The sequence below is a fragment of the Eptesicus fuscus genome, chromosome 7 (assembly GCF_027574615.1).
Source record: "Eptesicus fuscus isolate TK198812 chromosome 7, DD_ASM_mEF_20220401, whole genome shotgun sequence".
NCBI classification, from domain to species: domain Eukaryota; kingdom Metazoa; phylum Chordata; class Mammalia; order Chiroptera; family Vespertilionidae; genus Eptesicus; species Eptesicus fuscus.
In genome coordinates, this window is record NC_072479.1 from 86,554,151 (window position 1) to 86,617,012 (window position 62,862).

General features: G+C 39.5%; 5 protein-coding genes across 6 annotated transcripts in view; 2 read left to right on the forward strand and 3 right to left on the reverse strand.

Moving 5' to 3' along the window:
• Positions 1-4,643, forward strand: part of CLEC4D (C-type lectin domain family 4 member D) — a 6,491-nt gene extending 1,848 nt beyond the window's left edge. The window contains exons 3-7 of the mRNA XM_054718531.1: positions 202-291; positions 1,530-1,634; positions 2,129-2,280; positions 3,610-3,725; positions 4,032-4,643. Of these exons, the coding sequence (XP_054574506.1) occupies positions 202-291; positions 1,530-1,634; positions 2,129-2,280; positions 3,610-3,725; positions 4,032-4,179 (611 nt within the window). The 3' untranslated portion in view covers positions 4,180-4,643. The remainder of the gene's footprint in view (positions 1-201; positions 292-1,529; positions 1,635-2,128; positions 2,281-3,609; positions 3,726-4,031) is intronic.
• A 7,137-nt stretch (positions 4,644-11,780) lies between these two features.
• Positions 11,781-17,088, reverse strand: CLEC4E (C-type lectin domain family 4 member E). 2 transcript variants are annotated; one of them, XM_008144956.3, is made up of 6 exons: positions 16,857-17,088; positions 15,923-16,015; positions 15,088-15,177; positions 14,208-14,359; positions 13,317-13,432; positions 11,781-12,109 (listed from the first exon to the last, which is right to left on the reverse strand). In XM_008144956.3, the coding sequence occupies exons 1-6, from the start codon at positions 16,891-16,893 to the stop codon at positions 11,920-11,922; spliced, it is 678 nt and encodes a 225-aa protein (XP_008143178.2). In that variant the 5' UTR covers positions 16,894-17,088; the 3' UTR covers positions 11,781-11,919. The 2 variants fall into 2 exon arrangements, with proteins under 2 accessions (XP_008143178.2, XP_054574507.1); XM_054718532.1 differs by lacking the exon at positions 16,857-17,088 and adding an exon at positions 16,610-16,712.
• Positions 17,089-35,932: 18,844 nt separating this feature from the next.
• On the reverse strand, positions 35,933-36,342 carry LOC103304375 (60S ribosomal protein L31-like). The gene has a single exon (XM_054719322.1). The coding sequence runs from the start codon at positions 36,340-36,342 to the stop codon at positions 35,965-35,967; it is 378 nt and encodes a 125-aa protein (XP_054575297.1). The 3' UTR covers positions 35,933-35,964.
• A 14,632-nt stretch (positions 36,343-50,974) lies between these two features.
• Positions 50,975-52,671, reverse strand: LOC129149828 (uncharacterized). Its single transcript, XM_054719320.1, has 2 exons — positions 52,655-52,671; positions 50,975-51,864 (listed from the first exon to the last, which is right to left on the reverse strand). The coding sequence occupies exon 2, from the start codon at positions 51,854-51,856 to the stop codon at positions 51,107-51,109; it is 750 nt and encodes a 249-aa protein (XP_054575295.1). The 5' UTR covers positions 51,857-51,864; positions 52,655-52,671; the 3' UTR covers positions 50,975-51,106.
• A 1,507-nt stretch (positions 52,672-54,178) lies between these two features.
• On the forward strand, positions 54,179-55,331 carry LOC103289046 (golgin subfamily A member 7-like). The gene has a single exon (XM_054719321.1). The coding sequence runs from the start codon at positions 54,276-54,278 to the stop codon at positions 54,687-54,689; it is 414 nt and encodes a 137-aa protein (XP_054575296.1). The 5' UTR covers positions 54,179-54,275; the 3' UTR covers positions 54,690-55,331.
• The last annotated feature ends 7,531 nt before the right edge of the window (positions 55,332-62,862 follow it).

A 62,862-nucleotide genomic window follows, 5' to 3' on the forward strand; every position in this document is an offset into this window, starting at 1 on the left:
AAAAGTTTACATGTTATTTATTTACTTATTTATTTATAAACTCTGAAATGGATTTATTCAGGAAAAGTCTTTAAGCTCTCCTCCACATCTGAAACAGTTTTGGATAATCTCATATTTAGCTTGTTCCTTGATAGAATTAGTTCCCTAGCTCTTGGAGCTGAAAAGGGAGTAACCGATTTATCTTTCTTTTTGTCCTGGTAGAAGGAGGCCAGCATTTCCAGCTAATCTCTTGGGTCATTGCTATTGTTTTCATCTCACTTCTTGGTGCCTGCTGTATTGCAAACTGTTTGGGTAAGTTAGCAAAAGTAGAGATCTCCTTGAAATATTTCCCTAAACAAATTTTATAAAGTTGTGCCAAACATTTTGTTATCTTGATTTTCCTCAACATATTAAGCTACGATGTCTTCAGGGTCTCTGATTTAAGATTCAAATCTACATACTAGATCTGCTGTTCTTTGATGCTGCTGCCTTGTGTCAGGAAACGAGAATTTAGGCCCTTATCTATACATGTGAAAGTTGGTGATCAGTAAATCAGTCCTCATTTTGGAGTAGGATTGCAAAGGGCTGCCTTGTATGAGTAAAGAGTACCCAGCAAAAAAACAACTTTCAGATGGACTTTAAAAAGTCTGGCTTTAAAAAGAATAGTTGGAAGACCTGTTCTTTCTGATATCAAGACCTTATATAAGGTTATTATAATTAAAGTATTATAAGTGCAAATAAAGGCAAATAGACCAGAAGAAAATAATAGAGAGCTTAGTAACAGATTCTGCATATATAAATTCTTTATATAAAACAGAAGGGGCAATTGCAGGGTTATAGGAAAAGGGTAGTTTTATTATTTAATTAATGGTGTAGACACAATTGATTATCCATATTTTAAAAATGAAATTAGTCTCCTGTCTCATATCATGTACCAAAAGGCTCATAAAACTGTAGAAATATCCCAGTGTTCACCAAAAATCGTCACTCTAACACCAAGTCTAAAAGAAAAATATGCTTAAAAGCACATGCACATAAAGGTTTGAAAAACTACCCCCATAAAGCACAAAATGGATAATCTATATATATAAAAGCCTAATATGCAAATTGTCCCCTCGGGAGTTCTACCGGGAGACTGGGAGTTCTATCACTCGCTATGACGTGCACTGACCACCAGGGGGTGGTGCGGAATGAAGGAAGGCCCAAGCTGGCAACCAGCAACTGGGGAAGGAAGGGTCTAAATTGGCAGTTGGACATTCCCCGAGGGGTCCCAGATTACGAGAGGGCACAGGCTGGGCTGAGGGAGCCCCCCCCCCCCGCCCCAATGCAAGAATTTATGCACCAGGTCTCTAGTATTATAATAAAAATATTAATTTCAACAATATCAACCAATTCACCTGGAGCTGCAACAGAGAAACTGCATAGGGAGAAAAGAGAATGTGAGGGCCCTAACTATTAGGATAAGAGAAAGATTAGAGCAGTCAGCTCCCATTTTCCAAATTAAGTGACTATATAGGAAAAGGAAATGAACTTTTTTTTCTCCTTGACAGTGACTCATACCAACTTTCTGCGCTGTAAGAGAAGCACTGGAGTGTCCAAGTTAGGAGGGCACCGCATGAAGCTGACATGCATCGAGGAAAAATCAGACCTGAAAGGTACAGATGGCAGAGACACATAAGAGAATTTCTTTCTCATTTCCACTTCCATTAGAATTCACAATCGGATTTAAAGTAGATCTGTAGTCAACCAGGAGAGATTAAAATAACATAATTGAGAATCTGGCACAAGAGTACACATCAGTAATTGAGATAGAACTATTTCTCATGATTGTCATCAGTCAAATAACTGGAGAATGTATACTTTAATTCCATATCTTTTGATTCAGACATATCATAAGGACTGTTCCCTCGGACTCTCGTCTTTATTGCTTTTATTATTCTGGAATTTATAAAGTCTCATTTTGAAGAATGGGTAAATGCTTGAGAGTTTTAGTAGGTTCTTCACACCCTTTAGATAAAATGTCCTGTAAAACGCTTTGTTATGAAAACACTTTAAAAGTAAATGCAAATAGATGCAGGGATACTGAAAAATGATCATCCCTTCTGAAAGAATATGTTGTAACTAATTTTTATTTCAATATCCTCATGAGGGGACACCTGGAATTGCTGTCCTATTGGCTGGAGAGCCTTCCAGTCCAGCTGCTATTTTCCTTTTCATGACAACAAGACATGGGCGGAGAGTGGAAGGAACTGTACCGGGCTAGGGGCCCACCTGGTCACCATCAGCACAGAAGCTGAGCAGGTATGTGGGGAGGCTCCCGTCAGTTTCTCTGCTGCTTTGAATCTCTTTGCGGAGAGAGAGGACTTTTTCTGCTCTGCCATATTTCTGTGCCTTTGCTTCATCTGTTGCATCTGCCTGGAAAGCCTTTTCTTCCACTCTTATATTCTCTGTGTGTGTTTTTGTTGTTGTTGTTTGTTTTTTAAATTGATTTTTAGAGAAAGAGGAAAGGGGGGAGAGAGAGAGAGAGAGAGAGAGAGAAGAAAGAGAGAGAGAGACATTGATTGACTGCCTCCTGCACAGCTCCCACCAGGTATGAAGCCAGCAACCTGGGCATGTGCCCTGACTGAGAATTGAACCGGTGACTTCTTGGTGCATGGGTTGATGCTCAACCACTGAACCACACTGGCTGGGTCCTCTATTATTTTCTTAATGTGACCAACTTCTTTGGATCTTTCCAGATGTCATTCATGTATTATTTCCTAGAGGAAACTACCCTGACCATCTTCCCTACTCCACCCTCCCTACTCTAAGTTGGAGGTATTTTATGGTACTTTGTGCATTGTGTGATCATGGCACTTATGTTAGTGTCCTGCAATTGTCTGCTTAATACTCCATTTCTTCCAATGATTTCCACTTTGTAGAAGGCTGAGGCCATGCCTTACTCATCTTTGTATCGCTAATGTCCTGCACAGTGCTAGGCACTCTGGCTAGGTCTTAATAACTGTTTGGTGATTAAGTGAATAAATGAATGGTTAATTGATACTAAAAGAGCTACAGGATAAAGCATAGAAAAAATAATTCAGATGTATGGTTGTAATTTTAAATAAGAAAATCTTAATGTAAAAATGGAAATTTATTTTCTCATGTAATATATTTCCATATATGTACCACAACTCACATTCTACCCTTTTGTTGATCACAAGGATTTCCTGGAGAATTCTGTTTTCATGGCCTTGCAATCTATAGGCGGACTCTTTGAATAAAATGGGATTTAATAAACTATACAAACAATTAAAGAGGGAAAACTTAAAAACAAAAGTTCCTGATAATCAGATCCTATTAAACATTTGCTAAGTAATTTGCAAGTAGATCTCAGTTAATCTTCAAAATAACTCAGTGAAGTAGTGGAATTGTCTCTTTTGAAGATAAGGAAACTAGGGTTTGGTGAGATTAAAGCACTTTCTAACATTGCACAGTAATCAGCAGAGGCAGGATATGAAAACAGATCCATCTGGTGCCAACCCTTTTTGCTTAAGTAGTAATCTATTCAACCTCTTTCCTCTTTTCCTATCATGTCTCATATGATAAATGCAAATAAATTTATAAGAATTTATAATTTTTTTAATACAGAACTTTATTACTCAATTTTTGGATAGACGATTTTCATATTTCCTGGGACTTTCACATGAGAATCCTGAAGGTCTTTGGCAATGGGTGGACAGTATGCCATTTAACCCGCGTATGGAGTGAGTATATTGACTGGGATGAAAAAGCTTTACAGGCAAAGGTGGGAAGAAGGTAGCAAGCAGAATTCATGTTTGGGTGGAGCATATCAATGTAAAAGTGCTTACTCAGCACCATGTGTAGTGTAACCTCTATACTAGTAAACTACTACTACACTTGTGTTGGGCAGTGCAGCTCTAAATTTCTCACTTAAGGGCATTTAAGGGTCATTTTCTCTGCATAGTCCCCTGACAAACACAGTGTGTGTGTGTGTGTGTGTGTGTGTGTGTGTGTGTGTGTATTACATATACTTTTTTTTTCCATTTCAGATTCTGGCATAAGAGTGAACCCAATAACCATCAGAAAGAAAATTGTGTTGTCCTTGTTAATGACCAAAACAAATGGGCCTGGAATAATTTTTCTTGTAACTTTGAGGCAAGTAGAATTTGTAAGAAACCTGGAAGAGTACTCACCTGAAAGCTATGAAGAGGTTCTTGTGATGAGGACAGAAAAGAAGAACCCATTAGACTAGGGAAGAATGTACATGCACCACTGGAATAGAGAAAACACACTAGATCATAGAACATTTTCAGTCATGATGGGACTTATTTATTCAATTCATTCAAGATAATGTGTTTTTGTGTAGTGTTTTAGTGGAAGGAATCATCTCTTCTATGAAAATCAGTTTTCATTAGATTTGCTTTCTGGATAGTATTTCAAAGAATTTAAAATTCTTTGAAATGCAATTGGTGTGCATTTAATACACATTTGACAGAATGGCTTAAATGATGCCATGTTTTAGTTATTTTTCCCTCTACCCCAAATCTTAACTCTTAAAATTTAGTGGGATACTCACATTGTAAGATATAAAAATGTCAAATCACTATATTGTACACCTGAAATGAATATCTTATATAATAAAAGCATAATATACAAATCAACTGAACAGTGGAATGACCAGTCAGCAGAGGGGGTGGGGAGGCGGGGGGGGGGGCAGCGAGCAGGCAGCACCAGGCCAGCCAAAGTGCTTGCCAGTGGGCAGAGGGAAGGAATGGCGATGGGGGCCGGGCGGGGGGGGGGGGGGCCTGGAAAGCGGTGACCAGCGGCAGCTGAGGGGCTATAAGGCGGGCTGGCACCATCCCCTGATCAATCTGTCTGGTCACCTCCTGCAGATGGGGGCGATGCCGTCCCCTGATTGGATGGCCTGGTCGCCTCCCACAGAAGCGACAGTACCACATCCCCTGAGGACTCCCAGACTATGAGAGGGCGCAGGCCAGGCTGAGGGACACCTCCAGTGCACAAATTTTTGTGCACCAGGCCTCTAGTAATCAATATAAAATTTTATGCCAACTGTACTTGCATTTTAAAAAATGTAAAGGCTGGTATTCCAACTGGTAGTGGTACACCACTTTTTAACCCAGATGTCACAAACCCTTTAACATTTTTAAACAATATTTTTATTGTTAGATGCTTGATTTTCAGACTTTTTAATAGTGTCAGTCATTATATTGACTTTTCATGAGGAAAAAATTTCCTGAACAACAGTATAGAGGAGTTCTGAATGATGCCATTGCACAGGTAGAAAAAAAAAGTCTACCTACTTTTAAAAAACGTACTTCTTACTCTATCTAAAATTTCTTCCCAAAGCATGTAGTCCTAAGCTGACTTATTTATGTAGTATGTTTTTAGTGGAAAAGGCTCTTACAAGCCACCTTAACCAAACTCCTTCAATTCTATAGCTGAGGAAATGAAAACCTTGGAAAGCCAAAGAAATCACCTTGGCATTGTTAGTTCACGAGAGAGCCAGGCCTATGACTCAGATTTAAGAGGTGAAATGCATTCTCTTTGTTATTACAGGAAAGTTACTGTGGGTGACTTGGCCTCTTGGCTAACAGAGAGATAAAGTTCCTAATTGTTTGAAGTAACATTATATTGGTATTTGAATCATATGTTCTACCCACTTATGCAAATTGTTAGCATCTTTCTTTAGAGTTATAAAACTATAGTTAAAACTAGCAAGAAAGTCATTGTTTAAACAACAGAAAATTATGCTTTTGTGATTTATGTAGTATTAATTGTGGAGCAGTCACATCCAACAAAATATGGTGGTCATTCTTAAAATTCTCAATTTGCTGATATTTTCTGGATCTAAGCTAAAAAATTTCAAGTTTCAGCTTTTTAACCTAACTTTCTTATCACTATTTTTAAAAACAGTATTTTGCAAATTAGTGATTTTTCAAGTTTGGAATATTAGTGCTTGATTGATTGATTCCATGCATGTATGCATGTGTCTGCATTTAAAGCTGATACTTTTAACTAATGCTCAGTGACTTTAATTGTTTTCCATATTTACTAAATTACAAAATACCTGTTGAAATAGTTTTATGTAAATGCTAATAGACTTTGTATAGTTAATATTATACATTTTTATTTGTATAAAATAGTATATTGGTAGAGATTCAGTTGTCAGTAAAATGTGACCCCTCTGTGATTTTATACCTCTACTAGAGGCCCAGTGCACAAAATTCATGCAGGAGGGGGATGTCCCTCAGCTCCGCCTGCACCCTCTCCAATCTGGGACCCCTCGGGGGATGTCTGACTGCCAGTTTAGGCCTGATCCCTGCCTAAACCAGTAGTCAGACATCCCTTTCACAATCCAGGACCACTGGCTCCTACCCACTCACCTGCCTGCCTGCTAATGCCCCCAACTGCCCTCCCCTGCCGGCTTAATCACCCACAGCTGCCCTCCCCTGATGGGCCCCGTTTCTGTTGTGCGCACAGCCATCTTGTGATGGCCATCTTGTGACGACATTAGGGCATGAGGGTGTGACAACCACCTAGGCTATTATTAGTATAGATGTATACATCATTTTTCCTTACCTCCATGGCTGCCACCAAAGACTAGGTCACCATCTCCTTACCTGGATAATTGCAACAGTCTTCTAATTGGCATCCCTGATTCCAACCTTAGTCCCTTTCATTCTGTTCTCAACACTCATGACATCTTTTCTATTCATCAAAATTTCTTTAACACAACTGATAGTAATTTCATAAAAATAAATGCTAATTAGTTTAGTACACTGTGGTAATCCTAGAAGTTTGAAACATAAAGAAATTTAAATACTGTTTTTATCTTCAAAAAAGTACTATATTTTAAAAGGCAAACAGTAAAAACATTAATAAAAGTATAAAATAAATCTCTCTTCCACCCTGAACTCCAGTCTCCTAAATACTTCTTCAGAGTAACTACATGGCCAGTTTTCTATATTTTAATGTATGTTTATATGTTTTATATAACATATGTAGATATATAACCCACAATTTTTTACACTAATGGAAACATTATCTACATAGTCATAAACACCTTGCATTTTTTACTTAACAATATAGCTTGGAAACTGTTTTATGCCTTGTTGCTTATAAGTAAATAATGTTTTATTGTATTGATGTATCATAATTTGAAATAGCCTTAAAATGACAAAAAAATTCTTATGTAATAAAAATCAACAAAATAATGGTTGTGGTATAACTTGATATCTGGTATTGTGATCCCTCCAACTTTGTTCTTCTTTCTCAAGGTTGCTTCAGCTATTCAGGGTCTTTTTTGATTCCATATAAACTTTCAGAATATTTGCTCTAGATCTGTGAAATAGCCCTTGGCATTTTGATAGGGATTGCATTGAATCTATAGATTGCTTTCGGTAGTATGGCCATTTTCATGATGTTGAGGTCTACCAGTCCATGAACACGGTATATTCTTCTACATGTGTATATCTTCCACTCTCTCTTTTTTTCAATGTCCTGCTGAATTCATTTATTAAATCTCGTAGTTTTCTGATGGAGTCTTTAGGGTTTTCTATGTACAGTATTTTGTCATCTATGAATAGTGAGTTTTACTTCCTCCTTTCCAATTTGTTGCCTTTATACCACAAAGCCACTGTACTCAAAACAGCTTGGTACTGGCATAAGAACAGGCATATAGACCAATGGAACAGAACAGAGAAATCAAAAATTGACCCAAGCCATTATGCTAAATTAATATTTGATAAAGGATGCAAGAGAACACAATGGAGTCAAGACAGTCTCTTCAATAAATGGTGTTGGGAAAATTGGACAGATACATGAGAAAAAGTGAAATTAGATCACCAACTTAAATCATACACAGAAATTAACTCAAAATGGATAAAAGACTTACATGTAAGACATGAAACCATAAAAATTCTAGAAGAAACCATTGGCAGCAAAACCTCAGACATCTCTCATAGCAATATGTTTATGGATACATCTCCTAGGACAATGGAAATTAAGAAGAAAATAAACCAATGGGACTACATCAAAATAAAGAGGTTCTGGACAGCAAAAGAAACCATAAAAAAGTAATAAGGGAGCCCACTGCATGGGAGAATATATTTGCCAATGATACATCTGATCAGGGATTAACCTCCAAAATCTACAGGAAACTCATACAACTTAACAAGAGGAAGATAAACAATCCAATTAAAAAATGGGCAAAGGACCTAAATAGATACTTATCCAAAATGGACATACAGAAGGCCAAAAGGCATATAAAAAATGCTCAAAGTCACTAATCATCTGAGAGATGCATATTAAAATGACAATGAGGTACCACCTCACACTTGTTAGAATAGCTATCATTAACAAATCAAAAAACGACAAGTGTTGGCAAGGATGCAGAGAAAAAGGAACCCTCATGCACTGCTGGTGGGACTGTAGACTAGTGCAGCCTATGTGGAAAATAGTTTGGAGTTTCTCAAAAAATTAAAAATGGAACTCCCATTTGACCCAGTAATCCACTTCTAGGAATATATTCCAAGAATTCAGGGACATCCATAAAAAAAATATATATATGCACTCCTATGTTCATAGCAGCGCAATTTACAACAGCTAAGATTTGAAAACAGCCTAAGTGCTCATCAGCTGATGAGTGGATTAAAGACTGTGTTACAGCTGTACAATGGAATACTACACAGCTATAAAAAAAGAACTCATCATTTGCAACAGCATGGATGAACCTAGAGAGCATTAATTATGCTAAGTGAAATAAGCCAGTCAGAGAAAGGTAAGTATCACATAATTTGACTGATATGTGGAGTCCAGTGAGCAACATAAACTAATGAACAAAAATAGACCCAGAGACATAGAAACATGGAACAAACTGTCAAGCCTCAGAGGGAAGGCAGGTAAGGGTGGAGAGAGGGAGAGATCAACCAATAAACTCATATGCGTATATGCATAACCCATAGACACAGACAATAGGGTGGTGAAGGCTTGATGGGGAGTGTGGTGGGAGAGGGAAATGGAGGGGAAAGAGATATATATAATACTTTCAACAATAAAGATTTCTTTAAAAATAAAAAATAATAATGGTTGTGGAACATATCTGAGAGTAATCCTAGACCAGGGTTCCAAGAGGATTATTTTCCCCATGAAAATATGTGACTGACAGAAAGTTACTTGCAGACCAGGCTGTCTAAAGGAAATATAAAGCAAGCCAAAAATGTGAGTTACATATGCTTAAATTTTTCAATAACCATGTCAAAAAAGTATTCAAATAATTTAGTTATTTAAACCATTATATCCAAAATATTATCATTTTAGCATGTAATGAATATTAAATTATTAGTGATACATTTTACATTTCTTTCCAATTTAGTCATCCAAAATCTGGTGTATATTTTACACTTCCCAGCATATCTCAACTAGGACTGGTGCTCAGTCCAGTGACTACAGTCCTGGATAGCTAAGTATATAGATGATATAATTAGCTACATAGAAGATACAAGGGGATCTATAGCTAAAGTGTTAAAAAAATAATAGCGGAGTTTAACAAAGTTTCAGAATAAATGCTCAATATATAAAGATCAACAATATTACTATATAGTACCTGCAAAATATAGAAAATGTATTTTTATGTAAAACATTACACTTAAAATAGCAATATAACTATAAGATACCCAGGAATAAATGATCAAATGTGCAAGTTTTATGGACAAAACATAATTGCAAGACCTGAAAAACCAACCTGCTAGGGCTTGACTGTGTGACGTTCTTCACCCCTCAGTTGTGCCCTGTGACTCCTCCAGTTGGTCCTCCTACTTGGGCTCAGACACCCGTGATCCTCAAATTAGCTCAAGCTTCCACATTTTGGGCCAACCTATCACTTTACCAGATGGCTTCTGGAATCCAATAAGTCCCCCCACACCCTTACTACCCTTCCTGCCCCCACCCTTCCCCTTACACAGACGCACCCGGTCAGGTTCTAAATCCCTGTGGGAGTAATTATGCACCCCTCCCCCCAAACTCACCCCTATACATACATGTATGCATATGTAAAAGCTACCTTGCTCTGCACCACCTGATGAGTGACTTTAATATTGCATCGTTAAGAAGGAAAAATGGGATTGGGAAACAGAGAAAATAGAAGAGCAAGAAGAATATTTTATATGATTCTTCATAATTTTTATTTACTTCAGAGGTATCTTCAGGAAATAATTTTTTGTGCTAGCTTATAAAGCCAAACATATTCTTGAAGTTTCAGAATTCTTTAATTTCACTTCAATTTGTTATTTGTTAATTTAAGTAAAGTTGAATTTAATATTTTGAAAGTATCATCTGCTGTATGATTCTTTTCTGAGTGTGTGTGTGTGTATTATGTTTTTTTCCTATACACTCTTCCTTTTAACTTAAAGGAAACACTTTACAGCTTCTATTGGCATATTTGAACTGCCAGCATCACTACTCTTGCCCTTTGAGGCCATTATTAAGTAAAATAAAGGTTACTTGAATACAAGTACTTCAATACCACAACAGTTGATTTGATAATGAGACAGTGACTAATGGGCAGGAAGTATATGCAGTGTGGAGACAGGACTCTGGACGAAGGGGTGATTCAGGTCCTGAGCAGAGTGGGATGGCGTAAGATTTTTATTATGCTACTCAGAACAGTTAGCAATTTAAAACTTATGAACTGTTTCCCTACATCCTCACCAACACTGGCTATTTTCTTTTTCTTTTCTTCCCACTCCCCCATCACCATTTATACCTTATACCTCTTCCACCTCCTTGGAATTTAGCTCCTGGATATATTCTTTTAAAAGTATGACGGTATAAACATAGGTAAGAAAGTAGGGACTTTAATTGCCTCCATGAAGGGAACTGGGTGGCTGGAGACTGTGAAGGAAGAATGGGGAGTATAGGAAAGAGGGGAGACTTTTTACTTTATATCTTCTTTTACATTTGAATTTTGAATCATGTGAATGGGTTACTCACTTTTTAAAAATAAGACTTAAAATCAGGACTTCAAATTAATTAGTTAATTAATTAATTAAATGTTTGAATTGTTTATTTTTAGAATTTTCCATTTAATATTTTTGGACCAGAGTTGACTGTAGGTAATTGAAAACATGCAAAGCAAAACCATGAGTAAGGGGAGACATAGATATAGATGTAGAGATATAGATATAGATATAGACATAGACATAGACATAGACATAGGTATAGGTATAGATATAGATATAGATATAGATATAGATATAGATATAGATATAGATAGATAGATAGATAGATATAGATATAGACATAGACATAGACATAGACATAGACATAGACATAGGTATAGATAGATATATAGTGTTCCAAATAAATCTTTTTAATCCTCACCCAAGGATATGTGATTTTCTTGCTTTTATTTATTTTTTTCGAAATATGTTTTTATTGATTTGAGAGAGAGAGGGAGAGAGAGAAACATTGATGATAGATATATCAATCGGCTGCCTCCTGCACCCTCCACTGGGGACTGAGCCCACAATCCAGGCATGTGCCCTGACCAGGAATCGAACTGGGACCCTTCCGTGCATGGAACAACACTGCAACCAACTGAGTCACAGCGGCCAGGGCTTTGTCCCTGTATCCGCCTATAATTTCTCACAAATGAAGCAAATGTACCAAAAGGAACATGCCTTTCTTTTTACAGTATTTGCTAGAGAATTGCTTGGTAAATTCTGAAAAGGCCTGAGAGACTAACATAGAGAAAAATGCACTTCAGTCAGTATCATGAATAATAACATTCAAAAATATTTATTCTTATTTACATCAAAGCAACAAACACGTATGAAGCCCTTCTGAAGTACAAGGCACACGTTGCTCATGTTGGAGTTGCGGCTGTGTTCATGTTCCAGGTCCTCCTCACCTATACATTTAAGTTGCGCCTTCTGTTCTTGAAGACTTTTCTTTGTTCAAAATATTTTTTGCTGGCATTTCACAAATCCGAAACATATTTAAGAAACAGGCCATATCATTCCAGTTTTGCCTAGGGTTTCTAGAGTCTCTTATGGTGGCGCAGTCCTCCACTGTAACTAAGTTGTTGGGCTCCCCTTCAGCCCAGAAGCTGAAAAACACACACACACACACACACACACACACAACACACACACACACACAAAACACAAGAAATGCCACGGGAGATTTTAAATCCCAGTCACAAGCGATAAAGGGACCTACTATACCAGACAAGTTACATTTGTGTTATTTAACTTCACAACAATTTTGTGAGTTAGGTATTTATAATCTCTATCTTATTGACAAAGAAAAGGATCTCAGAAAAGCTAACCCATTTGTCTAAGTCATAGAGTTCGTCAGTAGTGAAGTTGAACTGGATCTTTCTGCCTCCTTTCCATTTTGTCATGCTCCCTCATAGACTAGACCTCGAATGAGAGGTCCTGGGAATAACTGATGTCCTGGTGGATTTGTTTTCTTTGCACTCATGTCGCCTCCCGTTTGGTTCCCTTTAGTCTACACAAAATTTGTATTAATTTAGGTGCATACTTCAATGGTGTTACAGTGTAGTAGTGAAGCAACTTTAAAAAGTATCAGAACATGTGGGCTATATTCTCAGAACTGATTGAAGCCCCTCCAATATTAGTTCCCTCAAATGCTAAGTGAAAGGCATAATATTGATGTATCTCAGAAAGATATAACTTAGGTTAAATGAGATAAAGATGAAAACTTTGAAAACTCCAAATGCTGTGCTCTAATTCTATAAAGCCATTATTAAGGAGAAAAGAGATGTTCATCCCATAAGAATCTTCTGTCTTTCTCAAATCACTGTTTTTGTCTCATTTATTACAATTTAGGAGCACAAGACTATGGATTCCACACTTTGTCCATGATGCATTTCCAAAGTGTTAGTATCTAATTCTACTTCTCTTCTTTTTTCTTTCTTTCTTATTTTTTATTGATTTTAGAGAGAGAGAGGGAAAGGGAGGGAGAGGGCCATCAGATCAGCTTCCTCCTGCACGCCCCTACTGAGGATTGAGCCCACAACTGGGCATGTGCCCTAACTGGGAATTGAACTGGTGACCCTTTGGTGCACCAGGTGACACTCAATCAACTGAGCCACACAGGCCAGGGCTACTCACTTTTTCATGTTTATCTATTCACCTTTATATTTGAGATCGTCTTAGGAAACTAGAGCAATAGGATGGCCCTGAATATACTTCATGGAACAGAAGGAGGTTCTGAGAACTCCTCTCAAACATGGGCTAACTAGGATTTAGGGTCGTGTTAAATTTTCCTACAGGAAATATGTTAATTACCTCAGAGACTCCGTGAAAGGTGTGCCATCTACCCATTTCCATTGACCATCAATCACCTGGTCCGTTAGTCCAATATAAAACTCTCTATTTTTAGGTTTCGTGTGGAAAAGGAATTCCTATGGAAGATACACAGAAAAAAAAAAAAGGAGAGCAATTGTTTCAATTATAAACAAATATTGAAGGTAATTGTTATTTAAAGAGATAAAGTAGGACCTAGACTAAAGATGATAGACACATGGTCCTGAAACACAGGTGTCGCCCCAAAATGTACACGCACTCTAACAGCTAATTTCTATTACATTTTGAACATGAAATTTATTTTAATAAGCACTGCCTTTATAATTATTCAAAGTGTGTATACATCTTTTTGGGACAACCTATGTTAAGATCATAGAGGATTATCTTCTGATTTTTAAAAATTGTGGTAAAAATATACACAACATAAAATTAAACCAACAAAAAAGAATCTTCAACAAAGGAGTTTCTCAATAATTCAAAGTTTATCTACTGTGATTTGTAGCCAAATCTACCGTAGAGATTAACACAAAGCATTATTAATCACAGCTTAATGGTAATGGATACTATTTGCTTTGTCTCATTCAAATAGATTTATAAACATAATGATCATCCTAAAATGGACCCCACTCCTTTTTTTTCTGCCTTGCGAAGGAACTAAACATGGAAATTTCTTTTTTACCTTTAGGCTTTTCTAGAAGTGAAAATAAATTAAAGTAGGCATTGACTTACAGAAATAGTAAGAAAAACATGTATTTTAGTATGTTCATTTAAAAATGTTAATTGTGGTCCACACACCATACACCTGTATGGAAAAAGGGATAGATCATGTGGGGAATGCTACACTGACACTCGGGGAGTCTGTACTTGAACTACCTGTTCCTCTTCTGAGTTGATAACCACCAGATGAGCTCCCATGCTTGAGCAGTTTTTCACACTTTCTGACCAGGTTAGGGTGTTAGTAGAAAAAAAGTAGCAGCTAGATTGAAAATGTATCCAGCTCAATGGACAGCAATTCTTGACTGAACCTAGAAGGAGAGAAGTTTCCATGAATGTCCTATATGAACTAATTTATAAAACAGAAAGTTTTCATCTGGCCCTATGAAGTCTATCATTTATAGTTAAAAGCCTTGGAACCTCTTGATCACAACCCTTCCCCTCCCCCCCTTCTTACTATCTAAGACTTTAATAATTCCTTTGTCAATAAATACAAACAACAATAAATATCCGTGTCTTTTTGAGACATAATCCTTATTTTCTAGATATACCATATATACTATCTATCTTAGTTATGCTATTGATATAGGACCCTGTTAGCTGTTCTCTGACTTGTCAAGGTCAGAGAAAGTTGTGATGCATTTTATCAGACTGACCTTGAAGCAACCATCTCTCATGTTGCCCAAATAATGTACACTCAACAAAATCTCCAAACTGGTTCTTACAATTATAGAATTGAAGCCTTCAGAGTTTATTAAAAAATAAATAGTCCAGTATCTCTTAATTTAATAGTGAGGAAATTATAACCCAAAGAAAGAAGTAATTTTCTAGTGTCCCCAAGAAAATGCTATAATGTCCCCAAGATTTCCTGTCTTCTTAACCAATTCCTCATCCTTATATTACAGTACAGGCAAGATTTTACATTTTGTTTTTAAAAAACAGGACCTACTCAAACTACGTTATTTATCCCAAAATCAATCTAGAAGCCAAAAAATATTGATATGTAAATTTTTATGTTCAAATTTGAGGAATATTATACCTGATACATTATTGTAGCAGTTGAATTCCACGAACTCCTCATATGGCTGGACCTTTTTCTCAGCACAGAGTTGAAAGATGTGATATGTCACTGTAAGGACAGGGGCATAGTTAATATTTATTACTCTTTTGATAAAATAAATTTTATTATTTTTGTATTTATAACAGAATTGCCAACAATTACCATGTTTTCTTACTACCTACTTTTCCTTCTGCATGGAGAGGCACTGAGATTTACTTAAAAAAGAGGGAATTTACATTTTATGGTTTTCCTAATTTATAAAAAGCAATGTACTTTAAAATATATATTTTTATTGATTTTTTACATAGAGGAAGAGAGAGGGATAGAGAGTTAGAAACATCGATGAGAGAGAAACATCAATCAGCTGCCTCCTGCACACCCCCCACTGGGGATGTGCCCAAAGCAATGTACTTTAGTTCCGGCCCACAGGCCAAGAGAAGACAAATGTGTTAACATTCTCTCTCACACAAAGTCTAACCCTCTCTACCCTTCCTTCCAAAAAGTGATTTGCCATGTCTCAGGCTAGTCTCATCGAAGGGATTCTACTAATGAATGACAGAGCTACAAAGGGAAGCACTCAAGGCTACCAAGGAGATGAAAAATGTCTATCATTAAAAATGCATCAGAGGTCACTGAAATTTTGTAACAATTCTATACTAGTTGGTGTTTCTGGTTTGAGGAATGGCCTGGAAATAAATAGAGGGAAAAGTTAGTATATAAATACTCTTAATGGGAAAAGAGAATCCGTAGGCAGCAAGGAAGAATTTATTCCTAATATTCCCCAGGAAGATTGAATTTGACCTTCAGAACTCACCAACACATCTAGTGATAAAACAGGCACTGAGTAGTATGATAGAGATTCCAGCAACAGTCCATGAGAAGATTTGGGAAGAGAAGCATCCTCTCTCTGTAGAAAGACACAAATCCGGTCAATCTTCCGTAAGCAAGAGGCATAATAAATTCTTATTCAACCGTACATATTTCCTTCCACTTGCATTGCCTATATTGAGCAATTCTCAAACTTCAGTATATGTAAAAATCATTTGGAGGGTTTGTTAAAACACAGATTACAGGGTTACAACACAGATTAACCCCCAGAGTTAAGAATTCAGTTAGAGCTGGTATGGAGCCAACAAGTTCCCAGGAGCTGCTGCTGCTGGTGGTTTGGGGGCCACACTTTTAGAACCACCAGAGTAATCCATTACTAATTTTAAGACGGATTCATGAAGTTGGACAGATGTGCAATTTTTCCTTTCCTACGTCACTCACAGTTTTCCCCCTTCGTTCCCTATCTTTCTTCCTTTCTCCCTCTCATCCTCTCACCCTCTCTGTTTTTCTTGTCTTTCGCCTGCTCTCCTCTTTCTACTGCCTCATTTTCCAAGCCCTTTGTAAAGCAATCATACAAAACATTGAATTCATCTAGTAGTTCCTCTCCCTTTCCTTCCCAAAACAACATATTACAGACAAGGAAAGTGAGTTCCAGAGAAGTGATGTACCTTACCCAGTGGGACACAGTGAATACAAAAAGGCAGAAACAGCAGGCTGGTAGCTCTCCCTGAACTCAAGTCATGACCTTCCCAGTATAACATGTACTCTTCTAACCATTTTTTTTATGTTTCCTCTGTTTCATTCTCTGTCTCTTCTTTTACTTTACTGTAGGCTTTTCTACAGTCCTGTCCTTCTACGTATTTATCACCTCTTCCAAAAAGAAATATCTATGAAAGAAAAAGGAGAATTGCAAATTTTACCTGTGCCCTGTGATGCAGATGATTTGGATGAATTCATTTTTTTCTCTTTCACTTTCTCTCTCTCTCTCTCTCTCTCTCTCTCTCTCTCTCTCTCTCTCTCTCTCTCTCCTCAGTTTCTTAGTCCAAGAGTATTTTGTTGGTAAGTTTCAAGGGAAAGGAATCTTGAAGAATGAACACTTTATCCGTATTTTAGGAAGTTCAACCTCAAGACATAAGAATATTAATTTGTTTGGTGGCTGTGTGTTCAAGTCAGAATTTCCTTTCTTGCATAAGAAGGACAAGGCAGTTTATTGGGCAAGTCAGTGTCCTTACTCCAGGCAACAACAAAATGCGGAAATGATGAAATGGCAAGTATCAACAGAAGTAGTCTGACCATGGGGAAATCCGAGTGGCTTCAAAAATATTGTTTGAAATATTTTTGTTGGATAAAATTTCTCTGCCTTCTTCCAGGCCTTACTCATCCCTCAGTGTTTCCTTGATACTTGTGGAGCCCACCTTTGCATTCCCAGTCTCACTTTTGGTCTTTACTACCACACAATTGCTAACTGAAAAGGAGAGAGATTTCAAATCTTTATAGCATTTAGCAAAAAGCTGGGCGCACAGTGTAAGTATTTATAATGTAGCAATGTGAGTTTCTTTCTATCTCTTATGTTTTTTCTTTATTCTTCATTTGAAGCTCTTGAAGAGCTCCCTCAAGGGATTAATTGCCAAAATATAAAAAGAATTCATACAACTCAACCCCGAACAAACAATCCAATTAAAAATTGGGCAGAGGACCTAAGCAGACACTTCTCCCAATAAGACACACATATGGTCAACAGGTATGTGAAAAGATGCTCAACTTCACTAGCTATTAGGGAAATGCAAATGAAAACTACAATGAGATACCACCTCACACCTATTTGAATGGCTATTATCAACAAGACAAGTAATAACAAGTGTTGGAGAGATTGTGGAGAAAAAGAAACCCTCATTCACTGCTGGTGGGATTATACATTGGTACAGCCACTATGCAAAACAGTATGGAGGTTCCTCAAAAGTTAAGAATAGAGTTATCATATGACCCAGCAACCCCTTTTCTGGGTACCTACTAAAATTTTTTGAAAACATTTATTCACATTTATCTACCCCTATGCTTATTGCAGCATTATTCACAATGGCCAAGACATGGAAACAACCAAAGTATCACTCAATAGATGATTGGAAAAAGAAGATGTGGTACACATCTCAGCCATAATAAAAGATTTAAAAAAGCCTGGCTGGTGTAGCTCAGAGGTTGAGCATTGTCCCAGGAACCAAAAGGCTACCGGATCGATTCCCGGTCAGAGTTCGGTCCCCTGTGGGGGGATGCAGGAGGCAGCCGATCAATGATGTTTCTCTCTCACCAATGTTTCTATCTCTCTATCCCTCTCCCTTACTCTCTCTAAAAAATGAATAAAAACATATTTTTAAAAAAATATTCCATTTACTACAACAATATGGATTGATCTTGAGAATATCATGTGAAGTAAAATAAGTTAGACAGAAAAAGTAAAAAACCATATGATTTCACTCATATGTAGAAAATAAAACTGAAAGCAACAAATGAACAAACAAGGAAAGCAAATAAAGGAAAACTCATAGACACAGACAACAGCAAACAAAGGGTAAATGGTAAAGGGAATCAAATATATGGTGATGAAAGATGATTTGACTTTGTGTGTAAATACACAATTTAATATGCAGATAATGTGTCAAAGAATTGTATGCTCAAAACCTATATAATTTTATTAACCAATGTCACCCTAATAAATTTAATTAAAAATAAATACAACAAACAACCTAGATTTATAGATTTATATTCCTTTTATTAAAATGTTGAGCACTAGGTTATTTTACAGCTCCACCTCAGTTGAACAGCCTCATGTATTTTTTTTGGATTTTTTTTATTTATTACGGTATTACATACGTGTCCATATCCCCCCATTGCCCCCCACCCCACTCCCATACATGCCCACACCCCCCAGTCAGTGTCTTGCGTCCATTGATTATGCTTATATGCATGCATACAAGTCCTTCAGTTGATCTCTTACCTCCCCCTCCCCAGTCTTCCTGCTGTAATTTGACAGTCTGTTCGATGCTTCTCTGCCTCTGTATCTATCTTTTTGTTCATCAGGTTATAATGTTCTTTATTATCCATAAATGAGTGAGATCATGTGGTATTTTTCTTTCACTGACTGGCTTATTTCACTTAGCATAATGCTCTCCAATTCCATCCATGCTGCTGCAAATGGTAAAAATTCCTTCTTTTTTAAAGCAGCATAGTATTCCATTGTGTAGATGTACCACATTTTTCTAATCCACTCATCTGCTGATGGGCACTTAGGCTTGTTTCCAAATCTTAGCTATTGTAAATTGTGCTGCTATGAACATAGGAGTGCATATATCCTTTCTTGTTGGTGTTTCTATTTTCTTGGGATATATTCCTAGAAGTGGAATCACTGGGTCAAATGGGAGTTCCATTTTTAGTTTTTTTGAGGAAACATCATACTGTTCTCCACAGTGGCTGCACAAGTCTGCATTCCCACCAGCAGTGCATGAGGGTTCCTTTTTCTCCACATCCTCTCCAGCACTTGTCATTTGTTGATTTGTTGATGATAGCCATTCTAACAGGTGTGAGATGGTACCTAATTGTCATTTTGATTTGCATCTCTTGGATGATTAGTGACTTTGAGCATGTTTTCATATGTCTCATGGCCTTCCTTATGTCCCCTTTTGAAAAATATCTATTTAAGCCCTAACCGGTTTGGCTCAGTGGATAGAGCATCAGCCTGCGGACTCAAGGGTTCCAGGTTTGATTCCAGTCAAGGGCATGTACCTTGGTTGTGGGCACATACCCAGTAGGGGATGTACAGGAGGCAGGTGATTGATGTTTCTCTCTCATCGATGTTTCTGACTCTCCCTCTCCCTTCCTCTCTGTAAAAAAATCAATGAAATATATTTTTTTAAAAGAGAAAAGTATCTATTTAGGTCCATTTCCCATTTTTTTGATTGGGTTGTTTATCTTCCTTTTGTTAAGTTGTATTAGTTCCCTGTAAATGTTGGAGATTAAACCCTTATCAGAGATAACATTGGCAAATATGTTCTCCCATGCAGTGGGCTTTCTTGTTGTTTTGTTGATGGTTTCTCTTGCTGTGCAGAAGCTTTTTATTTTGATGTAGTCCCATTTGTTTATTTTCTCTTTAGTTTCTATTGCCCTAGGAGCTGTATCGGTGAAGATATTGCTTTGGCATATGTCTGAGATTTTGCTGCCTGTGGATACCTCTAATATTTTTATGGTTTCCCATCTTACATTTAAGTCCTTTATCCATTTTGAGTTTATTTTTGTGTATGGTGTAAGTTGGTGGTCTAGTTTCATTTTTTTTTGCATGTATCTGTCCAATTTTCCCAACACCATTTATTAAAGAGACTGTCTTGACTCCATTGTATGCTCTTACCTTCTTTGTCAAATATTAATTGAGCATAGTGGTTTGGGTCGATTTCTGGGTTCTCTATTCTATTCCATTGGTCTATATGTCTGTTCTTATGCCAGTACCAGGCAGTTTTGAGAACAGTGGCTTTGTAATACAGCTTGATAGCTGGTATTGAGATCCCTCCTACGTTGCTCTTCTTTCTCAGGATTGCTGCAGCTATTCGAGGTCTTTTTTTATTTCAGATAAATTTTTGGAGAATTTGTTCTAGGTCTGTGAAATATGCCATTGGTATTTTAATGGGGAGTGCATTGAATCTATAGATTGCTTTGGGTAGTATGGACATTTTAATGATTTTGATTCTACCAATCCATGAACAAGGTATGCTCTTCCATCTATTTATGTCTTCCTCTATCTCTTTTTTCAATGTCCTGTAGTTTTCTGAGTGGAGGTCTTTTACCTCCTTAGTTAGGTTTATTCCTAGGTATCTTAATTTTTTTTGGTGTGATGGTAAATGGGATTATTTTCTTAGTCTCTCTTTCTGTAAGTTCACTCTTGGTGTATAGAAATACCATAGATTTCTTTTTCTTTTTTTTTTTACAGAGAGGAAGGGAAAGGGATAGAAAGCTAGAAACATCGATGAGAGAGAAACATCGATCAGCTGCCTCCTGCACACCCCCTACTGGGGATGTGCCCACAACCAAGGTACATGCCCTTGACTGGAATCGAACCTGGGACCTTTCAGTCCGCAGGCCGACGCTCTATCCACTGAGCCAAACCGGTTTTGGCAGATTTCTTTTTTTTTTAATATATTTTTTTATTGATTTTTTACAGAGAGGAAGGGAGAAGGATAGAGTGTTAGAAACATCGACCAGCTGCCTCCTACACACCTCCCACTGGGGATGCGCCTGCAACCAAGGTACATGCCCCTGACCAGAATCGAACCTGGAACCCTTCAGTCCCCAGGCCAACACTCTATCCACCGAGCCAAACCAGTTAGGGCAAAATACCATAGATTTCTTGGCTTTAATTTTGTATCTTGCTACATTGCCAAATCCATTCATTAAGTCTAATAATTTTTTGATGGAGTCTTTAAGGTTTTCTATGTACAGTATCATGTCATCTACGAATAATGACAACTTTACTTTTCTTTTCCAATTTGGATGCCCTTTATTTCTTCTTCTTGTCTGATTGCTGTGGCTAGCACTTCCAGTACTATGTTGAACAGGAGTGGTGAGAGTGGGCATCCCTGTCTTGTTCCTGTTCTTAGTGGAAATTGTTTTAGTTTTTGCCCATTGAATATGATGTTGGCTGTAGGTTTGTCATATATGACTTTTATTATGTTGAGGTATGATCCCTCTATTTCCACTTTGCTGAGCGTTTTTATCAGAAAAGAGTGTTGGATTTTGTCAAATGCCTTTTCTGCATCAATTGATATGATTATGTGATTTTTTTGTCTCTCACTTTGTTTATGTGATGTATCACATTTATTGATTTGCGGATATTGTACCAGCCTTGCATTCCTAGAATAAATCCCACTTGGTCATGGTATATGATCTTTCTAATGTAATGCTGGTTTGCTAGAATTTTGTTGAGGATTTTAGCATCTATGTTCATCAGGGATATTGGCCTGTAATTCTCTTTCTTTGTGGTGTCTTTATCTGGTTTTGGGATTAGGGTAATGCTGGCTTCATAGAAAGAGTTTGAAGTGTGTCTTCCTCTTGAATTTTTTGGAATAGTCTGAGGAGGATACATTTTAGTTCTTTTAATGTTCAGTAAAACTCTCCTGTGAAGCAATATGGTCCAGGGCTTTTGTTTGCTGGAAGCTTTTTACAGCAGATCCTTTAGCATTTCTTGCATTGCTGGTTTGGTGGTGATAAACTCCCTTAGTCCTTTTTTGTCTGTGAAGCTCCTGATTTCACCTTCAATTTTGATTGATAGCCTTGCTGGGTACAGTATTCTTGGATTCAGACCCTTCCTTTGCATGACTTTGTGTATTTCATTCCATTCCCTTCTGGCCAGATGAGTTTCTGTTGAGAAATAAGTTGCTAGTCTGATGGGGGTTCCTTTGTATGTAACTTTCTGTCTCTCTCTGGCCACTTTTAAGATTCTTATTTTGTCGTTGGTGTTTGCCAATTTAATTATAATGTGCCTTGACGTCGGTCTTTTGGGGTTCATTTTGCTTGGGACTCTGTGAGCTTCTTGGATTTGTGTGGGTTTTTTCTTCCCTATATCAAGGAAGTTTTCTGTTATTATTTCTTCAAACAGGTTTTCTATTCCTTGCTCAGTTTCCATTCCTTCTGGTACCCCTATTATTCGGATGTTGTTTTGTTTCGTGTTGTCCCGAAGTTCCCTTAGGCTCTCCTCATGCTTTCTAATTTTTTTTTTCTAGAAGCTGTTCTATTTGGGTATTTTTTCCCATCTTGTCTTCTAGCTCACTTATGCAGTCCTCTGCTTCTTCTAGTCTACTCTTGATGCTTTCTATTGAGTTCTTTACAGCAGCGATGTCATTTCTCATTTCTTCTTGGTTCTTCTTCAGTTCCTCTTGGTTCTTACTCATATTGTCGAATTTGTCTTCCATTATTTTCAGCCACCTTATGACCATTTCTCTGAATTCTTTCTCTGATGGGTTGCTTGCCTCGTATTTGTTTACTTCCTTTTCTGGTGATGTCTGCTTTTCTTTCCTATGGGGGCTGTTTATTTGTCTCCCCATGGTCTCTCTTCTGCGGATGTCTGGTTATATAGTTCTCTCTCTGCTGGAAGCTTTTTGATTAAATTCAATTTCATCAGTAGCTATTGGCCTATTCAGGTTTTTTTAATTTTTCTGATTGAGTTTTGAAAGCTTGTATTTTTCTAGGAATGTGTCCATTTCGTCGAGGTTGTCCAGTTTGTTGGAGTAGAGTTGTTCATAGTATTTTTTTACAATCCTTTGTATATCTGTGGGGTCAGTTGTTAATCACCACTTTCATTTCTGATTTTGTTTATTTGGGCCCTCTCTCTTTGTTTCTTGGTGAACCTGGCTAGAGGTCCATCAATCTTGTTTATCCTTTCAAAAACCAGCTCTTGGTTTCATTGATTATATATATATATATTTGGTCTCTATGTCATTTATTTCTGCTCTGATATTTATTATTTCCTTCATTCTGCTCACCCTGGGCTTTTCTTGTTGCTCTCTTTTTAGTTATTTAAGTTGCAAGGTTAGATAATTTATTACCATTTTTTCTTGTTTTTTTGAAGTAGGCCTGTAGAGCTATGAACTTCCCTCTTAGACTGCTTTCGCTGTGTCCCATCGATTTTGGATTGTTGTGTTTTCATTGTCATTTGTTTCCAGGATGATTTTAATTTCTTCTTTGATCTCTTTGGTAACCCAATCATTGTTTAATAGCATGCTATTTAGCCTCCAAGTGTTTGATTTTTTTTCATTGTTTTTATTGTAGTTGATTTCTAGTTTTATGCCATTATGGTCTGAGAAGATGCTTGTTATGATTTCTATCTTCTCGAATTTAAAGAGACTTTGCCTGTGTCCTAATATGTGATCTATCTTTGAAAATGTTCCATGTGCACTGGAGAAGAATGTATATTCTGTAGCTTTGGGGTGAATGTTCTGAAGATGTCAATTAAGTCCATCTGATCTAGTGAGTCATTTAGGATTGCTGTTTCTTTGCTGATTTTTTGTTTAGAGGATTTGTCCAGTGGTGTTAGTGGGGTATTAAAGTCCCCAACTATGATTGATTGCTATTGATCTCTCCCTTGATATCTTCCAGAAGTTGTTTTATGTATTTGGGTGCTCCTGTATTGGGTGCATATACTGTATGTTTACCAGAGTGATATCTTCTTGCTGAATTGCTTCCTTTAGTATTATGAAGTGGCCTTTCTTATCTCTTGTTATGGCCTTTACTTTTAGGTCTATTTTGTCAGATATAAGTATTGCAATCCCAGCTTTTTTCTCATTTCCATTTGCCTGAAAAACTTTTTTCCATTCCTTCACTATCAGTCTGTGTGAATCCTTTGTTTTGAGGTGCATCTCTTGCAGACAGCATATATATGGATCATGTTTTCTTATCCATTCAGCTACCCTATGTCTTTTGATTGGAGCATTTAGTCCATTTACATTTAATGTTATTATTGATAAGTACTTATTTGTCATCATTTTTATTCTTAATGTTTGTGTTTCTTCTTGCCTTTCTGTTTCTTTTTTTTACAGTAGTCCCTTTAGCATTTTTTTTTGCATTGCTGGCTTGGACTTGCATGGGTTTTTTCTTGCCAATATCAGGAAAGTTTTCTGTCATTAGTTCTCCAAACAGGCTTTCTATTCCTTGCTCAGTTTCCTCTCCTTCTGGCATCCCTATTATGCGAATGTTGTTTTGTTTTGCATTGTCCCAAAGCTCCCTTAAGCTCTCCTCTTGCTTTTTAAGCTTTTTCCCCCCCAGTTTTTGCTGAGTTTGTGTGTTTTTTCCTACCTTGTCTTCTAATTTGCTGATGCAGTCCTCAGCCTCTTCTAGTCTACTGTTTAAGCCTTTCATTGTGTTCTTTATTGCAGCTATGTCATTCTTCATTTCCTCTTGGTTCCTTTTCATGTTGGTGACATTCTCATTCAGCTCCTTATAATTCTCATTGAGTTGTGTGTATTTGTCATCCAGCCATTTGAGCATCCTTATAACCATTACTCTGAATTATTTCTCTGACATGTTGCTTGCCTCCATTTCATTTAATTCCCTTTCTGGTGATTCCTCCTTTTCTTTCCTTTGGGGATTGTTTATTTGTATCCCCATTTTTTTTTTTTTTTTTGCTATAACGTTTTAATTATTTCTGTTTCTTAGATCCAACTGCTTCACTACCCAGGTTCTTTTGGGGGTTGTACTAGAGGTGCGATTTCTCAGGTCTCCTGGGCTTGGTGATCTAGCAGAGCTCCCTACTTGAGCTATTTGGGTTATCTTGATGTAGTTGGATCTTGAATGTTAGTTTCTTATTCGTCAATGAATTCTCATCTTGGGTTGGCAATGTGACTTACCCCCAGCTTCATTGTGCATACTGTTTTGGATGTGATTGTGGTTCCAGCTCTTTTGGCAAAGGTTGTCTGAGGTCTCGCTGGTATGTTATCACTGTGGGTTGCCAGAGTCCACAGCCTGGGAGGAACGAATCTCGGGGCCTGAGGCTCAGGTACTGTGACTTTGGCCAGTGTGGTGTGACTCCTGCTGGATTAGTGTCACTCTGCAATTCACAGCGAGGGGCACTGAGCCCGTGACAGTGGGGGACAGTTGTCTCATAGTCTCTGGTTGAGGCAGTGGGACTTTGGCCACAGTGATTTCCCTCACTGAATCATGAGGGGTTTCAGGATCCAGTGGCTGGGGATGTGGGAATCTCAGGGTCTGTGGCTGAAATAATGTGACCTTGTCCAGAGAGGCAAGTCCTCAGTAGGCAACCAGGAGAGAGATGTCATGGATCCTACTGAGGGAGCCGTGCGCTCCTGGTTGGAGAGGCACACACCCAGTGGCAGCAAACAGAGGGGCCCAGGCGCCTTCTGCTGGGGGTGTGATATCATGAGGCCCACACACTGGATCGGAGAGATTGTGGTGTGCCACCGGCCCCGTGGAAAGAAAAGTCCCGGTTTCTGCTTTGGGGGATGTGCACCCTTGGTTGGATATGCACGCCCAATGGCTGCTTACAGAGGCACCCAGGAGCTTTCTGCTGGGGCAGTGGGCTCAGGAGGCCCTTGTGCCGGAGTGGCACTACCGCGGGGACTGGACACCAGCAGCCAGGGTTGTGCCTTGCTGCAGTTCTGAGAAGCACCTGGGGGCCACCTGCCAGGGCAGTGGGTTCAGGGGGCTTAGACACTGGATTGGTGCGACTGCAGTGACCGGAGGTCAGAAGCTGAGGAGTGGGAAGTCCGAATTTCTGCTGTGAGGCCTTGAGCCTTTAGTTGGATACAAGTGTGCCTAGTGGCAGCTCACAGAATCACCCAGGAGTCGCCTGCTAGGGCAGTGTCTTCAGGGGGCCTGCATGCTGAAACCACATGACACAATGTCTGATGTCTATGAGTAGGCAGCCAGGAAGGGGGAAGTCCAAATTTCTACTGCCAGGGTCGTGCGCCCTTGTTTGGATACAAGCGCGCTGAGCTGGGGTTCAAGGAGAAACCTAGGAGCTGCCTATAGGGGCAGCAGGCTCAGTAGGCCTGTGTGCTGGCAAAGTGTGGCTGTGGTGTCCAGACGTCGGCAGCTGTGAAGTGGGAAAACAGTTTTTGCTGCTGTGCCCTTGGTTGAATTCACGCATGCCTAGTGGTGTCTCATGGGTGGACCCCAGGGCCGATTGCCAGGGCGGTGCACTCAGATGGGCCCTTGTGCTGAAGCTGCATGACCTTGGTTGGATTCGCTCACACCCAGTAGTGGCGCACTCAGGCACCCAGAGGAGCCCTGGCGCTGAAGTGGCACAACTGAGATGACTGTGGGCAGGTATCCAGGAAGGGGGAATCCAGAATTTCTACTGCCAGGACAGTGGGCCTTTGTTTGGATAAGAGCGTGCCCAGTGGGAGCTCACAGAGGCACCCAAGAGCCACCTTTGTGGCCTTGGACTGAGGGGGCCTGCACGTTGGCAAGGCGCGACTGTGGCGTCCAGATATCAGTCGCTGTGAAGTGGGAAAACTCAGTTTTTGCTGCTGTGCCCTTGGTTGAATTCACGCGAGCCCCGTGGTGACTCCCAGGGGTGCCCTGGGGCCGATTGCCAGAGCGGTACACGCAGATAGGCCCTTGAGCTGAAGCCGCATGATTGAGGTGTCTCTGGGCAGGTAGCCGGGTGTGGGGGGAGTCCATATTTCTACTGCCGGGGCCCTTATGCCCTTGGTTGGGTTTGCACGCCAAGTGGCTGTGCGCTCAGGCACCCAGAGGAACCCTGGCGCTGAATCTGCTTGACTGAGGTGGCTGGGGGGAGGTATCCAGGAAGGGGGAATCCAGAATTTCTACTGCCGGGGCAGCGGGCCCTTGTTTGGGTAAGAGTGTGCCCTGCGGTGGCACCCACTAGCGACCTGTGGAGTGGTGGGCTCAGAGTAGCCTGTGCGCTTGAAAAGCATGACTATGGTGCTGGAGAAGCACTGCCGTGGTGTCAGGAAGTAAGCTGCTGGGGAGGGGGAAGTTGCACTTACTGCTGCGGGAGCATGCATCCTTGGAGGTGGAGGTCCCAGGGTCGGTGGATCTGTGGGTGGGGCAGCAGGATTTTGGCTGGAGTGGCTGCCAGGTCACAGGCAGTGTCCAAGTCCTGTCTGGGTGGTGGTGTTGATGAGTTCTCAGAAGAGGCCGCTCCCCGTTTCAAGATGGCATGGGCTCTGTGCCATGCCCGAGTCCCGCAGTCCCAGGAGTGCCCGCAGGGGTGGTAGTCTCTCCCTGTCCAAGAGAGCCTGGTCTGTCAGTGCCTGCTGCTCCTGCCGGATTTAACTGTCCTCCCTCCCTCACACACACACCACACACATCCACACACTCTCCTTTCACCCCCTCACTCACTCACACCCTCTCCCTCACCATCCTGCGTGCCGCCATCTTCTCTCCAGCCTCATGTATTTTGACTACTTTGAAACTCAGCTCAATTCCTTACATGATAACACAGCTTCTAAAGACTAGAGACTCAGAAAGTAGTTCAACTCTTGTTCTGAATTATTTGGGGATTCTTGTTTTATATTGTAGCATATATCAGGAGAAATGAATTTGAATGTCAGAAGAAGCAATTTCAGCTAAACATTAGAATATGCTTTCTGGAAGGTTAATAAATACAGTAATGTTTCATCTCCTTCCTTAAAAATACTTAAGCATAAGATCAACCTGGACTCACTTGATTTAAATTCACAACTGTAGGAGGCATTAGTTATTTCTCTCTATATATATATCTTGGTAATCCCCACATGCAATGACTCATAGACTTTCCACATGTTAGGAAATATCCTTGTCTTCAAAGGGACTTTTTATTATTTCTATGCATTGGTCAATTTCCTGGGCATTCTCCATTCTACAGTTATATAGATTTATTAAAAAATATTTTAAAATTATACACATATATTATAAAATATAAACATATTTAATATATGTATTATCAGCAAATGGCTTTTGACCAGTAAAAAGAGAGAAACTATTTAGTGAATAAGTTATATGAATTATTAAATGATGAATCATAATGACTACAGTCTTTTTTTTTTCTTTTTTTATTCCTCGCCTGAGGTGATCCTTTGGTGCAAGGGCCAACACTCTATCCACTGAGCTACACTGGCCAGAGCTACAGTCATTTATTTATTATGATCAATCAGCAATAATCAATATTAATAAGTAATTATATAAATGAGAGGAAGAGAGACAGAAACATAAATGATGAGAGAGAATCATTGATCAGCTGCCTCCTGCACACTTCTACTAGGTACCCAGCCTGCAACTCGGGCATGTGCCCTGATCAGGAATCAAACTGTAACCTAGTTCCGTGGTCAGCAAACTGCAGCTCGCGAGCCACATGCAGGTCTTTGGCCCCTTGAGTGTGGCTCTTCCACAAAATACCATGGCCTGGGCGAGTCTATTTTGAAGAAGTGGCGTTAGAAGAAGTTTAAGTTTAAAAATTTTGGCTCTCAAAAGAAATTTCAATCGTTGTACTGCTGATATTTGGCTCTGTTGACTAATGAGTTTGCCGACCACTGTCCTAGTTCATAGGTCAATGCTCAACCACTGAGCAACACCAGCCAGGCTTGATGGCTATTTTGTTGTTGTTGTTAATCCTCACCTGAGGATATTTTTCTTTCTTTCTTTCTTTTTAAAAATATATTTTATTGATTTTTTACAGAGAGGAAGGGAGAGGGATAGAGAGAAACATCGATGAGAGAGAAACATCAATCAGCCGCCTCCTGCACACCCCCTACCGGAAATGTGCCAGCAACCAAGGTACATGCCCTTGACCGGAATCAAACCTGGGACCTTTCAGTCCGCGGGCCAATGCTCTATCCACTGAGCCAAACCAGTTAGGGCTTTCTTTCTTTCTTTTCATTTCTTTCTTTCTTTTTTTTTTTTTAGAGAGAGAATGCAATGGAGGAGGAGAGACAGAGAGAGAGAGAAAAACATACATCATTGTGAGAGAGACACATTGATTGGTTGCCTCTTGCATGTGCCCTGACTAGGGCCAGGGATTGAGCCTGCAACCGAGGTATGGACCCTTAACCAGAATTGAACCTGCAACCCTTCAGACCGAGAACCCATGCTCTATCTACTGAGCCAAACTGGCTATTTTTAGTAGAAATTGCTGTATTTTGGGAGCAGGGATGCCATCATACTGACTGAGAGTTTCAGAATAAAATGTCCCTTATTTCCAAACTTTTTATGTTAGTATACCTTAGGTGTGGGTTTTACAAACTTTGTGTTTAAAAAACAAAACAAAAGGATTTACAAAATCGGATTACTGACACATTTGAACCCATTTCAATAATCTTACTTTGCATTTTCCACCATGACCTGCTGCCAGCAACAGAAATTTATCATCTCATAGAATGGAGGCTACAAGTTCAAAACAGGTGTCAGCAGAGCCGAGCTTCCTCTGACACCTCTAGGGAGAATCTTGGCTTGCTTATTCCTAAGTTCTCAGCCATCACTCATGGCTTTTCTTCCTCTAACAAAAGAGATTTGTAAATAAAATTAAGGTATAGCTCACCACTTTGGGCATATTGGACTGAGTTGCTTCTAAGTGGTCATAAAATTAGTAGAAAAAGAAACAGATATCCCACTAGAATCTGCTCATATGTGAATAAACCAAATTGTATTTATTACCTGATGAGAATGGAAAGGATTGTGTTGTAGGCATGGTGTTAGAAAGTTTCTGAAACTCTATTATTCATTCATTCATGGAAACCTACCACTTAAAGAAAGAGAAACTTAGTTTTAAAAAACTGGAAGAAAGATGAGCACAAGTATGCCTATGTAAATCATGTTTTCTAGAGCAAATCGTTCTGTATTGGGGTCGTATAACATTATATTAGAGCTCCCAGTACTAAAATGTATAGAATTGACAGGAGCAATAGAATATGTTAAGAAACATTACAAACAAATGGCAGAAGCTTGAGCTTGCGGGAGCCTAACAAAGTGTTCCAGTGAATATTCATGAAATACATGTTTCAAAGCAAATGTTCACAAGTTGAATTGGAGTGTAAGTGGGTAGACTGTGTGCCAATTGATGCAGAGTTAATGCAGAATGGCCCATCAACTAATAATATTTTACAAAGTATCTGTTTATTGTTTTGTAATCCTATCTAATAATAGAGTAACATGTAAATTACCATCACTCTGCTACGCCCACGATTGGGCTGCGGGATGCTGGGGGGTGGGACTCGGGGTGGCCTATCTGGCCATTGAGAGGCACGGATCCGCTGCCACTGAGGGGGGCTACCCTGCTGTTGAGAGGCGCAGGGGGCGGGACTCCCACCCCCTGTGCCTCTCAACGGCCAGATCCACAGCCGCTGAGGGGGCCTGCAGCGGACACCCAGCTGCGCCTCTCAACGGCAGGGTAGCCAGGTGTCCGCGGCAGCCCCCCTCAGCGGCCGTTGAGAGGCACAGGGGGCGCAGGGTAGCCCCCCTCAGCGGCCGCGGACCATCAAAAGTGGGGGAGCTGGGTGCCTGTCTGCTCCGGCACCAGGCCTTTCAGAAGCCTACGCCGAGCTGGAGGCTTCTGAAAGGCCTGGTGCACCAGCGGACAGGCAACCAGCTCCACCGCGAAAAGCGAAAGCATGTAGGGGACCCTACACGTGCGTGATTCAATCATGCACTAGGCCTCTAGTATATTATAAATAAAAGTATAAATCATGTTTTTGTTACACCCTTTTATGACCACATCGCATAAGAAACATCAGTACACTTAAAGTTCCCTGTGTGCTCTTTCCCCAGTACATTCTGCCCCCTGCAGGTCTCATTTTCTTGCTTAAAAAAAAGTTTTCCATCTCCAAACAATATATTATTGCATTTTGACTGTTTTCAATTTCATATGAATGTATTATATTGTTTGCTGTCTTCTGTGATTTGCTGTATTCCCTAAGCCTTTTAAAAATATTTATGTATGTGGTTGTACATGATATAGATGTATTTCATTCTTTTCCACTTCTGCACATTCTATCTCACTATGTAAGAATATAAAAATTACTAGTGAATTATCCTCACATCAGACATTTGGACTATTTTTTTTTCCTATTGCACACAGTGCTATTTTTTCCATCCTTATACATGTCTCCTGGTGAACCTGTGTACCATTTCTCTAGAAGAGAGATTTGTGTGCCATACATTTCTTTATTAAGAAATATCAAATCATTCTCTAATTTTTGGGTAAGAGATTGAACTTTCAATAGCTCATTATAAAAGTTCTTATTACTTCATATCTTTACCAACATTGTCAGACTGTTAATTTTGTCACTTTGGAATGGTATTTAACTTATAAGTGCCAGTTTCATAATGAAATTTCCATTTTTGTTTTTATTCCTTTGGAATGCAGCAATTTCAAAATGATATGACCAAATGTGGATTTCTTTTCCTTTTTAAAAAAAATCCTGGCCAGGCTATTTTGATCTTCCTAAATAAGTAGATTAATGTTTACTATTTCTGGAAAATTCTCAGAAATTATTTTTTCAAATATTTTGTTGCCCATAGTCTCTATCTACTCTACTGTTGGATATATAATGTATGGCCTTATCTTATGCCTCTTAAGCTCTATTTTATATTTTTTTACTGTCTTCACACTCTATTTTATGGTTTTCATCATAGGGAAAATTATATTATTTATCTTCATAAAATGATATTATTTATCTCCTTCAGTTAAGGCTCTTGACAAAAGTAAATATTCATGGCAGCATTATTCATGGTGCCCAAAGCATGTGAACAACTGAAGTATCCTTCGACAGATGATTGGATAAAGATGAGCTGGTACATACATACAATATAATACTATTCAGCTATAAGAAAAGATGAAATACTATGTTTTGCCACAACATGGATGGACCTTGAGAATCTCACGCTAAGCAAACTAAATCAGACAGAAAAAGTTAAGAACCATATGATTTCACTCATATGTGGGATATAAAACTGAAAGCAACAAATGAACAAACAAGAAAAACAAACAAAAACTCGTAGACACAGACAACAGTATAGTGGTTAACAGAGGGAAGCAGGATGCAGGGTAGTAAAGGATAAAGGTGGTCAAATATATGGTGATGGAAGAAAATTTGACTTTGGGTGGTGGGAACACAATGTAATATATAGATGATGTATCATAGAATTGTATATTTAAAACCTATTTAATTTTAATAATCAGTGTCACCCCAATAAATTTAATTTAAAAAAACCACTATGGTACTGGCACAAAAGTAGACACAGCTGAATGCAATAAACAAAAATTCAGAAATTAATACAAGTACACAAAATATATGTGCCATGTCAAAATGGTGTTTTAATCAAATGAAATTGGAACAACTAACTAGCTGGCCATTTGGAAAAACAGTGAAATTGGATCTCTACTTCATACACCAGAATAAATCCCAAATGAATTAGAAATCTAAATGTAAAAAAAAAAAAAAAAAGCACACCAGTGCAAGAAGAAAACATAGGTGAAGTTTTACATAATGCAAGTCTGAGAACTTAACTTGACAAAATGCAACTGAAAATTCAGATACTATATAACATACATAAAAACATTTTTAACAAAAGACAAATGAGAAAATGAGAGAAAAAAATTGGCAAAATATAGTGTAGGTAAAGAACTAATGTAAATAGCGCTTAAGAATAAAGAAACGCCCAGCCAGCATGGCTCATGAACTAGGAGGTCATGGTTTGGTTCCCATTCAGGGCACATGCCCAGGTTTTGGGCTTGATTCCCAGTGTGGGCGTGCAGGAGGCAGCCAATCAATGATTCTTTCTCATCTTTGATGTTTTTTTTTCTCTCTCTCCCTCTCCCTACCTCTCTGAAATATATATATATATTAAAGAAAAAAGATCAGTGATACCCTGATGGCAAGGGCACTTAATCCCTAGATAGCGGCTCTTATGCACCATTTTATGAACTAGAAGTTCTTGGAGAAATCTTTGATTCCAAGATTGAGACAGGGGAGGTCAAAGTGACCCGGTCTTTTCTCTTTTTTTTTTTTTGGCGGGGGTGCAATATTCAGAAAGCAAGGCAATGTTCAAAGACTGTGGAGACTAGTTCAAAGGACAAAGAAGCCAGCTTGAAGGGAGCGATACTGGACAAATTTAGGGAGATTTAAGCATTAATGAAGCCAATAATGAATTAGAAAGTATTGAATAAAAACAGAATATATGTGTCCATAATATTACTCAAAGTATAAGGGAGGTGAGGAGGCAGGAGAGCTCTTATTTAAGGAAGGATGCCAGCTAATAAATATGCAATAAATGACAGAAATAGAAAATCATGGTTTTGCCTCAATCTACAATTTTAACAATTGCTCCGGGCAGGAATCATCAATGGATTTTGAAATCATTTGGAGAAAGTTGTTGGGGAATTAGTCATGAATAGACTGGGAATAGCATGACAAGCAGAAGGAATAACAAGCAGTTATGTCAAGCAGGAATGTGTGGGATGTGAATGACACCAGAGGTCATAGAGCGATGGAGTGAGGGAAAGTGAGAGGAGAAGCAAAGGGGAAAGCAAATGGGTAGCTAGGTCATGTGGAGACAGACGCCATTAAAAGGACTGGCTTTTTGTCATACTGAAATGGGAAGAAATTACAAGGTCTTTAGCAAAAAGAGTAATAAAAGCTGACTTACATTTCAAAAACAATATTACTCTCTGAATAGTCTGGAATAGAGACAGGAGAAAGCAAGAGAGACCTGTCAGGATGTTCTAGTTATCATAGACCCAGGGAAACAATGTAAATATGAGTATAAACAAGAGTGTAATGGTTAATTTTATGTGTCAACCTGAGTGACTCATGGGGTACCTAGATGTCTGGCTAAACCTTATTTCTGAGTGTGTGTGAGAGTGTTGACAGATGACATTAACATTTGAATTGGTGGACCCAGAAAAGGAGATTGTCCTTTTCAGTGTAGGTGGACATTATCCCATCTGTTGGGGTCCTGGATGGAATAAAAAGCAGAGGAAGGGAGAATTTTGTTTTTTTCCTACCTGATTGCTATTGTTTGACATTGGTCTTTTCCTGCCCTTAACTGGGACTTATACCATCGTCACCCCTTGTTCTCAGACATTTGAATTCAGACATCACTAGCTTTCCTGGGTCTTCAGCTTGCAGACGGGAGATCATGAGACTTCTCAGCTTCCATAATTGCATAAATCAATTCTTTATAATAAACCTCAGGGTTCTCAGGAGAACTCTAATAAACATACAAAAGGGCATTTAATGGCAAAGAACGAATTTTCTCTGTATGATTTGTGAACAGTGCACACATTGAGAATAAAACATAAAAATATAAATTGTGAAAATCATACAACATTATGACCATTTAAAGAGATCAACCACAGAACTTGCATGCATATATACATAATTCACGGACACAGACAATAGGGTGGTGAAGGCCTGGAGTGGGGGACAGGGATAGGCTAGAAGAGGTCAATGGATGAAAAAGGGGACATATGTAATACTTTAAACAATAAAGATTTTTTTAAAAAAGAATAACCAGAAATTAGATCTTCCGGTCTGAACAGAATTTGACAAGCAAACAAACTTGCTCTTTTAGGGGGGATGAAATTCCTATTAATCAGTTCTATACTAATGGAAGTCTTAAATCTATCTTAATACTCATTCTACTTAAAATATTATATTACTACATTTATCTTAAGAGAAAATAAAGTTTTACAGGAATTAAGAACACATGTGAAATGACATTTCATCAAGGAATATGATGAAAAAACAACAACAATGTAATATAGCACTTTCCCAAGATATCCCAAGGAATCAGAATGTGCAAACTGAAATTTAATTTTTTTAATTTAATAAATCTTTATTGTTCAGATTATTACAATTGTTCCTCTTTTTCCCCCCATAGCTTCTCTCCACCAGTTCCTATCCCACCCTCTGCCCTTCCCCCGCCACAGTCCTCATCCATAGGTGAACACTTTTTGTTCAGTCTCTTCCCAAACCCCCCACTCCCCTTTTCCCCCGAGAATTGTCAGTCCACTCCCTTTTCTATGCCCCTGATTCTATTATATTCACCTGTTAATACTGTTCATCAGATTTTTTATTTCCTTGGTTTTTAGATTCACTTGTTGATAGATACGTATTTGTTGTTCATAATTTTTATCTTTATCCTTTTCTTCTTCTTCCTCTTCTTAAAGAATACTTTGCAGCATTTCATATAATTCTGGTTTAGCGGTGATGAACTCCTTTAGCTTTTTTTTAAATCTGTGAAGCTATTTATCTGACCTTCAATTCTGAATGATAGCTTTGATGGGTAGAGTAATCTTGGTTGTAGTTTCTTGCTGTTCATCACTTTGAATATTTTTTGGCATTCCCGTCTGGTCTGCATAGTTTCTGTTGAGAAATCAGCTGACAATCGTATGGGTGCTCCCTTGTAGGTAATTAACTGTTTTTCTCTTGCTTCTTTTAATATTCTCTCTTTGTCTTTTGCTCTTGGCATTTTATTTATTTTATTTTTATTTTTATTTTTTTGCAGTTGTATAACTTTATTCGACCATCAGCATTAGTTCTCGTCCACATTAATGGTCTGTAGATTTTTGAAAGTGGTGACAGGCACATAGGTGACCAATGTATTCAGCTTGTTTGGTGAATCTTCATCCTCATTACGTTTTCTAGACAAACGTACCCGGATACGATATGGGACATTCCTTATTCCTTTGGCCCAGACAGCTTTGTTGAGCCTGGTGTCAATACACACGTCTGGAGTCCCCATCTCCTTCATGGCAAATTTCCGGATCTCCTTGAGTGCTCGAGGGGCACGCTTCTTGAAACCCACGCCGTGGATGCGCTTGTGGATGTTGATGGTGTGCTCCCTGGTCACCACCTTGTTGATGGCGGAGCGGCCCTTCTTTTTCTGGCCACCCTTCTTTGCGGGAGCCATCATGCCCAGCAAGTTGGAAAGAAAGAGCGCAGGGTCTTGCTCTTGGTCATTAATTAATTATGACCTCTTGGTGTGGTCCTCTTTGGATACCTTTTGTGTGGGGTTCTATGTGCTTCCTGGACTTGTAAGTCTATTTCTTTCACCCAGTAGGGGAAGTTTTCTGTCACTATTTCTTCAAATAGGTTTTCAGTATCTTGCTCTCTCTCTTCTTCTGGGACCCCCATAATTCTGATGTTGGTACGCTTGAAGTTGTCCCAGAGGCTTCTTACACTAGCTTCAACTTTTTGGATTCTTTTTTCTTTTTTCTTTTCCGGAAGAGTGTTTTTTGCTTCTTGGTATTCCAAATCTTTGACTTGATTCTTGCAATCCTCTGATCTGCTTTTAGGTCTCTGTATATTTTTTATTTCAGTCAGTGTATGCTTAATTTATAGTTGATCCTTTTTCATATCCTTGAGGGTCTCGTTAAATTTATCGGCCTTTTCTAGGAAATTCTTGAAAAACCTTATAACCGTGGTTTTGAACTCTATATCCAGTCATTTACTTTTTTTCCATTTCCTTCACTTGTGGCCTGCCTCTTTGTCTCCACATTTTAGCTGCTTCCCTGAGTTGATGGAGTTGCTTTGCGTGCTAGGTGTCCTAGCAGGGCCCAGTAGCTCAGCCTCCCCAGTTACCTGATGTGGACACTCTTGGTGCACTCCTTTGTGGGCTGTGTGCACAGTCTTGTTATAGTTAAGCCTTGATTGTTGTTGGTATCACTGGGGGGAGTTGACCTCCAGACCAATTGGCTGTGAGGATCAGCAGTGTCTCCACTGGGAGAGCTTCTGTGCTCAGCTTGGATGGGGCGGAGTCTCAGGGTGGAGCAGACAACCTTGGTTTCCCATCAGTCCCACCATACGAGGGTCCTGTGTCTCCGTGTCCTGCAGCAATGGCTGTGCGTACCTCTGAGAGAAGGCTGCTCTTGAGATTCGCCTGCTGCCAGACAGTCCAGTTTCTCCCCGAGTGAGTGTAGTACCCAAAGTCTCACCTGGAGCTGGATTTCAGTGCAGTGGGGAGGTTTTGTTTCCCTCCCGAGGGAGAAAGCTAGCCACTGGGAGGGCTTCTGTGCTCAGCTTGGATGGGGCGGAGTCTCAGGGTGGAGCAAACAGCATTGGTTTCCCATCAGCCCCGCCCTACGAGGGCCCTGTGTCTCCGTGTCCTGCAGCAATGGCTGCGCACACCTCTGAAGAAGGCTGCTCTTGAGTTTCGCCCACTGCTAGACAGTCCAGTTTCTCCCTGAATGAGTCTGATACCCAAAGTTTCACCCGAAGCTGGATTTCAGTGCAGTCAGGAGGTTTTGTTTTCCTCCCAAACGAGAAAGCTAGCCGTGCGTTAGCTGCCCGCCCTCTCTGTGCGCTGCGAGTAAGCCAGCCGCGTATTCAGCCGCCCACCCTTTCTACGCACACGGGTCTCTGCACCTCCACAGTTCCTCTGAGTCTGTGTCCTTTTCTCTTTCCTTCTAGTTGTAGAATTTCCACTCAGCTAGCTTTCTGGTGGTTCTGGACGATGTCCGCTCTGTCTTCCAGTTGCAGTTTTAAAATTGTTGTGCAAGGCCACAGTATAGGTGTTTACCTTATGCTGCCATCTTGGTTTCCTCCGCAAACTGAAATTTTAATGAGAGGCAGTTGACATTATTGTCAATTACTTAGTGAACATTGTTTTTAAAAATGTGTTATTTTTTGGAAGTGAGAATGTATTATATTTTTTTTTAGTTGTTGCATTTCATCAAGTAGTAAATGAAAATTACAACCTTAGTAATAAACTTAAGTTTCTAGCAAAAACCCAATAGCTCTCTTGGAAATAGCTAAAACAGGCTTTAATACTTTGATGGATACAGACTGTGTAAAAGGAAAGGATGTACAGAGGGTAGAGGAGAAATAAAAGCATGTTTCAGCAAAATAAGATACATTGTTGAGAAACAATTGGGAGTATTATACTGATAGCTAAAGCCCTTATTTAGAATTCTAATCTAGTACCAAACTCATCTGCTTTCCATCCGTAAAACTACAAGTAAGACCTGAATGCTTCAATTTTTGTTCCAACAAAGTTCCAAGCAACATTTAATGGTTTATGTAGGACAACTTTCTAATCCACAGTGTGGTTGTTTTGTTTGTTTTACCATTTTATTACCCAACTTTAATTTCACACAAAACATTTCAAAATCCAGAATCAGTTAAGAAAAATAATCTCAAAGGTAAACATAACCAAACACGACATGCTGCAGTTTCTCCCAGATGCACAAATTTTATTTTTGATGAGAGTATATAATAGGCCATTAGAGAAAGGAGGGGGGAGGGAACCAGAAATGGCTAAAATAATTATACAGTATAATGGCTTTCTCTTCATCAGTTCATTGACTCACATCTGTGATTATATTGAATCTGCTACTAGTTAAATAGGGACATAATAAGAAATAAAACATCTGGACCAAAATCATGGCTGACATACTTTTCACAAACATTTCTATCCCTCACACTTTGTTTTAATTTGACAAGGTTTCATGAAGGGATATTTTTTCCTCCTTAAAACTTCCTAAAATAAGATTATTGTCATAAATATATATGTTATCCATTTCCTTCTATAATGGAGTATAATAATGGAGGTAAATATTTCAAATTAGTTCAGTTAAAATATTTTTTGTCTGATAATTTTAGAAAATGAATCTTTATTTCATATCCACCTCTAGAAACAATGTTGAGCTTTTTTGATATTTGTAATTCTTTAGTTCTTATCATTATAATGTTTAGGGGTTTCTTCTCAGGTCATTTCTTTGGCAGCCTGGTTACAAATACAGTAAGTCCACATTTAATGTTGTCAACAGGTGGTACCCAAGCCACCCCTCCAAGAGTGGTGTGTGTGTGTGTGTGTGGATATATATAGACTAGTGGCCTGGTGCATGAATTCATGCACATTGAAAGGGAATTAATTAGAAGAAATATTTTAACCTTTTGCACTCGGATGTCAAGTGTGACTCGACACGGTTAGCATCGGTAGCAGCTTGTATGTCGAATTGTATTGAATGTATCAATAATTTGAAATATTAAAAAATCCAAATAAATAAGTTTGTATGAAATGAAACTCCAGTTTTTTATTCTACTGCTGCTCTTTGTAAAATATGGGGTATTTAAAAAATTAAATCCCGAGTAGAATAAAGGAATCGAGAAAAAAGCAAGCAAGTGTAAAGGGTTAATATCACTATTTGCCAAGTCTTGGGTGCACGTATCCAGCTCCCTCCTCCTTCCTGTCAGAGTCTGGGCCGGTGCTCACGAGGATGCAGTGTCAAGTTCTGTCGGCACCATGAGACCCAGAGTCAAGTCCCTGCCATGCACGCAGCCCCGCCCACCCACATGCGCCTCAAAATTGCACAAGACCCAGACCTGCCGTCACCCCCGGGAACGCAGTGTCAAGCCCCTGTCAGCGCCACGTGGGACTCCCCGAGTCCCAGAGTCCCACCCTGTGGGGCCAGCGCCACGTGGGACTTCCCCAATGCACCTCCTGGTCAAGTCCCCGCAGGTGCCCACAGGGATGCAGCATCAAGTCCCCACCCACTTGCATGCTCCTCCCGCGCACGCAGCCCCACCCACCCACACATGTCTGCCTCGCACGCAGCCACCTGGTGATTGGTCATTATGGCGTGAGGGCATCACGACCACAGGCTTTTTATAACATAGGATAGAGAGATTCATAGGTATAAGAGAAAAAAAATTCTCTAATTCAGGGTGAAAATGTGCCCATACTGGTCCAAAGCTGTCTTCTTGACAGCCAATAGACAGATAAATTCTACATAAATTGGTCATATTTCTTTTTATTTCTCATATTGTATACATTTTTTGAAGTATATAATGAGGGGACTAAGAAGAGCTAGGTCTTAGACTTAAATTCAGTTTTGTCATGGTTGACAAGAACAGAGGTTAGTGATAAACAGGGGGTAGAGGCTTTTTCTACCTTAATGACATTTACTTGAAAGGCAAAATTTGAAGGGAGCAAGTCTTTGTAAATGATAGGGTCAGAAAGAGTATCAAAATTGGTTACAGGAACTACTAATGGTAAGTATTGGTCTTCTTTTGGTTGAGGGAGTTGTTGGCATATTCAACGATTAGAGAGGTTGCACACTATAGATGTGCTTTGGGAGAACATTATCAAGGCATTATCTTTTCAAGCATAAATGGTTATAAAAAGGAATAAGTAGAAAGGAATGCTTGATTTGGTTGTCATTGTAACAAGTGAAAGATTAAACAGTAAAGCAGGTGGGGCCCTGGTCATGCAACTAAATGGTTGGCGCATTGGCCCGCTCATCAAAGGATCACGGGTTCTATTCCCAGTCATGGGCACGTACCTGGGTTGTGGGTTCACTCCCCACCAAAAACAATGGACAAAAATATCCTCAGGTGAAGATTAATGACAGCAAAACAAAAGGTGGGAAAGGCAGAGTAAATGATTTAATAATGAATGTAAGGGATGCAGGAGCGATCAGGAGGTATAGAATTAGGGGGGGGATATTAAGAGTTTTCAAATTTGTACTGAGGGGGGAAAAAGCAGAGATCCCAGGCTACTTCTAAAAGATCTTGAGGGGTTCTTAGCTAGGTAGAAGAGGATAAAAATGGTAAGGAATAGAAGACTTCTTAGAGTTGGGCATTTCTGGTGAAAGTTCAGAAATCAGGTACCAGTTTCTTTACTCCTAAGATTGTCTACTTCTTGTGCTGGAGAAAATGTCTGTTTCTTGTCCTGGAGACAACTTTTTCGGGCGTGGTAGACAAAAATCTCCTGGGTGTACTAGTAAATGGGAAAGGTGGTCTTTGTTTCCCGGGAGCACACTGTGGAAGGAATCCTTAATGAGGTTTAAGGAGAGTTATTCTACAAGGCATTAACTAATTCTTGACAATAATCTAAAAGGTTTCCTTTCATAAGATTTGGTGGAAAAAGTCCTTCAGTCAAATTTATAGGTCTTCCTGTTCCTATTTCAAAAAAGTAGAAAGTTTATATTTACCAAATGAGTGGAGCAAAAATAAAGAAGAACCAAAGGGAGAGCTTTGGGTCACGAGAGTCTGAATGCCCCACAGATACTGGCCAATTGAGTTTTAAAATGCTGTTTGTGTGTTCCACCAAACCAAAGATTGGGGATGGTATGTACAACGGAAGTGTTGATAAATAGGTCAGATTTTGCAAGGGGCTTGGACAATCTGTCCTGTAAAATGAGCTCCTCCATCACTGTGTAGTTCTCGAGGGACTCCTCAGGTTGAAATATTCTTTTCTTTACCTGTGGCCACGGTAGTTTGGAAAATCTTCAACCCAGTGAGAAAAAATACAATTTATTTTTGTATTTTTTCATAATTCTGAGAAGTTAGGAGTTAGATAAAATCAAGTTGCCATAATTCAAATGATTCAGTTGGCAGAGGGAAGTGATCTATGTTGGCATATATCAGCTTGCCAGGATTGCACTGAGGGAAGATTTTGCACACTCAATAAATTTGGTGTGCAATAGCAGCAGAGAGTCCCTGATGCTATTGCTTTCCCCACTCAGTAATTTTTCCTTTGTTCCAGTGGGTAAGGTTATAAATAAAAGTTAAAACTTCTCTTTGAAGGCTGAGAGGAAGAACTGGGCAGCAGCTTGACCTAAACCATATCTTCCAAGTTAAATAAAAAGTGCAACCTTGTTTTATTCATGTCCCCCTTTCTGTGTCTCGAGAGGTGTTTGGGGCTTTGGCCATTTGGAGATAAGGCACAACCTCATGCAGAGAAGTGGGAGGAAATGTAGCAGAAGAGTAAAAGTTTGTGGTTGGCCCTAGCCGGTTTTGCTCAGTGGATAGAGCGTTGGCCTGCAGACTGAAGGGTCCCAGGTTCGATTCCAACCAAGGACACATGCCTAAGTTTCGGGCTCGATCCCCAGTAGGGGGCATGCAGTTGGCAGCTGATCAATGATTCTCTCTCATCCTTGATGTTTCTCTCTCTCTATCCTCCCTTCCTCTCTAAAATCAATAAAAATATATTTTAAAAAAGTTTGTGGTTGATGTGCTGTTGATTTAGCATCAGCGTCAGCTAAGTGGTTCCCTAATCCAGTTTTACCCTATGTAGAAGAGAGCTCCTGTATCTTCAAAATAGCCAACTGTTTAGGAAGTAAGATAAAGTCTAAAAGATTAAGAATAAAATCTTTGTTTTTGATGGGTTGTCCTAAGGATGCAAGGAACCCAGGGCATTTACAATTTATACCAAAATCATGGGTTATTCCAAAAATATCCCTGCTGTCTGTATAGGTAATAGTTTTGTCTTTGACTAAGATATAAGCTCTAGTTAGTATTTAATTCAGCTTGTTGTGCAGACCTGGTATTGGGAAATGGGCCTAATTCTATAACCTCCTCTAAAGAGACAATACACAACTGGCTTAGTAGGAACTAGTCTATGGCTGGAGATAAGACTGATCAATGAACCAGTTGAAAACAGTATTAGGTAAAGGAGTCTCTTAAAGATCTAGTCATGGAGTAATTGGTCTGTCAGGGAAATGCAGTTGTGGGGAATATTGTCAGGGAGGGGAAGGAGAATTGAAGGATTAAAAGTATAACAGATGATTGTTAGATGAGGAGAAGGGAGAAGTATTTACTAGGAGGTAAGGTGGCTAAGAGAGATGTTCAATATGATTGGAGTTTAAAGGGGACTCAACTGCTTGGGGAACAGGCAGTGAGAGGGGAGATCCAATAACTATTTTTTTTTTTCAGCAGCTTTAATTAAAGTAGCTGTGGTGGCTACTCACTTTCATGGACAAAAAGGGAAGGTTATGCCGAAACCGGTTTGGCTCAGTGATAGAGCGTCAGCCTGCGGACTCAAGGGTCCCGGGTTCAATTCCAGTCAAGGGCATGTACCTTGGTTGCGGGCACATACCCAGTGGGGGGTGTGCAGGAGGCAGCTGATCGATGTTTCTCTCTCATTGATGTTTCTAACTCTCTATCCCTCTCTCTTCCTCTCTGTAAAAAATCAATAAAATATATTTTAAAAAAAAGGGAAGGTTATAATTTGGATACTTTAGCATTGGTGCTTGAGTCAGTTATTTCTTTAAAATAGTAAAATATTGTTTAGCTTCATCATTCCATTGTAGGGGGTCCAGAGAAGAGGCTTTTAAGAGCGGTTATAAAGTTTAGGAGAGTAAGGAAAAATTAAGGAGCCAATTGCAGCAGTATCCTATAAGTCCTATAAGAACCCTTGAAGTTGTCTTTTAGTTTTGGGTTTGGGGAAAGCCGCTATGCCCTGTTTTAAGGAAGGGTCAAGGTTTAGATCATTTGGGGTAAGGAGATGTCTAAAATTTTTACAGAAGGCTGACAGAATCAAAGCTTCTCTTTAGTAACCTTATGTCTCTTTAGAGCTAGATTATGTATTAAGTGGAGACTGTCTGCTCTGGGAACATAGAAGTATCTCTACATACTGAAGTAAGATATAAATACAATATCTCTAAGATCTGCCTTAAGAATTTGAGAAAAATAATCAAGGCTTTTAGTATACCCCTGGGGTAAGACAGTCCAGGTATATTATCGAATTTTCCAAGTGAAAGCAAATCGAAATTGACTTTGTGAACCCACTGGAATACTGAAAGTGACACTGCAGAGGTCCAAGGCAGAAAAAAAACAAGTCTTAGGAGGGATATTTGATAGGAGGGTATAGGGATCAGGAGCCACAGGATGCCAGGGAATAACTATGTTATTAACCACTTGGGGGACAAATAAATAGCCATCCCCTTCCATTAGGCTTCTGGACTAGGATGATAGGGGTGTTGTAGGGGACAATGAGTCCCTCAGCTAAAAGTTCCTCTATTATGGTCTGAATTCCTGTCTTCGCCTCAAGGTTTAGGCGATATTTATTTATGTTAGGTAAAGGGTTATTAGCATCTGCTTGAATTTTGATAGGGGCTGCCAAATGGGTTTTCCCTATGTCAGTGAAAGATAATCCCAGAGATAGTCAGGCAGCTCTTGGAGGGTGAGAATCTATCTATCTATCTATCTATCTATCTATCTATCTATCTATATATATATATATATATATCTATATATATATATAAAAGCCAAGCGACCAGAATGCCGGAATGACTGGAACAACTGGAACAACCAGTTGCTATGAGGTGCACTGTGGCTGGCCCTGCCCCTGATCGCTCCCCCAGTCAGGGGTGGGGCTGGCTTACCTCCCATGCCCACCTCCTCTCTCCTCCCCCACCCCCCCAGCCAGCTTGGCTCTGATCTGGCTCCGATTGTGGGCGGGACCAGTAGCCAACCTCCCTCATCCCCTCCTCCCTGCTGGCCCGGCCCTGATCAGCCCCCATCGGGGTGGGCCTGCTGGACCCCACCCACGCACGAATTCGTGCACCAGGCCTCTAGTTGTTAGATAAAGTTAAGGAACAGATAGGACTTTAAAAGTGACTTCTGTCTTGTTATTCGAGGAGGTTAAATCTAATAATATTTCTTCCTTAGGGAAGAAATAATATGAACTTGGTAGGTTTCTAGAAAATATCTTCCTAGTAAATGAATTGGTGCAGAAGGGACAAGTAAAAATTGATGACTACTAAAGAGGAAGCCAATCTGAAAAGGAACAGGTAAGGATTTGGGGACTGTTACAGGATTATTAGTTACCCCAACCATTTGAATTTTTTCTTGACCCCGGGAAGGAGACATTGAAAGGGTGTTGGGGTTGAGAACTAAAAAGGATGCTCCTGTATTTATTAAAGTTCTACTAATTTGTCCCCAATTTTAATATCTTCCCCTCCCCTCCCCCCAATTGGTTGGCTTTTAAAAAGGAAAATGTCCCTTTCTTTCTCCTGAGCATCCCTATCTTTGTGTTCCAGTCTGAAATTTGGGGTTCAGATTAGGGTGCAGTTGCAACCAGCATTGATATTTGAGACAGTCCTTTTTGTCCTGGTCTTTTACAAAAGAAGCAAGCCTTTGGATCTGGGATTTGGGCATTTTTATTATTTGGTGGGGGTCAGTTTATTAAATTACTGAAGTTGCAAAGTCATTAGTTTAATAGTTCTTTCTTGGCAATCGAGAATTATTTTTTTCCTATTATCACTCTTTTTGAAATGGTTTTAGAGAGTTTATTTGCCAATGAGGTGATCTCATGAGGGCATTTATTTGCCTGGTTAAGTTTATGTTGCTTAACTAGGTGCTGATATTTTCAGAAAGAGATGCTACATATATTGAATTAAATAAATTAAGGGTCTCATCATTTAATTCCTTAATTCCTGGGTTTTGTTGAAAGGTCTTTTTGAACTGGTCAGGATAACCAATAATTCCTTTAAGTACATCTGTGGATGGCCCTCCACTTAATCTATTTTGGAAATATTTGAAAGTGGCCTTAAGTAATTTATTGATCTGTTTCTGTATGGCTTCTAGGGCTATGGCTCTGGTCAATTTAAAATATTGTAAAGGGTGGCTGATTCAATATATTCTTTAAATAAAACATTTCCAACTAACATATGGATAAGTTGATAAAGATCCAAGAAGCCAGTTTGATAAGCACATATCAGATTTAAAGGTTCAAATTCAAGGAAATTACTTTTTGGGTCTGGGAAGTCCTTTACTATGGCTTAATAGATCTGATTTAAACTAGAGGGTATAAGAGACAGTATTGACCCCATCAGAATTTCCCTGACATTTAAAAGGTGTTGTGAGAATAGGAGCCTCAGGAGGGGGATTACTGAGGAGAAAAAGGAGAGTTCAGCTAGAGAAGGATAGGCAGGAGGGGCAGAGGTGAATCAGTCGAGGAAGGAGAATGAGTTAGGGAAGGAGGAAACGCCAGTTAGAAGGAGAGATGCATGTGCCAGAGCATTCCCCTAGTTTTTGAAGTCTCTTATTTTCATGCAGAGAGGCTATAGTGGCCTCTTGGTTTCTTTTGGAACTCTCAAAATACCAATTGAAGAACACTTCCAATTTTCTTTGAGAGATCTAGAAACATTTTTGTTCTAATTGGGCTCTTAAATAAACTAATTGAGGAAAGTCAAAAGAGCCCTAGAGGGGCTCTCTATATAAAGTTTAATATAAAGTCATTCTGGGTGATTTTAGTACAAAGACTGTCAGTTGCAGGCCTCTAGGTAGTTTTTAGCCATGTTATCCTGCAGGAGGTTCTAGGCAATGGATGTCCAGCAGATGTCACCTTAGAACCAGAATTAGCAGAAGATTTGAACCATTGAAATGGTAATGAGCTCATGAAAGATGCTCAACATCATTGGTCATTAGAAAAATGTAAATTAAAATCACAATGAGATACCACTCTACATCTATTTAAAACACTAAAAGCAATGAATGAATGAATGGATGGATGGATGAGCTGACAATTTCACATTTTGCAGGGAAGCAAAGTAACTGGAGTTGTCATATACTGCTGGTAAAAATCAAAATGATATAACCACTTTGGAAATCCGTTTACAATTTCTTATAAAGTTAAACATACATTTATAATATGACTCCACAATCCCATTTCAAAGTATTTGCCCAAGAAAATTTAAATTTATGTTCACATGAAAACCTATACATGAATGTCCATAGTAATTATAGTGGCTTTATTCATAATGGCCTAGTAGATATAACTCCAAATGTCCTTTTTCTGGTGAATGGATAAACAAAATATGATCCTAATATATAAAAACCCTGGGTTCGTCACAACTGGAGGCTCGACCAACCAGAAGTCAGTCCTGCAGTCAGCACTGGGTTGCCATGGTGACCCAGCACTGACTGCTGAGGGGGTTTCGAATCAGGCCCGGAGAGAGGCCTGAAGAGAGGCCTGAAGAGAGAAGCAGGGTCTGATCCTTAGCCTGTGTGGCAGCTGTTGATCAGTACTTGCCTCTCTCGTTCTCTCCGGGCCGGGCCAGCAGCTGTGCCTCCATTTCTCTCCAGGCCTCCACCGGGGCTGTTGATCAGCCCCGCCTTTCTGATCAGGCCCCATTTATAAGCCCAGAGACACTGACTGGCATTGAAACCAACCAATCAGAACCAAATCTGGGTCAACTCTGAGGAGCCAATGGCTGCCTAGGAGACGGAGCTTTTGACACTGACTGGAATAGAAACTAACCAATCAGAACCAAATTGGCCCGTAGAGGAAGGCAGTTAGGGGTGAGATCAGGCCTTCAGGGGAGGGCAGTTGGGGGCGAGATCAGGCCAGCAGGGGAGGGCAGTTTAGGGTGATCAGGCAGGCAGGCAGGCAGAGGCCGTTAGGGTTGATCAGGCAGGCAGGCAGGTGAGTGGTTAGGAGCCAGCAGTCCTAGATTTCGAGAGGGATGTCCAACTGCCAGTTTAGGCCTGATCCCAGTCAGACATCCCCCAAGGGGTCCCCGATTGGAGAGGGGGCAGGCTGGATGAGGGAACCCCTCCCCTCCATGCACAAATTTCGTGCACCAGGCCACTAATACATCCATACAATGAAATATTACTTATCCCTGAAAAGGAACAAGCCTGAGACATACAATAGTGTAGAAGAACCCTAAACACATTATGCTAAGTGGAAGAAGCCCGACTCAATAGTATGTATTTTGTATATTTCATTTATATGACATTCTGGATAAAACAAAACTACAAGTATGGAGAACAGATTAAGTAATTGTCAGGTATTTGAGGTGTGCAGAGGTTAACTACAAAGGGGCAGTATTATTTTAATGGAACTATTCTTTGTCAAAACCAGAACTGTATATAAAAAAGTGATTTTTACTATATGTATATTAAGACAAAAATAGCTACATAAAAAGCAATTAGGTCCTATATATGTCCCTTTCTATGCCATATATGTGTAACTTGTCTTCTAAGATCTCAACCAGCATTCTAAATAGTATGTGGAACTTAAAAAAAAACTTTTAATTTCTTAATATTTTTCTAGATGATATTCTGATATTTCTAAAGTTACTTTTATCACACGGGAAATAGTTATTTATATTTCATTTAAGAATTTTTTCCTTTTTAAAAAATATGTCTTTATTTGATTTTAGAGAGAGAGGGGAAGGGAGAGAGAGAAACATCAACATTGATCAGCTGCCTCCTGCATGCCCCCCTCCCAAATAGTTATTCAGCATATATGATATGTTTTAACCTTGAGTATAACTTGGGAAGCAAATTAGACATGTTCCCTATTGTAAAGAGGTTGTATCTTGGTGGATGATAAAGGCAAATAAACAGGCATTGTTGTGTTATAATTAGAGAAGAACACAGAATAAGACTCCTTAATTCAGAGTTGGAAGAGCAAGGAAATCCTCCTACAAGGAGTAACATCTAAAATGAGAACTAGGTCATTAGTAAAAGTTAGGTAAATGAAGAAAGTTGGAGCGAGAGTTGTTCTGAAAATTATCACAGTTCAGAAGTAAAGCATTGTGTGAAGGCTGAGAGATCAAAGAGGACAATGCATGCAAAAGGCGCTCTAACAGTTGGGTGGAGCATTAAGTGTGGAGTTCTGGGAAGTCATGGTCAAAGATTGCTAAATGGGGCCTTAACAAAGTAGGTTTTTGTAAACAATGTTAATAGAGTGTAAGCTTTTTCTTAGAGCAATGAGGAGCTTAAGCATGGATGTGGCAAAGTGAAGTTTATCACAGAAAACTTGTGGCAAAAGTACAGAGAATGGGAGGGGCTAACATTAGGCAGCTATTGTTGAAATGAAAGTGAGATATAATCATATAACAGCAAGGAGTGAAAGTGATGATGGAGAAAATTAGATAAGTATTATACCTGAATTTAACTACACATGGCAAATTCATAACATGATAGGTATTTAATTTCTACTGAGAAGATATGATCTGGATATTTCTGAAATGGAACACAGAGATAATTTTGCTTGTGTCCTATATTGCTATGCCACAAGTTATAGATACCTGGGATCATCTAAAGCATAAGCCACAAAGCATGAGAGGAGGAGATTGAGGAGGGAGTACACCAATCACCAGAAGTTAATCTGCCAAAGGATCTGTATGCATGCATATAAGCATAACCAATGGACGCAAGACACTGGGGGAAGGGGGGAGGGAGGGCATGTGCCGGGGGGTAGGGGAAGCCAGGGGAAGGTCAATGGGGAAAAAAAGAGGATATATGTACTATTTGTAATACTTTAAACAATAAAATAAAATTAAAAAAAAAAAAGAAGTAAATCTGCCAACTCACTCCATTGACTCTGGATGGATTTCAAAATAAGATGTTAAAAGGGCTTCTAGGGTTGCCATTCTAGTACTACCCATCAATGCCTTACTCTATAAATACATATACCTATATAATATTATTTAATGTTATGTTCTAAGTTTCTGTTTCTTTTGTAATTAGCTGCCCTAGTTGATAAGGAACCACTTCCCTTGTTCTTTGAAGATCCATTACTTCCCTGGCCCACAAATGTACGCATAAGCTACTAATAGCAGCTGTGGCTACACTTACAATTTATGTCTTCTGCCAATGTAGAATCTTCAATTGTTCCATGAAGACTTTGTTTCTCAAATTTTAATCACTTCTACATACAGTAGTTCAGCTTGATAAAACTAAACTAGGAGTTGGTGATCCATACTAATAAAAGGGTAATATGCAAATTGGTCATGACGCCTTCATAGTAACAACCAAACAGCAGGCTGCATGGGGCGACCAGGCTGGCAAAGGGGTTAGCGAGGGACGACCAAATGACTGACCAGCAGGCTGTGTGGGGCGACCAGGCCGACAGGGGGGTTTGCGAGGGACGACCAAATGACTGAAAGGCAGGCTGCGTGGGGTGACCAGGCCTGCGGGGGGCAATTAGGGGTGACCAGGCTGGCGGGGGGGGCAATCGGGGGGCAGTGAGGGGCAACCAGGCCAGAAGGGGGGCAATTGGGGTGATCAGGCTGGCAGGCAGAGGCAGTTAGGGATGATCAGGCTGGCAGGGGGAGCAGTTAGGGGCAATTAGACAGGCAGGCAGGTGAGCAGTTAGGAGCCAGTGGTCCCGGATTATGAGAGGATTGGGGATGGAACTGGCAGTTGGACATTCCCCAATGGGTCCTGGATTGTAGAGGGTCCAGGCTGGGCTGAGGGGACCCACTCCCTACTGTGCATGAATTTCGTGCACTGGGCCTCCAATAATGAAATAAAGTGCCAAAGGGAAATGGATGCAGTTCAAGCACAGAAATATATTTGCTGCTTCTGTTTTTTAATCTTTCCCTATTTTTAATACATACCTGAAATGCAATCATTTTCTTTGAAGCTTTGAGAACATATTATTTCTCTATTTTCTTATTTTATCTTCTCTGCATATACAAAGTATTTCATATTAATCTTCTTTGAAACATCTGCTTTGAGGTTTACGTAAGTAGGAAAGCTTAGACAATAATTATTTTAAGAACAATATACTAATATACTAAAGAAGCTATAATGTTTGATTATCCATAATTTTACAATGTGTCCCTCCCTCTATAATTCTTACTATGTAAATTTTCTTAACCTTAATCTTAAATTACTAACCAATTAAATGGAAAAAAGATAGTCCTTAAAATTTCATTGTGATAGTATTTCAAAAGTGGTAGGATGAAATGCCCTCAGATTTCTCATTTTAAAATATTCTGAAACCTATTCATTTTTTTTTCTTTAGGAATAGCATGATTACTTATACATGAAGAAAGCAGGCTTGTTACACTTCCAACTTTTATTTTTTTTAAGATTACAATGTTCTGGAAAATAAATAAGGATGGAATATGTACTGCTTCAATATAAGGCCACTAGAGGCCTCTTTTTGCATCCTTTCCCTATTTTGTAATCCATGGTGATCATCCGGGCTACTCTCTGGAATTTACAGAGCCTCTGTGTCTCTTGGATCGGCGCCTCAGGACTAGGTATACATTAATGGAATACAGGAAGAACATAATACAGAAAGTCATGATAACCACTGAGAGTGAAACTAGAAGTATAATGGACATAAATTTTTCCTGTGTCCCCATTATCACACATGGATAAGGTCCAAGACACAAGAGGGTACTGCACCAAATGGGTTTTTTAAGAAGTGGTAGTTGATAGTAAACAAGAATAACTGAGAAGATCAGCTGTACAGACAGCTGTACAAGAAAGTAGACAAGATACATTATCAGCAGAAACTTGTTTTGGGTGAAGTAAGAAATTTGATCTTTTTTGGTTTTTATGTTGTCTTCTTTGTTGTCAGTGTCACTGGGCTTCTCTTTTAAAGATTTCTTCTTAGGCTTCTCCTTCCCCTTTTGCACACCTTGAGAGGCAAAACTCTCCATCATGAAAAAGTTGAAGAAGAAGACAAAGCCAATCACATACCAAACTCCAAGAATCGGGCTGGTGAAGTGATTTTCATAGCACTCTGCTACACAGGCTTTGGAGATATTCCCATGGCACTGGAAGTCTTTGACCAGATCCAGCCAAGTGATTTGCACTACATACACCACTGACATGTAAAGGAAAGTAAAACTAAACCACAGCATTCGCCCTGTGTAGTAGTTTGTGGGGTCTTTGCTTATCTTCATGATGGTAGACACCACACCATCAAGTCTAGCATGGCCAGGCATCTTGGAACCTAGGGTGACAAACGACAAAACAGCACCAGGAAGAAAGAATGACTGTATTTATAGTCTCTGCTGTTCTTTTTTTCTTTTTACCTTCTCATTTAAAAATTTTTTTTTCAATTACAGTTGACATTCTATATTATTTCATATTAGTTTCAGGTGTACAGCATAGTGGTTAGAAATTTATATATCTTATGATGATCCCCCCAATAAATCTATTACCCACCTGGCAACATACATAGTTATTACAATATTATTGAGTATATTTCCAGTGTTATATTTCACAACACCCTGACTATTTTGTAACTACCAATTTGTATTTCTTCACCCCTTCTCCTTTTTCACCCAGCCCCAAACCTTCCTCCCATCTAGCAACCATCAATTTGTTTTCTGTATCTATGAGTCTGTGCTTGTTTTGTGTTTGTTTTGTTTTTTTGTTCTTCATAACCCACATGTAAGTAAGATCATATAGTATTTATCTTTCTCTGTCTGACTTATTTCATTTATCTGCTATTCTCTTAATAGGTGCTCTCTCCGAGGGTGCTCAATTGTCTCAGGTGAGAGAATTCCAAAAAAAAGTTAAGAAAAGTGTCCACAAGCAATACATGTATTTAATATTTCTTATTCTTTTATTTACTAACCCTTTCTTTTAATTTCCCTCACCACTCACTCTTCCCTATCTCATTTCGTTTCCCCACCTCTTCCCACAGTTTATTCAGCCTCTGCATAGCTATCTATCCTGTTCGCTCTCATCACAAACTCTCGGTGTCATTTACTTCTTTTTACAATTTATGTACCAACCTGTGTCAATCAACCAACTCCAGCCAACAGTACAGTTCCAACTGTCATAGAACTCTCATCGATATCTGGGCGTAAGTGCTTAAAGGTAAGTAAGTCTTCATCACTTTTCTCTGAAATGCACCTATCTGAGATGGCTTAACTGAACTTACTGGTGTCATTGTAAGCTCTTTCTGAAGCTAACTTTCCCAAAGCCCATCACCAGTTTCAAAATCTGTTTCTGATTAACCAGTCAAGATGGATGGATCAATATATAATTGCTTTCTACTGGGAGAACAGCTTAAACTTCTGATTTGCCTTACATCCTGCTGCTCATTTGAAATGGTCATTGATTCACAGATGTTCTGAGCGTTCTGAGTACAGGTACAGTTCTTGCCTTTAATTACAGATGTGATGGTGCACAAAGTGCTTTTTGCAATACATTTATTGTGACCACTGTGATTTCTGTGATTCACTTTCCCTCCTATGAACTAGAAAGATATTGTCAGGACATTTTATTATTATAATGCTCCTCACAGTCATCACTTGCTCCCCGCTTCCCTACAAGATAGCTGAGACATTTTGGGGGCTTGCATCACAGTTCAGCTTCTTCCTTTATTCCATCCTGTTCTCTCACACTCCTTCTCCTCTGCTTCCTTTGAGAGGTATTAATCCCTAACAAATATTTTGCCCCTTCAACTTTGTCTCAATGCCTGCTTCAGAGAAGGCACCAGCAACACTTCAGATTTTTGGAAACCTGAGAGATAAGCCATATAGAAAGCAGGCTTTTCCCTTCACTCCGGGTCACAGTTTTGGGGAAGTCAACCGTTCTCTACCAGGATTCCTGCAGAGGACCTGCTAGACTAGTGATGTTAGCTGCTGCTCAGCTTAGGAGAGGGGAATGCATTGAAATTGAAATTGGAGGGGAGACAAGATCCATTCAGACTGAAATAGTCCCAGCATCTCCTCCTAACTTTTTAGCTTACATAAAATTACTTTGCTAATTTCTTGAATGGGTTTTTAGTATGCTTTGAACTTATTTTGACCTAAATGCATACAAAAGGTAAACAAGTCACATTGTTCAGTTCCATCAATTTCACAAATGAACACACTCAGGTAATTGTCATCCAGATCAAGAAAAGAACACTTGTTTTTTTAAACTGAGTTATGAGAATTCTTTAGGTATCTTGGATATACAAGTTTATTATTGGATTTATGATGTGCAATTAATTTCTCCCAGTGTGTGTGACTTGTCTTTTACTTCTTTTAATAGTCTTTCGAAGAACTAAAGTTTTTATTAGTTCTTTTACTTACGAATTTGTTCTATTATTAATAGTGCTTTTGGTGTCATGTCTAAGAACTGTGAACTTAAGGTGACAACATTTTTCACCTAAGTTTTATTCTTGCCAGTGTTGGTGATAAGAAAGCAATCTAGGTAGGGGGCGCGGGGCCTGAGCAGGGGCCGCAGCTAAAGGCCTGCAGTGACAGCATGGGTGAAGGGGAGTGGGGCGGGGGAGGCCTCGGGCTGCTGTGGGCGGTGGGTGGGTCTGAGGGGCTGGCGGGCTGGCGTCTTGGGTCCAGGCCGGGGATCTGACCCGTGGTTGCTGTCCCCGGAACCCACAGCGCGGCCCATCTTGTGCTGGCCATGAGGCCGCAGCAGGCGCCGGTGTTCGGAAAGGTATTCATTCAGCGAGACTACAGCCGTGGCACACGCTGTCAGTTCCAGACCAAGTTCCCCGCGGAGCTGGAAAACCGGATTGATAGGCAGCAGTTTGAAGAAACGGTTCGAACTCTAAATAGCCTTTATGCAGAAGCAGAGAAGCTTGGGGGTCAATCATATCTTGAAGGCTGTTTGGCTTGTTTAACAGCCTACACCATCTTCTTCTGCATGGAAACTCATTATGAGAAGGTTCTGAGGAAAGTCTCCAAATACATTCAAGAGCAGAATGAGAAGACATATGCTCCCCAAGGCCTCCTCCTGACAGATCCCATTGAGAGAGGACTTGGAGTTATTGAAATTACCATTTATGAAGACAGAGGGATGAGCAGTGGAAGATAAACCATGGAATTGAAGATCCCAGCTCCAGCTGGGAACCTCATCTCTCCACGGGCTGATCGCAGAGCTTCCCCTACCTCCTCTACAGAGCCTCATTCCTTTGGATCTGCTGCCAGAGCCACGGTGCCATTTACTCCAAGGACTAACTCTCTAAAATTCCACACCTGGAGTGACCGCTAGTCGCTCAGCATCCACTTTTTGTCTCCAAATTGTGTAGGACTCTGTAATCTTTTCATTAGTTTCTGAGAAAACACAATGAAGCATTTCACTTTTTTTATTCAGAGCCATTAATGAAATATGCAGTTGGTTAGCCCAACGTCAAGTTTATTTATCTGCCACCAACACCAATGGTTCTCTTCATTCCTTGGGCCAGCTTCCCAGGTGGCTATAGACCTCAAAGTCATGTCTTAGCCAGTGCTCAGTCTCATTCCCCCAAATTAACAAAATGCTTTTCTTCAGGATTTTAGTATAGGGTAGGCTGTGTCCCTGGTGTTGCTAATGCATCTCCCAGATTTCAAAGAACTATCAGTTTTGCCATGATTCAAATCTTAAAGATCTATTTCTGTTGTTAAGTTTCTCAAACTGAAGTCCATTGGAAAAATAATGTGTTCTTTGTGTTATTATAGCAATTATTTCTAATAAAACAGTATTTGATACAAAAAAAGAAAGCAATATAATTCAATTTTCTTTGAGTATAACCTGTTTTCCTGCTCTAAAGAATGAATGATGACTCGTGTTTTAGCTAAATTCTGGAAATTTTTCACCTATTGTTGTCATAATTGTTATTGTTTGTGCTCTAGTCTCTCTTTCAATATTTCTATAACTTCTATAAGATGGATGTTGAAATCTCTCCATTTGTACCCTTCAGATCTCTTACCTTTATTTTTATACTAGAGGCCCGGTGCACAAAATTCATGCACTTGGGGGGAGGGTCCCTCAGCCCAGCCTGCAACCTCTCCAATCTGGGACCCCTCGGGTGATGTCCGACTGCCAGTTTAGGCCCCCCTCTCACAATCAGGGACTGCTGGCTCTCAACCGCTTGCCTGCCTGCCTGCCTGATTGCCCCTAACCGCTTCTGCCTGGCAGCCTAATCACCCCCGAACCACTCCCCTGCCAGCCCAATCGCCCCCAACTGCCCTACCCTGCAGGCCCAGTCACCCCCAACTGCCTCCCCTGCCAGCCCAGTTGCCCCCCCACTGCCCTCCCCTGCTGGCCCAGTTGCCCCCAACTGCCCACCCCTGCTGACCTGATCACCCCCAACTGCCCTCCCCTGCCGACTTGTTGCCCCTAACTTCCCTCCCCTGCCAGTCTGGCCACCCTAACTGCCCTCCCCTGCAGGCCTGGTTGCCCCCAACTGTCCTCTCCTGCTGGCCTGATCGTCCCTAACTGCCCTCCACTACAGGGCCGGTCCCCCCACAACTGCCCTCCCCTGCCAGCTCAGTCGCCCCCAACTGCCCTCTCCTGCCGGCCATCTTGTGGTGGCCATCTTGTGACAACATAGGGGTGGCCATCTTGTGACCACATGGGGGAGGCCATCTTGTGACTACATGGGGCAGCCATCTTGTGACTACGTGGGGGCGGCCATCTTGTGCAAGTGTGTGATGGTCAATTTGCATATTACCTCTTTATTATATAGGATTTTCCATCTATTTATCACTTCATGTACTGTGTTTTTAGAGACTTACTTATTTATGTATTCCAGATAAAGAATTTTTTCTTCTGAGGTGTCCATTTTGTTCTTCAGTTACTATTTTGAGGTGTGTTTTTGTTTTTTTCTGTTTCAACTAGAAAAGTTTTAATTTTTACGAACTATGAATTTTTAATGAAATATCCTAAACCCTCTTTTAATGTTACTTATACTATTTTCTATATCTTTTTCATTTTCTTTCAATGTTTCATTGGATGTAAGGTGTTTTGTTGTTGTTGTTTATTTTGTTATTTTGTTAATCCTTACCTGAGGATATTTTCCCATTGATTTTTAGGGAGAGTGGAAGATAGAGGAAAAGATAAATAGAAACATTGATATGAGAGAAACACACCAATTGGTTGCCTCCTGCATGAGCACTGACCAGGGCCCTAGCCAGGGAGGAGCCTGCAACCAAAGTAAGTACCCTTGATTGGAATCAAACCCAGGACCCGTTGGTCCACAGGCCAACGTTCTATCCACTGAACCAAACCGGTTAGGATGGCTAGGATGGGTGTAAGGTGTTTATTTGCTGTGTTTATTGTTTTTTTCTCATAATGTTTATTTTTTACAGATGCTTTGTACTTTTCAAAAATTTTATTTTTCAATTACAGTTGACATTCAATATCAATTTATATTAGTTTCAGGTGTACAACATCATGGTTAGACATTTATATAACTTACAAAGTGATTCTATGCTGTCTATAGCCCTGACACTGTAAATAGTAGTCATACAATGTTATTGACTGTAGTCCCATGACTATTTTGTAACTACCAATTTGTACTTCTTAATCTCTTCACCTTTTTCACCCAGCCCCTAAGCCCCTTCTCATTTGGCAACCATCAGTCTGTTTTCTGTATCTGTGAGTCTGTTTCTGTTCCTTTATTTTGTCTTTTAAATTCCACATATAAGTAAAGTCATATGGTATTTGTCTTAGTCTGACTTATTTCACTTAGCAAAATACTCTCTAGGTCCATCCATGTTGTCATAAATGGTTAAGATTTCATTATTTTTATGGTCAAGCAACATTCAATTGTATATTAGCACCCCATCTTTTTTATCCACTCATCTAATGATGGGCACTTGAGTTGTTTCCATATCTTGGCTATTGCAAATGATGCTGCAAAACCAAAACACTAATTCAAAAAGTTATGTGTACCCCTAAGCTTGGTGCTTCTTGACCCTGCACTAATTTCTCATGTTGAAGTCTTCTTTTAGACTCCCTAGAGTTTCTGGTTGTGAATTTAGGGTACAAATGTAATTATTGCCAATTGCCCTTGGATTCCTTCCTGCACTAAATTTGAAACAGTCTTGGAATTACAACTCATATGTTTTAGTAGTATTACATATGGGTGTTGAATTCTTTATCCAATAGTATTCTGTATGTTATCTCTCCCCAAGAATTGTATGAGGTTCCACCTACTGAATTTAAGCATGCTTATTGATTTATTTTAAATAATTCCCTTGTCATTCTGAGGCAAGAGGAAAGATTCTATAATGTGTGTTTTAATTCATCACCCTCAAATAAAAATCAGCAACGTTTTTCTGCTACATTGGAATAATGCAGATTATAGTCTTCACAATTCAGAGATGCACACTCTATAAAATGGCCTGCTCAAGATAGGCATGTTTATACAAAGGTTTTTTGTAAATAAAAGATATAAGTATACACAAGAAGAGTTGATTCATCCATTTAATCAACTGTGTCCTTAAAAAATAATTGGTTGTGTTTCTCATGTTTTTCACAAATGATATTAGAAAATAAAAGCCTAACACCCAATTTCAGAGTTTTTACATTGTCCCCCAATGGCATTTATTGACAATTACTTTATGGGTCTCTCTTTTTTTTTTAATTTTTAAATTGATTTCAGAGAGGAAGAGAGAGGGGGGAGAGAGACAGAAACATCAATGATGAGAGAGAATCATCAATCGGCTACCTCCTGCACATCCCTACTGGGGATCAAGTCCGCAACCCGGGCATATGCCCTGACCTGGAATAGAACTGGTGACCTTGTGGTTCTTGAGTTGACTCTCAACCACTGAGCCATGCCGGCCAGTTGTGGTTCTCTTTTTTGGTTATCATCATCTTGTTTAATAAACACTGCAGCGAATAACCTGTGAAAATATGCTTACTTATTTGTGTGTCTCTGTAAGGTAGATTTTGAAGTGGAATTTCTGGGCAAGAGGTATGCTTGTTAAATTTTGATACGTACTGGTAATTTATACTTCAAAAGATGACATCAATTCACACTCAAACCAATAATTTATAAAATTACAGAGAATTATTTTGGTTATAGCACTTTTCAGTGTTTATTTCTTTTGACTTCATAAATCTAATTATCTAAATCTTTAAATTATGATCTATAGAATGTTTCCCTACATTTTGCTGCAGAACAAGTTTCACCAAATGTCTAGTAAGCAACCTGAGTCCAGTTTCCTAAAATGCTGCCTATATTCTTTATGTTTGTAGTAATTAATTCAGACCAGTGATTTTTCAAAAATTTCTGACTAACACAACCCAAAGTAAGAAATAACCTTTATAGCATGGCCCACTGCACACACATGTGAACATGCACAGATACACAGGTACACTTCACAAATGTAATTTGAATAAAAGTTTAACAAAACAATACCAGGTTTAGAAATTATGTACTCTATTTTGCTTTGTTTTGTTTTCTTTTTATTATGATGACTAACAAATATTTTCACCAGGTACTAATGGGTCATTGGGTCACCACCTACAGTTTGAACCATGCTGAAAGCTTCTTTGGACATTAATTAATAAATCCATTTCTGAAACAAGATATTATTAGTACTTAGAAATTAGGTAATATAATACATAACACCCATGTTAAAACTTCTGTTTCTGGAGAAAAAGGAGATGACATTAACAAGATGAAGGGCTAGAAGGTTTCAGCGCTCCCCTCCCACACGAAAATAATAAATGTACCACTGAAAACTAATGAATAAAGTTCTGGAAAAGCTCAGGAATGCAACAAAGAACTGCAGACACCCTGTGGAGCTCAAAAGTCAATAGCACATAGAAAAGCATAGGAAGCATTTACCTAAGTTACTCCAACCCCCCAGTCGAGAGCAGGTTAGAACCAGAAGAGATCCCCTTGGAGGGATTTCACCCACCGGAAAAAGAAAAGCAAAAGCAATCCAACAGCCTCCCCACCCTGGACATATGCAGACTTTGCTACCAAGGACTCCTACAGTCTTCAGTGCTGACCCAGCTGGCTGAGTTATCAGGAGTTCCTGTTGCTGTGTCTCCTCCCCGGGGCTGGAGCTGTTGCTGCAGTGAGAACTACCTCCAAGGGTCCCAGTTGTGGCTGAGCCCTGCTCTCCAAGACTGGGACACCTTGGACTATGGGACCGGAGCTGCCACTGCTCTGATCCCCAACCACGGATCCCAGGTCATGGCTTTGACCCACCATTGCTGGCCCAAGTTATTGCTGCTCTCAGCCCTGCCCTCACTCCCAGGTTGAGGCTTTGACTGCCACACCTGGGCTAAGCTGTCACTATTCTGCACCCCACCCCCTGGGTCCTGACACATGACTTTAACTTTTAGCATGAGGTGTAATTTTGTTGTTGTTGTTATTGAAAGCTTGACATGAGGTAGTAAGTAAAAGGAACTGAAGTAGATAGTCCTTTAGTGTGAAGTTTTGTATTTATCTGGGTAGGAGTTAGATAGTGTTTACTATATGCTATAGTGTGGTGTCATAGGCTAAGATTTCCCCTGGTGTCTTTATTATTGTCTCCCCTGTTCTTTTTAGGTTTTCTTAGTAACTCTCTGAGTAGGGTCTGATGTTTGTAGTCCTTTTAGCTTAAGCCCCAGATATACAGGAGCCTTATTGATGTGGTGGTAAGGTGTAGAGGGAGGGGAAGCATTCTATAGTCCTATGATTAGTATTTTGTCTTTTAGTAAACTTGAGTTGGTATTTTCTTCCTCCTGCCCCCATCAGAGGCTAGAGGGGCCTAGATAGAGTTGAGTATTTCCCTTTCCCCAGCTCAGTTACACTATGATAACACTCCAGTAGGCTAGGCTCTTTCCTTGAAGAGCAGGTCTTAAGGAGAACACAGAACTTTGTGCATATTCTATATAATAAAAGCCTAATATGCTAAGTGTCTGGTCATCCATTCAACCAATCAAAGTGTAATATGCTAATGATATGCTAAGACCACTCAACCACTCGCTATGACGTGCACTGACTACCAGGTGGCAGACTCTCCAACCAGTAGGTTAGCTTGCTGCTGGGGTCCAGCTGATCGGGACTGAGCGAGATGGGCCAGACATGCTATGGAGCCCTCCTGTGATCCCTCCCTGGCTGGCCAACCTCCTGGATCCCTCCCTGGTCCCAATTGTGCACTGTTGGGATCCCTCAGGCTGGCCTGTGCCCTTTCACAATCCGGGACCTCTTGGGGGATGTCAGAGAGCTGGTTTTGGCCCAATCCCGCAGGCCAGGCCAAGGGACCCCACTGGTACATGAATTCATGCACTGGGCCACTAGTTTCAAAATGGATACTTTTCCCCTCCCACTGTTAAATATATGAGAGGATTTTTCTTTGATCTTTAGAGCAAGAACCTGATAAGGTGTCTTATGTTAAAACTAAAAAAAAAAAAAAAAAAAAAGCCTGGGGCTCCTCTAAGACTGATCCTCAGATTTTTTTTAACTTCCCAGCTAGTCCCCAGCTTTTAACTACCAAGCTTTAAGCATTTCATCAATTACAGTTTAAAATTTTTTTACTAATATTGGCTTCAGCTTCTGGCTTTTGATTCTGGATTCTTGTCCTGATAAAGTGTGATTCTCTGTATCTGTCAGTCTCTATAGTTTTGGGGGCAGCAGTTGACCCTGTGACCTCAGTTCTCTAATGACTTACAAAGAGTTGCTGGTTTTCAGCTTTTTTCTTATTGTGAGGATAAGGGTGATGTCTTCTAAGCTTTTTATATATCAGACCAGAAATTGAACATCTTTTACACAATGTATTTTATTAAAAAGAAATATTAAATTCCAATGTGCAGTTTATATGTTATAGAACATGGGAGGTTTACAAGTTCAGCATTACACCTCACCTGTTTGACATAGTTTTTTATAACATGGTAATCATTTTGTGTGCATTCCTTCTGTCGAGAAATATTTATTTGCCATGAACTATTGCTAGATACTCTGGCTACAATGATAAGGAAATGGACTGATGTGGCCTTTATCCTCATGATAGCCTACTGTCTCTTTTATTAATAAGAACATTGATTTCATACATAACGGGAACTGCAGAAATGAACAAATCCAGAATTATTCAGAAGCTCGGTGATGTAAGGACACAGTTTAATTTCTGCCATCTTCTTGACCTTGCCTTCATGGTTACAATATGCCTACAACTTCCCCAAGCCTCATAACTTAGTTTAAAAATTCCAAAATATAAATAAATAGGAACAAGGGAAATGGGGGAAGAGGAGCTAATCCATTTAAATTAACTACTTTCTTTCACACAAATACAGAATCAAGTGGTTTAATTGGAATGAAGACTCAGTTGAGGCTGAATATTCAATTCAGCACAATTAATGTGTGTATATCCATTATAATTTTATAAAACCTATGCAATTCAACACCAGTATCATCAATTTTTTTCTCTTTCAAATAAAAAAGAATCTAATTAAAAATATTCTAATGAAAGCACAAATAAAGTCATACAGCCAAAGACAGTTGCATAAACAAGACAAGACTGATATTTAGTGGGGAATGTAATGATAACATACCTCAAATTCTTTGATTGATATATGAAAATCCAAATTTGATATATAAGTAAGAGAATATGATGGCTCTATATTAAGTATAGGTAAAATTATGTGTAAGCTGAATAATTAAAAACTAAATTCAAAGATATGCTTTGTCCATCAAATACTAAAAAAACAAACAAAAAAACAAAAAAATACTATGTCAAAACTATAGTATATAAATACAATGGAATATTATTCAACCATAAAAAATGAAGTTGTGATATATGCAATGACATGAATGAACCTTGAAAATGTCATGTCAAGTGAAATAAGTTAGACATAAACAAACAATATTATATGATTCCACTTATATGAAGTACATAGACTCAGGAAATTTATAGACAGAAAGTAGTAGCTCTAGTCAGTTTGGCTCAATGGAAAGAGGGTTGGCCTGCAGACTGAAGAGTCCTGGGTTCAATTCCGGTCAAGGGCACATTCCCAGGTTGCTGGCTCAATTCTCAGCAGGAGGCATGCAGGAGGCAGCCGAGCAATGATTCTCTCTCATCACTGATGTTTCTATTTCTCTCTCCCTCTCTCTTCCTCTCTGAAGTCAATAAAAATATATTTTTTTAAAAAAGAAAGTAGTATAGGAGTTATAAGGGGCCAGGGCACGGGTATGCTGTGGTGTCATTGCTTAAAAAGTAAGGAATTTCTGTTCAGAATGATGAAAAGTTTTGGAAATAGATAGGGTAGATAATTACATAACACTGTG

Coding starts and splice junctions, on each gene's coding strand:
- LOC129149828 (XM_054719320.1), bottom strand. CDS start 51,856: ATGCCTGGCCATGCTAGACTTGATGGTGTGGTGTCTACCATCATGAAG.
- LOC103304375 (XM_054719322.1), bottom strand. CDS start 36,342: ATGGCTCCCGCAAAGAAGGGTGGCCAGAAAAAGAAGGGCCGCTCCGCC.
- LOC103289046 (XM_054719321.1), top strand. CDS start 54,276: ATGAGGCCGCAGCAGGCGCCGGTGTTCGGAAAGGTATTCATTCAGCGA.
- CLEC4E (XM_054718532.1), bottom strand. CDS start 16,697: ATGTTATACTGGGAAGGTCATGACTTGAGTTCAGGGAGAGCTACCAGC. Junction 15,178..15,922: donor TTTTATCACTAGATGTGTTG/GTGAGTTCTGAA, acceptor CTGTCCTTACAG/TGACATATCACATCTTTCAA. Junction 14,360..15,087: donor CTGCTACAATAATGTATCAG/GTATAATATTCC, acceptor CTCTCCTTCTAG/GTTCAGTCAAGAATTGCTGT.